The sequence below is a fragment of the Cupressus sempervirens genome, chromosome 9 (genome assembly GCF_028749045.1).
Source record: "Cupressus sempervirens isolate cs-2001-9-10 chromosome 9, ASM2874904v1, whole genome shotgun sequence".
Lineage (NCBI taxonomy): Eukaryota > Viridiplantae > Streptophyta > Pinopsida > Cupressales > Cupressaceae > Cupressus > Cupressus sempervirens.
Genome location: NC_143126.1, coordinates 480,332,338 through 480,404,426, shown reverse-complemented (window position 1 = coordinate 480,404,426; position 72,089 = coordinate 480,332,338). Strand labels below are relative to the sequence as shown.

Genomic DNA, 72,089 nt, shown 5'->3' with positions numbered 1-72,089 from the left:
GGTTGTTGTAGTTATGTGTGGGGAGGTGCTTTGGCTTTCTTGGGACCCTAGGTCCGCGCTTTCTTTGTAATGGTTCTTTCTGTTCTTTAATAAAGTTTTTACCCCTCTTTTTTCAAAAAATAAAAATAAAAATTAATAAATATATTATTAAAACATCTCATGAATTAATTAAAGAGAAAAAGCATTAATTTAATAATGTTTATTTTAATTAAATTGCATAAAGTTGTGCATGAAATTAAAATATAATAAAATAATAAAGGAAAGTGGTTTTTTGCATGATTGCACAATCAAAGCCCTAGATTTGGGGAAATAACTCTTTATTAGCAATCTAGAGTTCATTTCTCCATAACCGGGTTTTGGATGAGCAATTTCGGAGGAGAAGGGTTTCGAAAAAAAGGGGATTATTTGCATGCTCCGTGTTTTGTCATTTTTAGCATCATATCTAGGTAGGATCTTGTGGGATTATTTGTGTAATAGTTTTTCTATTCTTTGAATTTTTTTATTCTTCGTGTCTGGATAAATCTATCTTCAGAGTTTTAATTGAGAATCTAAAACCCTTGTTGTGATTCTATTATTTTTCGTTTCTAAATCATCTATAAATAAATGGTAGAATAGAAACCCTTGTTTGAGAATATTTGATTTCCATTATTGAATTGTCTATGTTTTAATCTGAAACCCTCGTTTGATTTAAATAGGGTGATTCGTAACAGATTTGTTAAAATCAGGATGTGGGATTTGAAAAGAAAACTAATTTTGTTTTAGAAATTTTGAATGTACCAAGTTTATATTGGAAAATTTATCATATATATATATATATATATATATATATATATAATCATAATGTAATTACATTATTAAATAAAATAAATAAATTACAGGGAGGCATGTTTACTGTGGTTGGTTTTATTTTAAAAAAACAATAATTTATTTTTGCAAATTAATATTGGGTGGGCAGGGGTCACGACCCCCCCACCCCCCTTCTCCTCCATGCCTCACGACTACAACCGCTTGGGCTACATACAACAGCCATGAGCCCTACAAGCAACAACTCACATTGTTGTAGCGATGTCGAGTGCTACCTTATAACACTCACATTGCTGTGTGCAGTAAGCTAAGAGGCTATAAATCTTTTTTTTTTTAAATTATTATTAAAAAAACAAAAACTTTATTATATATTAAAATTTATTAATAAGGCTATTTTATAATATTAATATAGTTATTAATATTATTAATAAGATTATTTTTATTATTATTATATTAAGGTTATTATAATTGTTAATTTAATAAATAATAATAATAAATAATATATTATTTTATTATTAATTAAATAATTATTAGTATTAATAATTTAATAATAGTTAATACAATGGTAATAATAATATGTAATTATGAAGTTGTGGTAAATATATTTGGAAAGTAATTTTAAAGATGGTAATTGTTGAAATGATTATTTTAGTAACTTGAGTTTTACTTGACGAATTTTACACAAAAATAATTTCTATTATTTTGGGAAATTGATCAGTCATCTTTTGATTATTCAAAAACTCTATCAACCATTATATACTTGGAAATGAAAAATGAAACCCTACTTGTATATCGAATCTTGTATTTGAAAACAGATTGAACTATGGAAACTATGTTTAAATAACTTGTGATTTGTGGAATTTTGAGACTCTTTTGGACCAAAAACTTTAGCAAAATTGTAATACTTGGAAACAAAAATGAAAACTTGAAAACTTATTAGTGGAAATTGAACTTTTATGTTTTCAAAACTTAATGAATTATGAAAGTTACTTTGAATGTACTCTATGTGATGTGTGATTTATTGTTGTTGGGTTTGGGTTGCCTTAGTATTTGACCAATCAAGTTGTATTACCAGAGGCTTGGGGGTTTGTTCTGTGATGATGTTATGTACATGATCTTTTATACCTGACCATGGTGATGTGTCCATGTGTTTTCTATGATGAATTTGTTCAAATGTTTGTTAGCACTTTCTAGTTCTTGTGTGGAACTGAAGTAGATGATGTGTCTTTACTAACATAACATTTTGGGTATTTGATACCCAATTGCTTGTATAGAGCTGAGGCAATCATGAGTTATTGTTTTTTAGGTGATTCCATGTGATGTCATGATTTTGTATATGTGTACTTGATTTTGGATCAGTACTACTATGATGATTGTATTGGTAAAATTTGTGATTTTGATCAGTGATGTTTCAATACTTTCCAGTTACTTGTTTAAGAACTGATGTGTGGTTTATGGTCATATGAGACCTTCTTCTTTTATTGAGCTTAGGGTAGGTTATCTATATGTCATGTCGGGAAGTGGTCTACAATGGAGGTCAAAGCCCAAAGAGGTTGCTTGGGTAACCAATTGTAGGTCATTTTAATAAGTGATAACATTTCATTAAATGGGCTAAAATAAATTAATAAGATAAGGTGCCACATAAAGTCACTAGGGGGTCCGGCATCCTAAGGGATTGTCATGGTAACCTTAGAGTTGACTTGTTAGTATGTCTTGTCTGTATGAAAGGATATTGATGCCGCATAGAGAAATTAGGGGCCCGGAGTCCATAGTGACTACCTGGGTAACCTTAGAGTTGGCTCATTCGATGACACTTGCCCACTTGCATAGTAGATTTCTTACGTGTCTTGTTGCCTTTGGGATTAGTTGATATTTGTGTCTCGCTACCCTTTGAGATAGTTTACTTTCAGGTGTTTCCTTGACCTAGATGTTGGTTATGACTTTATCCATGTGGGACTTGAGTTTATTTTCTTAGTGCGGTGGGAGTGGGCCATTTAGGTTCCACAAGGTCAGGTGGTAGTGCATTTTTCTTATACCACTGAGATCCGACAGTTTGATGCCATGTCTAGAGTTACCTATTCTGTAATACCTTTCATTATGTTCTTGTGTACTATGATGGATGGTTATACTCTATTGTATTGTATTTGATTCAAAGATCTTTTGAGATGTTGTATTTTATTGACGATGTATATTCTTTCAGTCTTTTGTAACGCCCCGCTCGGGAACCCAAGAGAATTAAACCTAACATGTTACAATGTTTACTGAACTATTTTTTTTTCTGAAGTTTAAACAACATCAAGATAACATTAATGCGGAAGCAATATGAACATACACATCAAATACACATATGCAAGTATAGATACAGTTTCAATTCCTCAAGGATTCCTTTACATTGAGTCACATTTAATAATTTTAAATTAATTAGTTTAAGTTCCAAGTACAATGTCTCAAGATCATAAAGGAATAACAGATACACATTCGCATAAGCAAATGCATAAGTATAAACAATACAATGAAAGTACATCCAATTAATAACATCCACTACACATGTCGCAAGTATGTGAGAATATATTCAATACATCAGAATACATGATAACATATATACATCATCTGAAAAGAAGTCTCTAAGATAAGAAATAAGAATGATAAAGGTACATTTCTGCAACGAACATCCAACAGCTGGCAATGTGAAGGGGGACCCAAATGGTAAGAAGGCACTACCTCCCGACCGCGTGGTTACCTAGTCAAGCTTCCACTCCCACCATGCAGGGAAGATAATGAACGATCCACATACAGCTATCAAACATAAAACATTCCTAGGCAAGGTACCCCTAATAGCCAAAACTACCTCAAAGGTAACACATGCTACTCAAGAAGATAAAATAATCCAAAAGTAAGAACACTCAATCCAATACCGACACCACATAATCAAACATCATACATGAACCAAGTATAAACCAAATAACAAGATCATAAGATAAAGTCAACGAAAGATAATCATCTCAAGTCAAAAGCCACATGTCAAAAGTACATCATCCATGAATCACCAATCATCATCAATGAAAGTAAATAACCATAATAAACACATCTGACAATAGATACACCACCATACAATAAGTACACCACCAGAGATACACAAAGTCCACAAGATCTACAGAGGAGACTCAGGCTACATACTAGGGAGTGTCATCACATGGCTGCTTGAGTTACCCTGGACTGATCTCTTAAGAGACCCCGGACCCTCAAGCGTTGAGTTACCCTGGACTAGTTACTATGAACCCCAGTCCTTCAACATCACACATATGGAAACTAGAAAGCCCTCTCAAGAAGACGAGGCACTCATCTCATTCCCATCCTTAGTCTATACAAGCACTCAAGGTATGGGTAGATCAAAATCCCTAACTTATCTTTTTAGTGCGTTTCCCCCCCATAAATTTTAATTACTAGATTATCACTTATTACATAACTTGCATTAGGTTACCTTGGCACTGACCACTTTGGGTCCCGGACCCCTGTGCAAGCCACTCCCAAGTCACGTACCTAGACAACCTCTCCTAAGCACATAAAAACACAGTTGTGTCCCATACCACAACACCCATAAAGATCAAACTCGGTCCCTTAACAGGCAACCCGAAAGCAAATTGGTTCTCCAAACCCAAGTACACATAAATGTTCCATAGAGTAAACCTCATAAATATAATCTCAATTTTGAATCACAAAGCACATCATGACTTCCAACCACAAAATAGTATCAAAGAAATTCCATAAAACCTTTGGTGTACGTCCTAGACTGATCAACATCTAATCAACTCCAAAATCCCAAAGCATAGACCATGCAAGCAAAACAATATAGTTTTATAGTTTGAGTTACAAGTAAAGTTTCAGTTGCATTTCAAAGAATATTTTTAAGTTTATAATATTCTCAATTTATTAAGGTCGTTTGCTATCGATAATTTAAATAATTTCAATACTTGACTCAAATATCTTTCTTCTATTAATTATCCTTAGTTAAAAAGATTTTAACTAATTTAATTAACACATATATATTTTAAACAAAACCATTCTAATATTATTTAATTATTTATAAACTAAATAATACTAATGACAATACTTATTAATTAATTATAAAAAATAAAAAAAAAATTTAATAACGTTTATTAATCAAATTCATTAATTAAAATTTTATTGAATTTAATATAATTATAAAAGAAATTTATTAATAATTATATTAAATACCAATTAAAATCGATTAATAAATTTTTCTTTTTTAATAAAAATCCTTTAAAATTTTTTTTTTTTTTTAAATATATTTTTATAACATAAAAGCGTAATTAAAGGCCCGCCGGCCTGTTACCTACGGCAACAGGGTACCCTACTGCGCGTAGCAACAGTACGATTGTTGCCTACGGAAGCAAAGGTACTGGCTACCGCGGCCCATTAAAGCCGCCGGCGGGTACCATGCGGCAGGTTTTTTTTTAAATGAATGAAAATTCCCCTTTTTTTAAAAAAAAACAATCGTCCATTATTATTATTATAATTTTTAAACAAATTCAATTTATTTATAATAATTTCATTGTAAAAAAAATAACTAACACAATCTTTTATAATATTTTTAACAATAAATAATTATATATATATATGTATATAATTTTTTTAATTTTAATTTAATTTATTTATATATATATATATATATATATATATATATATATATATATATATATATATATATATATATATATATATATATATATATATATATATATATATATATATATATATATATATATATATATATATATATATATATATATATATATATAATATAAACAGTTGCCATCTAAATCTGATAGGACGAATATGGGCAATGATCAAAATTTTTCTTTCTAAATTAGAATTTACCTTTCTTTCAAACCCCACGTGATTTAAATTAATTTTCTCTACAATTTTCTTTGGTAAATATGAATAATGAGAGACTAATTTCAATCAATCAGATTTGAACAACAATCAAGATGACAAACAGAATTTCAACCACCCAAACAAACACGAAGCAAACAGATATTTCCAATTTGAAAAAGCATTCACGGGATTTCAAACCCTACCTCGTAATGATGCTAAACTTTGACAATAAGATGAAAATTCCTACGCAAAATCCTTCAAGCCACGAGAAATTCCTTTCTTTTGCAGACCCTCTGAGTTGCTCTCCAAAACCTGTGTGTGCCCTGGAATCTGTGTCTGAAAAAAAACTTGTGTCTGAAAAACTCTCTCCCCAAATAATGACCCCAAAAACCTCTAATATAGAATCTCATTACCTCTTAGGGCTTCTGTCTCCACAACTCTAAAATAGAATAATTATTTTATTTAATTAATTCATTCATGCACAATTAAATTTCTTTTTAAATTAAAATATTCTTTTATTATTCCTTCATGCACTTCAAGTGAATTATTAAATTACTTTATATAATCTTTCCACTTTACTTTACTTTAATAAATTTATAACTTTTTAAAATCTCATGCACACTTGCTTAGAATATCTTTATTAAGTTCACATTTTTATCTTTTAATTAATTTTATTTTATTTTCAACTCATGCATAATTCATGCGAACTATAATCTTTTTGATAATTAAATATCTTTTCACTATTAATTTCATTTTAGAAACTTAATTGATAAAATATTTATTAACTTAAATAACAATAATATTTAGCATTTATTTAAAAATGCACTCTAAATATATTATTATTAAATTAAATAAATATAATCAATCACGTTCTAAATTTAAACTTTAACTTTTATCTCCAATATTTAATTCTCTCTTATTTAATTAATTTCTCAATTAATTAAATATAATTAAATATTCATAATATCATAATAATTTTCCATTAAATTAAATTATTAATTTAATCTATTAATTAGACTTAATTAATAGAAAATACATCAAACACTCACAAAACAACATACGCACAAAATACTCACGGGTTTAAAAAAGGTAGACAGTTTGTTACGAGTCCTCCTTGCAGGACAAGTATTATAGGCTTATGGCTAGGATTGGACCTGATCATTACCTTCCCATTCTAACCATTTGAGTATTTGTAATAGGGCGCTCATCCTGGCAATTCAGGGAAGTCGATGCCCGGTACCTGCATCCTGCATAAAAGACGAGCCTGTACCTGTATATAATATATCTAAACTAAACAGACAATGGTGGGGAGTGGTTCATCGTGTAGATCCCGACTAGCAGGTGACTATGACTCCCTCCCTTAACCACATCAAACACGTTAGACAGAAAGATAAAATAACACGCGCACCATACACATGCAAGTATGGGGTAAGTATCGTAGAAATCACAAGTATAATATCAAATGCGTACATACAATAATACATCTCTATCAATACAACCTAATCATCATTAAAGACATCACGCTAACATTGTTACAAAAGAAACCACATTTACTAACTAGGATCATCAAAATATCATTAACAACACATGAATGAAATCAACTAAGCAATTATAACTAATACATTTGTAACCAAAATCATGAAATAATATCATAATATTGTAAATCCAATATCTCTAAACTAATCAATGCATAAAATCAACCTAAAAGAATTTGACAATGATAATAGAAATGGGAACTAGGGGCAGGCACTACATCTTTCATACCCTGTGACTTGTATAGTGGATGATTGTGCATTCTAATTATTGCCAAGTGGCATCCTGTAATTGTATATTATTTAATTAGATTTGTACTTGTGATTACTCTTTGATGTGGATTTTTTTTATATTTGATTTAGTATTAATTAAAAATTAAATGTGATTCAATGTCATGGAACCCTTAGGAGATGTAATATGTTAATGATGGTTGTATGTGAGTTATTGCTTCCACTAGTTTATCTCTAGTTGTTATTGCTTCTGCTATGTTATCTATTGATGTTATTATCTTTTAAAAAAATGTTTGAAAAACTTAGTGAAACTTTAGGTTTATAATATCAGGTCCCTTTGTGGGTCAAATTGCCGAATCTTCCCCTTCACCTTTGGGTGGATTTGGTTTTGGAAGCCGTGGGGGAGGCCATCGAGGATTCCTTGCTTGTGGATAATGCTTCTTCCAATGTGTTTCACACCACTTATGCTCGGATCCTAGTTAAGGTTGACATCTCCAAGGGTCTCCCAGTGAAGATTTGTTTGGCTTCTTTGATTGGTGTTTGGATCCAGAGTCTCGATTATGAAGGTATCCCCTTCCATTGTCGGAAGTGCCAGTTGACTAGTCACCTTACTGCTTGTTGCTCCTCTGATAAATGTAGACCAAAAAAGTCTCCTTCTTGGTGGAAGAATATTTTAGATGATCGTTACATTGTTCTCAAAGCCCCTCCCATTGGGGATGGTGACTCTTCTCTGGACTCTCAGGTGGCTGCAACACCAGACAACCTGGTTGGCTCTCCTGCTTCTTCAGAGCCCTCCTCTGTTCCTCTCTTACTTGCAAATGTTTCCTCTATTGATGGTTCTTCGCTATAGTTGGAGTTTGTCCCTAGCCCCTCTCCTCCTGGTCCTATTGGGGGTCAGGACCCTGTTCCCCCTCTTGCCCCTGCCCCTATTTTGGACTTTCCTCCTGGTCTTGGGGGTGGCCAGCTGGCTTCGGCCCCTTTTCGGGAGTCTGCAATTTTTTTGGCTTCCCCTGGTCATTCTATTTCCTTAGGGGATTGGACCATTGAGGCAGCTAAGGTGGAGGATGGTTGGACAGCTATTAAAGGAAAGAAAATTAGGCCATTTACTCCCCCTTTAGAAATGAATCTTCGATCATGCAGGGAAGGCTCTAAATCAAAGGGAAAATCGTGATGTATCTGGCCCTGCCTCCTTGTTGGATCTTTTATTTTGGCCAATGATAGGCATTTTTGTCACCGTGGTTACCCTTTGTTTATGGGGTTACCAGTTCTACACTTGTTTGCACCTTTGGTAAATGCGCTCATTGAAAATCTTTAGTCTTGTACAAGGTTTCAGGCTCCCTTCAAAACCTATTTTACTTAATCAAAAACTTTAGGTTAATTTCTTTTGGGTTCCCTGGCGGGGCATTACATGAAGTTTGGGGAAGTCCAATTTGTCCTTTAACTTTGTACTTAATATTGTAATTTTATATATCTTTTTTGTAATGGGGCTAAGAAGCAGGGTTTTCTTCCTAGTTCTTTCCAAATGTAGCCTTTGAACTATATATATATATATATATATATATATATATATATATATATATATATATATATATATATATATATATATATATATATATATATATATATATATATATATATCGAGAGAGAGAGAGAGAGAGGGTTCTTCTACTTTGCTTTTAAAAAATAATTATATATCAATGATTAATATAATTTAATATAATGCTTATTATATTTATATAATATAATATAATTATTTTTTATATGATAATTATATTTTCACTTTAATATAATATATAATTACTATTAATACAATAATTATATTATTACATCTATGTAGGTGTGAAGGAATATGACAGTAGCTACAATAAGAGCAACAAATTCTTCATTTGAGAGACCACCTTTGGCCTATTAACTTTCTCTCTCTCTCAAGAGGAAAATCTCAACTCATTTACAAACATTATTTCCTCTAAATGATTATTAAGCCCAATTTGTCCTTTAACTTTGTACTCAATATTGTAATTGTATATATCTTTTTCTTTAATGGGGCCGAGAAGCGGGATTTTCTTCCTAGTTTTTTCCAAATGTAGCCTTTGAACTAGGTTTATATATATATATATATATATATATATAGAGAGAGAGAGAGAGAGAGAGAGAGAGAGAGAGAGAAGCTTCTTCTACTTTGCTTTAAAAAAATTTTATATATCAATGATTAATATAATTTAATATAATGCTTATTATATTTATATAATATAATACAATTATAATTACTATTAATACAATAATTATATCATTACATCTATGTAGGTGTGAAGGAATATGACTGTAGCTACAATAAGAACAACAAATTCTTCTTTTGAGAGACCACCTTTGTCCTATTAATTTTCTGTCTCTCTCAAGGGGAAAATCTCAACTCATTTACAAACATTATTTCCTCTAAATGATTATGACATCCTACTACTATTTATATCTTAATTTATCATTTTGGAACAACCTTGTTTCTATTAGACACAATCTAATCTTAAAGAAGGATTATATGCAAACACATAAAATCATCCTAACAACATTCTTTTTTAATGTTTCACAGTCACTAATTAATTTAATAATTGTATAATTTAATTAATCTAATTCATGACTAACTAATTAAATGATTAGTATTTAATTACTCTACTCGATATATATTCTTCATGTCAGATATATTTAGTTCCAACTCTTCCATAACGAAATTAATCTCCTCATACTTGAATCTTGGACTTTTATTCTTCATGTCAAGAATCTAACAATTGACACATTATCCCATGCAAATCAAACAAGTGCCATAAAGTAGCATAGTACTTACCTTTAGTATAATTCTAATTATTATATAAATTTAATTATAATATAATTATATTTAATATAAGTATTTAATTTATTTAATTTCTATTTTTTTAATTTTTTGTAATTATAATAAAAATTATATTATATTTTATAATAGAAATTGTAATGTAAAATTATTTTGATGAGTTAATAAGCATAATGTAACAATTAGTAATATAATATAATTATATTAACAATTATTTTAAAATTAATTTATAGTCATTAATTTATAAAATAAAATAATTATTACTATAGATTTTTGCAAGTGTATTGTGTCTTATTATTTGAGTTTTCATAATATTTGTTGATTTAATGTCTAATATTTTTATTTATAATTTTAGTAATTTTAACTTTAATGATGTTAGTTTTGATAATGAATATTGTTAATTGAATAAAAACTATTCCTTAAATCTAGAATATAATAAATCACCCAATATCACATCAATACATCTATATAAACATGGCTTAGTTTACACATCTAGTGTACTCAATAACCTAAATTTGTTGATAATGAATAATGTTAATTGACTAAAAAATATTCGTTATATCATTCAATATAAGAAATCATGCATCATGCAATATCACATATCACATCGATACATGCATAGAAACCATAATTTAATATAAACATTTAGTATACTCAATAATATAATCTTAACTCCTCATATATATAACACTTAAAAAATCAATCACTAACATTCATATTTTGATTACTAACATTCTCACATAATTAATAACTAATGAATTATTTAGCTAATAGGCTATTTGTGGGAATCTATAAATTAAATTTTTGACGAAAAATTTGCAAGAATTTGGCCGAAAAATTGAAAATCTTTCCCATTACCGGCCAATTTTTATCTCCCTCCACTTTTAACTCTTGTTTTGATATTTATTAGTTGTAATGTTTCCTTTTAACTATTGTTTTTCTTTTTCTATTAATTAGTTGTGATCTCCACATTAGCTCATGTTGTGATCTATTAAGTTAACTTTTGATTTTTAAAATTGATTTAGATTTTAGTTTTAAAATTATTTAAAATTATTTTAATTAGTTTAATTTTTTCTTTATACATCATTTTTTAGTTTCTATAATTTATTTAGCCAGTAGAATATTTATTAGACATATTATTTTTTGTATTTCCCTTATTAATTTTTCATAATAGAATTTTTGATGGATTTTTTTAAATGATTTTTTTTTCATATTTGATAAATTTAATTTAAATAAATAATATTTATTAATCTATTTAAAAGATTTTAGTAAATATTATGTTATTTAAATAAAAAATTATTAATAATCTAATTTGTTCACATAAGATTATAATTTAAATATCCACTTTTAACTTTTGTTTTTCTTTTCTTATTTATTTAAAAAATAATTATTTGTGATCTCCACATTAGATTATGTTGTAATCTCTATTTATTTAACTTTTGATTTTTTAAATTGATTTAAGTTTTAGTTTTTAAATTACTTTAAATTATTATTTTTATATTAGTTTAGTTTTTTTTTTTAAATATCAATTTTTCAGTTCCTATAATTTATTTACTCAATAGAATATTTGTTAGAGATGTCGCTTTTTTTTTTTTTTTTTTTTTGGTATTTATCTTATTAATTTTTTGTAATAGATTTTTTTTTTTCTAAATGGTTTTTTTTCCATATTTGATAAATTGAATTTAATTATAAAATATTGAAATTATTGAACACATTTGTTAAGCAATATTAAAATTTTCTAACTATTTTAAATTTTATATCTAAATTTTAATCTTCAACTTTTTTATTTTTGTATTTTTATTTTTTAAAAAATTATATTTACATTATTTAATGTTCATTTTACATTTTTCTCTTAAATTTCATCTCATAGCGGTGAATTTGTTGCATGTATAAAAGAATGTGACTGCTAGTAAATTATCATGTGTCATTATCTTTAAAATATTGAGAATATTTTTATTATTATCTACTTATAGATATTATATTTATATAAAAGGAGAGGATTTTTTCTCCCCAACTTACAGCTTGTAAACAGTGGCAGAGATCAACATAATAAGCATTTTCGCATCTACTTATCAAAGCAAATATAAGCGCTCTTCAGGTGTAAAAGAATTAAACAATTCCCATTCACAGATATAGACAGCCATAAAACCTGCATTTACAGTCGTTTGATGGCTATTGTGGGAGAAGTAGACGGAATGATAATGTGCTACAACAGTAGACAAGCTTATATTATTTTTAACACATTCCAGACATTTTGGCGATTCCCGATTAAATTTGACACACGGAGAATGATATGAACACATTTAAAACAAAATGGCAGCTGAAATTCAAGATTAACCAAATGCCAATTCCATTCACTGCTAATCTCAATTTGAGAGTAGCATGCAGAAACGGTTGGTTGAAGGATGCGTTACACACTCTGCTTACTGCAAACAATACCTTAATCAACTCCTGTACAAATCTTCTATTATTGCAGATCTGCATTAACAAGAATGGGCTTTTACAAGGTAAGCAAATCCACTCTCTCATCGATCACAGGCGATTTGCATTTAGCGCCAATACATTTGTTCAAAACAAGCTTATCAGCATGTACGTCAATTGTGGTAGTTTGGTTGATGCTCGCAAAGTGTTTGACGATATGAAGGAGCGAGACAGCTTTTCATGGAATTTTATAATCGCGGCGTACAGAAGACATAGATTTCCTGATGAGGCATTCACACTGTTTCACCAAATGCAACGAACAGGTGTTGAACCCAATCAGTTCACCTTTGCTAGTATACTTCCGGCGTGTGCCAAACTGAGAAATTTGGCACAGGGTATGAATATACATCAAAGCATAATTGAAAGAGGGTTTTTATCAGATATTGTTGTTGAAAACGCACTGCTAGATATGTATGCAAAATGTGGAAGCATACGGAAGGCCCGTACACTATTTGACATAATGCCCGAAAAGAATGTGGTTTCTTGGAATACCATGATTGCAGGGTATGCACAATGTGGTGCTCTTGATGAGGCTTTGAGACTTGCCAAAGAAATGCCTCGCCCAGATGTCATCTCATGGAGTGCCGTGGTTGCAGGATATGTACAGAATGGGTTATTCGAATATGCCTTGGAGAGATTAAAGGAAATGCAATTGGAAGGTTTGAAGCCGAACCCCACAACCTTTGCCAGCATCCTCCCAGCTTGTGCTAAAATGGGAGATTTGGATCTGGGCATGGATATCCATCAAAGAATAATTGAATGTGGATTTAACGCAGATGTCGTGGTTGCAAGTGCTCTCGTAGACATGTATGCCAAATGCGGAAGCATAGGTAAAGCGCGTGAACTGTTTGACAAAATGCTTTTAAGAGATGTAGTTTCATGGACTGCAATGATTGCTGGATATTCACAGAATGGGTTTGATGAAAAGGCTTTGGAAACTTTTAAGCAAATGCAGTTGGCAGGTATAAAGCCAAACCCTACAAGCTTTGCCAGCATCCTTCCAGCCTGTGCCAAAATGGGAGCTTTGGAACAGGGCACGGACATCCATCAAAGCATAATCGAAAGCGGATTTCATTCCAATGTTATAGTTGCAAGTGCTCTGGTGGACATGTACGCCAAGTGTGGAAGCATTCACAAGGCACGTGAACTGTTTGATAAAATGCCTCATAGAAATGTTATCTCATGGAATGCTCTGATTGCAGGATATGCACAAAATGGCTTTTGCTACGACGCTCTGAAAATTTTTGAACTAATAAAGCTCTCTGGAACAAACCCTGATGATGTAACCTTCGCTTGTGTTTTATTAGCGTGTACCTATGCAGGCTTAGTGGAAGAGGGATGTAAATACTTCAATGGCATGTGTGAGTCTCACTGCATTATGCCCACCATTGATCATTATGTGTGCATGACCGATCTTCTTGGTCGTGCTGGCTATCTTGAGGAAACTCTTAACTTTATCATTAAAATGCCAATTAAACCCGAGATGGTTGTGTGGACTTGTTTGCTTGATGCCTGTAGACCACATAATAATATAAGGTTAGGAGCATCTACAGCAAACCTTCTCTTTGAGTTGTACCCTGATAATGCTGCAACTTATGTTCTTATGTCAAACATGTATTCAGAAGTTGGCAGGTGGAGTGACGCACAAATGGTGAGGAGATTGATGGAAGGTAGAGGAATTAAAAAGATACCTGGATGTAGTTGGATTGAAGACCAAAAGATAATACATGTTTTCTGTGCAGGAGACAGATCACACCCACAGGCACAGGAGATCTATGAAAAGTTGGAGAATTTGTCCTGGGAGATGAAGGTAGCAGGGTATTTTCCAGATTCAACACATGTATTGAATGATCTGGAGGAGGAGGAAAAAGAACTCTTTGTATGCCACCACAGTGAGAAGTTGGCAATTGCATTTGGATTGTTGAACACACCCCCTAGAACAACTATTAGGATTGTCAAGAACCTTCGAGTATGTGTTGAGTGCCACACAGCAACCAAGTTTATCTCCAACATAGTTGCACGAGAAATTGTTGTCAGAGATGTAAATCGATTCCATCATTTTAAACAAGGGAAGTGTTCTTGTGGAGATTATTGGTGATGCGAAGCAAAACGATTCCGTAAACAACGAAACTTGCACCATGTCAGGTTTCAAGTGACATAGAAGGGCACAGTTATTATTTGCAGTTTCTAAAAAGTGGTTTTTCCTCTGTTTATAGACCTAGACCATGCTGTTAAACTGGTAAATTCAGATGTCCATGATGCAATGTACATCACTGCCTATATATGCTGATATTGGATATTTGCTGAACTCCTGTTTTATGATAGCATGAGGGTGTCATGAAATTGAACTGTTTTCTGGAAACATGCAATCTCTAGATCGAAAAGCTGGAGGAAGAGGCAGAGAATGGGAAAAAGAAAAGGGGAATCCTTGAAGGGACTGGGAAGATGCTTGACCTTTAGATGTTTGTCAGTACAATTAAATGTAAGAAAGACTTACAAGTGATTCTGTGCTTGGAGAACGCGGGGAACATCTCTTGATAATTCTTTATATCAACCCTTTTCATTTTACACAGCCCTTCATTATCTCCGTGCATACATTAAGTTTTCTATATGGCACTGAATTTCATGAATGCAAATTTATATTTGCTTAGCACAAAGCTTTGATCTGGAAGCTGTAGTTGTATACACATCGATCTTAGCTATCCATTCCCTTATCTTTGATCTCCTAAAAAATGAATCTATCTCTAAGGAATTAGTGAATCATTCACAAAAGTTTAAATTATTTAAATATGGGCGAACTACGAATAAGATGAAAAGAAAAGGGTAATTTTTATTTTTTATTGAAACAAAGCAAGTTTACAAAGAATAACAGCTACACGAGGTAGCTGGAAGAGAGATTCATCATATAAAACAACTAACAGCTGGCATTACATTGAGAGGACATGACGAAACATTTTGCAAAGGTCCATATGGCAGTTACTTTGAAGCTGATTCACTTGATCTTGTGGTAATTTTGATTGTTAATCCATGCCTTATATAATGTAGGTTACTAATGTTTTTAAGTTCACCCCAGCCTATTTATTTTTTCCGCTAATGAAGCAGCATATTTCTGAGTTTAGAAGGTTAGATTTAAAAATAGAATTATTGATGCTATTTCCAAGTTTCTGACTGGCCAAAACCGGATTGGTAGGGGTTAATACATTTTCCCAAAATTAGAAATGGGGAAAAATTGCAAGCAGACAGGTGGTGATAATGATGATGCATTAATTGTGCATAAGAGAGATGTTGGTGCAGGGCATCTGAGGCAATTAATAGGCAAGCAGGAGGACCACTGACATAAGGGACTAAGAAGGCAATTTACTGGTTAACGATGTGGTTGGGTTTCAGTAGGCTATGAGTTAATATATTCCGCTCATTCCAGAACCGTCTGTGTATACCAGCGAACTGTAACAAACTGTGGAGCTTTGGCAGTGTGGAGTTATACAACAAGAATTGGCAGTGTGGAGGTAAACTGGGGAAAAATTGCAAGAAGACAGGTGGTGATAATGATGATGCATTCTTTGTGCATCAGAGAGATGTCGGTGCAGGGCATCGGAAGCAATTAATAGCCGAGCGGGAGGACCACCGACATAAGGGACTAAGAATCACGCCGCCTAGTCAATTTACCAGTTAGCATTTTGGTTGGGGTTTCAGCAGGTTATGAGTTAATATATTTTGCTCATTCCAGAACTGTCTATCAGCGAACTGTGGAGCAAACTGTGGAGTTTTTGGCAGCGTGGAGGTATACAACTTTCTGTATTTGTCGCTGTAATGCTTTCTTTGCCCTGCTGAGTTATTGCTTTTATTCTATGTACTTTCAAGCTTGCAGTAGAGGTTTGTGGAAGCTTTTTTTTTGTGTCATGACTAAAAATTACAGGACAAAAACACAATTACATTTTTTAATTTATTTTTTTAAATAATATGCATCATTACATTTCATTTCCCGAATTATAAGTTATTCACCTCTAATAGTCTACAAGCTAGATAATCCCACTCAACTTAATAACATACACCATTAGATATTTTGTTTTGTTTTCACAATAAAGGTTCTAGCCTATACCCTTGTTTAAGTGTAATGTATAATATGAATTCAACAACATAAAGTGATACTGGTATGTTCAACGTATTAAGAGCTACAACGAAATCATCATTCTATATTACTCACTACCACTAACCACACATTAACTATATCACAAAATAACTAGTAACATATCTAATACCAGTCTGACGACACTATCAGATAATTTGTTTCATTTGATGCTCTAGAAGCACAACATAAATAGTTTAATGGAGATTATTTTACATTTATTACGGCTCGGGTTATAACTATGAGCTAGATAGTAATGGATTTCAGAAGGAGACGTGTATCTACAAGACCTTGTCCTACAAATTTCATAATAAAATATCAAATTAATTTAACAATCTATCCTTGGGGTCAACTATTGCCTCTAAAGAGTATTGCATAAAATCTTTTTGAAACACATAGATTCACAATTAATTGGTATTAAAAAGGGAATACATAATAAGTAATAATTCATAATTTCCATTTGGCATTATATAGCTTTATTAACACTATGTAATGTACCCATACTATTCAACATGTACATCTAGATCACAACTCTTAAATGAATAATTCACACACTTCATATATAGCATGTATACAAATGTGTGTCAATAATAGAATGTAGCAATTAACTTTTTTAAACTTAATTCAATTATGTCAATTATAAATTATAACATTTAAAATTATTGCTCAACAATTCCACTATACTAACTTCATAATTCGCTACAAATACAACTCTACTTACTCTAGCTACCAAATATGTATTCCATATCAAGAAATCATAATTTTATTTAATTATGAATTCAAAATATTAAATATATATATACAAAACAGGTTGGTAAAATATTATTTATTATGTAACATATAAATTTACTAAACATCCTAACATTATTCAAATCACATTAGCTACTTATTAATATTATACTACTAAAATAAATTTAACTCTACTACTAATGCACTTTCCAAAGTAAGAATACTTATCACTTTCTAAACTTGATATTAACTTCATTACATACCAACCCACCCACATTAAACAACTTCTTACTTTACTAGCCTTTACCTCATCACTCCCCAAAACCATATTAAGCTTTAATCCTACCAAAGACCTCTACTTCTCATGCGTTTTTGATCTGCTCCTTTAGGGCTTGTTTGGTTGCTGGCATAGGAATTGAAAATTAGAATAGAAAAATGAAATGGGAATGGAAATATGGAATGGGAATAGAAAAGGGCAATTCCAATCCTGTTTGGTTCACTTGGAATTTGATTGAGAATATGTTAATCCGTTGTTTGGTTGTACAAAAATGGAATAGGAATAAAGTTATGTTTTGTATTTTTTTAAATATTTCCCTTAAAAAAAAAAAAATTGTTAATTTTTTCAATAATGATAAAAAGGTTAATTTATTTTCATTTTTATTTATTTATTTCATTTTTTTAAACAAATAGATATAAAAAAAAAAGTTGACAAAAAAAATTCAAAAAAAAATTATTAAATTTTTCTTTTTTAACAAAAAAAATCAGATTGGGAATAGGAATGGCTATTCCAGTTCCAACTATTTTTTGGCATAGACATATGCTCATTTTAGGGGCAAAATTGGAATACGTCTTCCTAATCCCAATTTTGATTGAGTGTATCAAATAACAAATATAAAACATATTCTAATTTTCTCTTCCTATTTAAGTCTTATTCCAGCAACCAAACGGGCCCTTAAGGCATGTGAGTGGGGAGTGTTTGGGGAGATGGGCCCTTTTTGGACAGCCCTAGCTAAAGTCTTGTTTGGGGTTTTATTGGCTTGTTTTCCTTTTTATCAAACTTTCCCTCTTTACCACCTTTTTAACCCATGCACTTTTTGGGAGGATGGGACCCCTCCCACGAGTGAGGAGAGGGTGTAGGAGGGTGGTCGACCTTGGTGAGAGATCCTTTCTTTGTTGATTTAAATGTGTTTTATGCCTTTGACCATGTTTTGGGTTTGGCGCAAAGCTGAGTGTGATGACCACACCATAGGATAGGTTTAGTTTTCTAGGAGCTTTTGCTTATATATGCTTTTTTCATCATAGCTGTAATTTCTAAGGAAGTTACTAGATATTAGGAATAATTAATTTAAAACAAATAGGAAAGTGTCACATGTGCATCAGACTCTCCATCATTACTTGCCAATATGATAATATGTTGTAATGCTCCGCCAAGGGATCCAAAAGAATTAACTTAAAGTTTCACCAAGTTTGGTAGCATTTTTTTTTTTGAAGCATGAAAGTTAAACCATTCACAACATACACATAGTAGCGGAAGCTATAACAACATTCAACTAAAAATATACATGAACATTCATAATAGGTTACATTCCTTAAGGATCCCTTAACGTTGAATCACATTTAAATTAACTAATATTGATTCCATCTAATACCACATCCACGTGAAATAATAATGAAAAGTCCAACATCCTTAAACAATATAATTTGGTTTCAAATGTCCCTTAGTAATTTAACCTTAAGAATGCTCAATCATCCACTGTATATGTCATAGGGTATGAAAGGCTTAAAAGAACATACATATGTGAAAATAAAGTACATAATCCTATTCTAATCCATGAAGCAAGTGCAATAAAATAAATGAAACCATATTCCATACATGATACATCATCATAGAAGATATAAACATCCATCGTAAAAGATAACCATACATCATAAACACAACTAACTAAGTGTACGGTTCTTCCCAACTGTAAATAGCATCATTAGACCATTGTGGGCCCTAGCCATCCCTCTGTGCGTAACATCCCAAGTCACCAAAGAGATCATTGGTATTATCATAGTAGGAATATCACTCCTAAAACATACTACAACATATGCAGAAAGAAATCTAACATGCTACAATATGTGCATAAGAAATCTAATCATGCAAAATAAAGCATAAGATGATTCTATAAGTAAATAACATCATCTATCATATGCTAATCATCAATATAAGGATACGTGTCCATCATCATAATCCACGAACAGAATGAAGATAAGTGCCAACAAAGAATGCTTCAGGCACGGTGTCTCAGACAGATCTCAAAGGGTAAGAGTGAAAAAGCGCTACCACCCGACCACGTGGGACCTAAATGGCCCACTCCCACCATGTTGAGGAGATAGTCTCAAGTCCCAAACAGGTTATCAAATCACATAGCACAAGTACTTTCTAAGTCCAGGAATCCTAAAAGTATACTAACTCAAAGGTTCCAACATAAATTGACATCTAATCCTAGAGGCTCACAAGACACGTAGGAACCTACTATGTAAGCGAGAAAGTGTCATCGCACGAATCACGCTAGAGTTACCCTGGTAGTCTCTCTATAGACCCCAGCCCCCTAGTGATCCCTACACGGCCACTAGTACCCTCTCGTACTGACGAGGCATACTACGGAATGCAAGGTCGCAACCAAGCATTCTCTCTACTCCCATCCTAGTCTATACTAGCATTCGAGGCATAGGCGAGAACAAACAATTGTCTTATTAGGTTCATTTAAGTCAGTATTTAATGTAATATTTTCACTTATTAAATAACTTACAATGAGTTACCCTGGCAGCCACTTAGGGCCTCGGCCCCCATTGCAAGCCACTTCCCGACACTACATGTAGATAACCTACCCTAAGCTCATGAAATCACAAAATCACAGAATTACCTCAGTCCTATACAAGCGACTAGAAGGCATCAAAGGATAATCATAATAATCATATCAGTTCTCTATGAGCAACTGAAAAGCATCAAATGACAAATCACAGTGTCCATCGATTCTCAACGAGCAATCAGAAAATATCTCATAATAACACTATTCAAAGACTTCCAAAATGGTCAGGTCATACATGTCACATCATGACATCATCAAGATCAAATAAACACTTTGGTCCCATCAAGGTGAGTGGAAAGTAATCCAAATACAACTAATCGATGACTCATAAATGGTTACATATATCACAGCTTACACAGGAAGATTGGAAGCAACATCAATCAGTAAACCACACACATCATAGAGCATGCCATCTCATAACCATGGTTGGGTTTAAAAAAATCGAGATTAAAAGACATCAACATGACATCACAAATCATAACCCCCGAGCCTCTGGTAGACGTCCTATAACTGGTCAACAATCTAGTCAACCCAAAAACCCAAAACATATAGCATAGAGAAAACACAAAATGCAAGCACATGTTTTGGTTTGCTAAAATAACTTAGTTGAATTAAATATGGGGTTTCAGTTTTCATTTCAGATTTAGAAATCAAGTGAAGAAAGTTGTACGTTTTCCTAACCCATGTATTCGTTTTGATAGATAAAAGTTTCCCCCATAACTCATTGAATCAATTTCTCTGTACTACTTAGGAAAGAATTATTCTTTTAAAATCATATTTTTTTTCGTTTTCAAATAACTCAATTTACAAAATTAATTAATTTATAAAAAACATACCCTTAACACATAATTAATCTAATTTTATATTAATTTTAAATATAACTACATCGTTAATTTATATCTATAAGATATCATCAACAAATTATATGATAATTAATAATTTAAAATTGTTAATATACAATAATTGAGAATTATTAATATATATATATATATATATATATAACAATTAACAATTAATATTTAAAAATTGTTAATGTTTAATAACAATAATTATTATTAACAAAAATAAAATAACTTTATAACACAAAAAAAAAACCATAATATAAAGTTGTACCTACGCAGTACGTAGTACCTATTGTCCTAGGTCTGCGCCAACAACGGGTACAGAGTACCCCTGTCGTCGTAGTCCCTGCGACAGTAGGTTCTCTGCCACCCACAAGGGTAAAGGGGTGCGGGTTTTGTCCCTCCCTTATTTTTAAATTTTTATTTTTTCACAAACATTTTTTAATAAACGTTTTTCGATTTATAAATATATGTGTATTTTTTAAAAAAATGTTTTTAAAAACGCCTGTGAAATACATATACATAATTTTTAAAAGAAAATGCTTATCCAATTATATTTTTTTGTATAAACATTTTTGTAAAATAAGAATCCCCTTATAATGATCATTCCCAATTTTATTTAAAAAGAACTTACACACACACACACACACACACACACACACATATCAAGATCAGACCTAATGCATGAGTATAACGTATCCCTTTTAAATTCACCTATTTAATCCTTCTAATAGGTTTGTCCATAAGCATTTAAACCCTAGTCCCATAGATTTCTCAGATCTATGCATGTGGGGGTTTGTCATATATAAAATTAAATATCCATGACAAGATTAAATATAACTGGAACATTCACGCATGGAATCCTCATAAAGCATTTAGAAAACACGAAGAAGATAGGAAGTGGAAGAAGCGAAATAATATATGCAAAAATCACAAGTGTCTACCTGGACACTGATGCTAATTCACTTCTTCTCAGAATCTGTAGAGCAAGCCCCTTCCTTCTCCAACGTTCGCGGATCCACCCCAAAATGCTCCTCGAGCTACTAGGAGTGCCTAAATATAAGGACCTCTCAGGAAGCACTTAGAATGTCTCTAGAAACAACCATAAGATAAGATAAGCGTTGACAACTAAGCACGAGCCTTTTCCAACCTTCTAGATGAGTCACAAGGTTGTAGACCCCATGTGCTTAATTTGTGCGCTAACTCTTGCGTTGTAGACATACGTGCATAAAAGATGTACGCTTACTCCTAGGTAGGCTTATGACTTTTATTTTAATTATTATTATTTTATTTATTATTATTATTTAATTTCTTTTATTTAATTAATTACCCATTTGACTAATTAAAATCAAAATATCATAATATTATTTTATTTTTTCAAAATAATTAAATCTTTTAATTTTAGACTTAATTAATAGAAAATTCACCAAAGACCTCCAAAATAAAATATGAAAACCCATCATAGAACAATCCATACAAAACTAGTCTAAGGGGTTAAAATCATGAATTATGTCATCTAACACAATCGGAAGGTAAAACATCTCAGATACTTGTCCTACCTTTCTAGGACAAATGGTTTAAGAGTTTGGGATTTGGACTTGAGAATTTATCTCCTCTCTCTTACCATTGAGATAGTGCAATAGGGTATACTCATCCTAGCAATTCAGGGAAGTCAATACCTGGTACCTGCAACCTGCATAAAATCCATGCATGTACATACAATATATATATGCTAAGTTAAACAAGCAATGGTAGGAAGTGGTGTATCGTGTAGACCCTGACTAGCAAGTGACTACGACTCCCTTCCTCAACCACATTAGAAACACCATACATAAAGAGAACAAACACACACACACACCATACACATGCAGTATGGGGTAACTATCCATAAGACAACACATATAATAATCCATTTAGCTAAACATCATCAATAACTGAAAATAATGTAATAATCATCATGCATACATAAAATGTAGAGTCTAAGTTATCTCATCATATATCAACTAAATCTGTAACACAACAATGTTACTAACCATCAACATAAAACTGGCCTAACGAAGTTCGACAATGATAGCAACAATGTAACTAGGAAAACGTAAACTAGGGCAGGCACTACATATGTCCTTGTCTTATGGATTTGACTTAGTTTTTTTTGTTGTTGTTGTTTATATTATAAGGATTATATATAGGGAAGATTCCAAGGAGTATCCCTAAGAATAAAATATTGAACCTGTTGCCCAGATATCAAAATTGTCTCCTTTCCTCCCTTTTTTTTGAGCTATGGTTATTCTCAGAATATGCCTCATTTTAAGCATTGAAATGGTCACTTAATCTTAGAGTTTTTGAGAAATTTCACCCTTAAAATCTCTCCAACTCATTCTTAGTTCCGTCTAGCACTTAAAATTTTTAAAATCCAACTTCCAAGTCAAAAGTTGTTGCAGGTTAATGGAAGGAACCAAAATACGTATTTTCAACCAAAATCTTAACCATTAACCTTTAAAGAGGTTAAGATAAAATTCCAAAACACGTGTTTCACTTTGAAATATTAACCTCTCCATCAAAAGGTTAAGATAAGTTTGCAAAATTAACCTTTTAAAAGGTTAAGGTTTGGGGGTCAAAACATGTATTCTGAACCAAATCATTAACCTTTTAAAAAGAGGTTAACGTTCGAGTCCAAAATATGTGTTTCTAAGATGGTTATTAACCTTTCAGTCAAAAAAAAGAGCACAGAGCCAAGTTCCAAAGGGAAATTCAATCCCAAAAATTTCTGGACTTTTAAATGACTGGAAAAATGGATGAAAACCCTGGATGAGAGATCCACAAATTATAAGTCATTAATTACTTCCACTTTGAAATTATCTTGAATGTCAGTATTGGAAATTGAAATGCTTCACCAAAAGTAGCATACAATTTTGAATATGACAAGCCATGTATCAAAAACAAATAAATGGCAATTGTACCTCATTTGAGGAGGAAATCGAAAATTATGATTGAATGTGGTAACACACATTACAAGAAGACAACACCATCCATTAACCATCTGAGCCCCCTTGCAGATGCCAATGCATATCTTCAACTATTGGGTAGTTGTATTACCAACAATGGGTTCTCAATAGCCATCAGAGAAGACATTGAGCATTTCTCTAGATTAGTCGGAAAGAGAAAATGGTGCAGAGAACAACATAGAGAGTTGGTGATGCTGGAGAAAGTGAGAGAAAGTGAAGGAAGAGAAGCAAAGGTAAAGACAAAGCGGAAGTGGAGGATGGTTCATCTGGCAAAGGGACATTGAATATGAATACAACTGGCAGTGGAAGAGATGTTGAAGGTGCAAAGAGCATTCCCAGAAGTCATTCCTCTACCCCATGTGCAAATGTTTCATCTTCTAAACAAACCTGTGTTCCAATTTCACAAGCAAAGCTCGAACAAGTTGATAATGTATTGCATGGAGAGGTAGAAACAACTTTGAATGTAGCTGCAAATCCAACTTTGAAGAAGATACAACTCCATGCTTTTGATTCAGTACTCCTTTTTTTTAACTGAAGCTCTTAAGAGAAAAGCATCGTTGATCTATTTAGTAATCAAGTGAAAGGTCCTTGATGATAATATGTGAAGATTTAGATTCCAAGCATCAAAAAGAAGAGAAGAAATGAGAGGCAATGTATCTTATCTTATGGTGTCTAACAAAACATGTCAAGATTACTTGCCTTTCTATTCAGACTATACAAGAGCTTGTTAGAAAAAGTGGTTCACAATTACATGGAAAAAGTGTTGGTCAAATAGAGAGGAGACGTTCTTCCTAAAATAAGAGCAATTTAATGGTGTCTCTCGAATATGCTCGTAATGCCGACCAAAATAGGGAAATGCAATTGAATATGTTGATCTATTTTATCAAATTCTTATGTAAAGTGTGCCACGAAAATCATCAAGGTTCAAAGGGAAGTCCAGAGTGAGATACCAACATACAATTAAGGCATAAATGAATTTTGGACGGATATGGCCATATAAAGCAGAATGTTAAAATCAAGAATAGAAAGACATGCTCAAATTTATTCTTCTTCAACTTTTTAAGTTCAAGAGGAGATAAGATGGCTACCATCAAAGATCAATCATTCACATTCTTTTCAAAATGTTTGAGTTTCAAGTCACATTGGTTAATTTTGTACAGGTTAATTAACGTCAACCAAATCATGTATTTGGGAAGTAGTTATTAACTACAGAGGATTTGTTATTAACCTTGATGCCTATATAAGGAATCATCATAGCTTTGTAAACGGACTTTTTGGATTTGGAAATAAGGGGACACTATGTTAAAGTTTTGGTAGCAAGACAATTTTTGGAAAGTGTGTACAAGTCTTGTTCTTGTGATCAGAAATTTCTTTTATGTTCTTGGTGCAAAGAAATAAAAAGGAAACACATTTTGAGTTCTCTTTCTATGTATCTAAAAGTTGAAATGTTGATTCTTTCTTTGTAATGGGTATTTTCACAGTATTGTGCAAATGTTCATGAATTATCGAATCGACATTGTGCTAATAGTAGCCTTCAAGTGTAGATCTTGATTGTTGGTGTCAATGGTTTATGTTAACTCAAGAAAGATGTGAAGTTGTGTGGTGCATTCGTCATCATGAGCTGTCTCATCTTTTAAAGTTTGATTTCACCTTTTATTTGAAAAACTTCAAAATTATATCATACCAAGGAGTTGCTCCTCTAAACGCAGAGGAAGGTCGCATACCAAGGGCCTATCCAATTGTTGTGAATGATTTGCCACATACACTCCATTGGGGCATTTTTATAGTGACAAATTTGTTTACCAACATATTTTTGGCGACTCTGCTAGGGACCGAAACAAGAAAGATTAATTAGTCGCCCATAATGAAATAACATGGTATTGCAGCATGAGAATGTGCTTCCCGTTCTCCAGCCAAATCTTGATTTCCAAGACACGTAGGAATATATTATTTCAGATTTGAACAGTCTAGCCTGGAGGTGTAGACGAAGTTCTTAGCAATATCATCAAGTAAATCGAGTTCTAGAAGAAGAAGAAGAATTTGGGGAAATCTTGTGAAGAGCTCCTATTGGTCAAGACATTGTAGTCATTGAAAGAATAGTTGTTATTCCAAGAAGGAATAGGAAAAATCTTGGTCACATCCAAGGTCAAGTAAATAATAATCAGTAAGTTAGCTAATAAAGGTACCTTCCCTTGAATGAAGGTTGGCAACTCTATTTTGAAGTTTGAATATTGGTGATTCTATCTGAGGTTCGAATTCAAAACATGGTTTGGTACAAAGGAAAAGTGGAAAGTGATAGTGATAGTGATAATGATGAGGAATAATTTTCATACTCAAAGAAACAAATTCCTAATGAACCTCTACAGGTAAATTCCTTGAAGTATTTCTATGGGGGTAGGAGGCTAGATCCTAGAATGGTTCATCCTTACTTGCTGCAAATTTTTCAAAAGATCAAAAAAGATGATGGAAAAGATGATGGATTTCTTTCTTGTGATCATGATTCTTTATTTGAAAAAGGTTCAACATATAAAGAAGGCCTTGCTAAAAAATGTGCTTCATCTAAATCAGTGATGAAGAATAATAAAAGTATCTCTCATGCACCTTTGTTTGAACAAAATCAGATTTTCATTGATCCTAAGTAGACTAGCTTCTTGAAGAGTTTCTATGGTGGGCAAAAACTAGATCTAGAAAAGATCCATTTGTCTTTGCTCCGAACTTTGCAAAAGATAGATGAAGGAGATGGTAAAGACAATCAGTTTTTCTCTCACAAGCCAAAACCATTTTCAGAAAGAAGTTCCACATGCTATTATAATGAAGAATTTGATTAGAAAAATGATTCATGTGAATCAAGGATGGACAATGGTGGTCAAAAAGGTAGCCCAATGCCTACATCTATTACTCATCAAAACCACACTTCCATTGATCCTAATCAAGTTGAGTTTTTAAAAAGCTTCTATGGCAATGCACACCTGGATCCTGACAAGTCCATCCTTCTTTACTTCAAACACTGCAAGAACTTGAGAAAGAAGACCCCTGCAATAATTATTTTCTTGGTAACAAAATATCTCTCGATACAAATGTTAGAAAGGACTCATCTAAATCTTCATGCATGAAAGAAGACGAGGATTCTATGTCAAATCAAAGAGAGGGTCGAGAAATGTAGTGTATAGGAGAAGAAGGGTTTGCTAATGTATCAAGGCATCACTGTGAAGATTTCAATACCCAGAAGAATGTATTCAATCATCTCAATCCTAATGAGAAAGAAAAGGAAATATCAAATGTCTCTCAAGGAACAACACAACATATGATTAAGGATGAGGGAAATATGGATCAAGGTGAATTTCATAGTACTTTTATTCCTACTTGGCACCTTAATGCTTTTGATGATGACTTCCTCTATGGAGAAGACCTTCCTATTCATTCACCCATAATCATTAATGATGAGGACTCTATTGCTGAAGTCAATTATTTAGAATATTTTGCACAATCTACTATCATTACCAATGATAAAGAAATATCCTCAAGTGAAATCTTGCATACATATCTGTTGACTCCTAAGATTGAAGTCTTTACTTTTGAGGATGTTGAAGAGTTTTCAAAAAGTGGTATGATCATCAAAAGAGTAGAAGATCATTTTCAAGAGAAAGATGACGAGTTGTCAAGAAATCCTTTTCAAGGTTACATGCAAGTGGAATATGAAGCTTTCCCATTTTGTAAAGATGGTCATCAAGAAGAATCAATGAACCAAGCTTGTGTAAACATTGATGAATATTTAATGACAAGTACAATGGACATGGAAATTAAAGATAAGTTTCAAATAAAGGAAGATGAAACATCAGTTCCTCACTCTTTGTCATGCATGAAACCTAAATTTGAAGCATTCAAGTTCACAATTGGAGACTACAACGAAGAAAACATTGTGATGGTATCTCGCACTAGAGAAGTACTTGGCCTTGAAGAAATGTGTTGTGATCGAATGATTGAAAAATGTGAAGATGAAGACATAGATGATGATGCTCTTTTACAAGAATTTCCCTTACATCAATATCAACTGATGATCAATTCTCCTAATCAGATAGACTCATTAGAGAATGTGCACACCAAAATGGAAAAGATGATTGTTTCTTCTTTGAGTGATCTCATGGGAGAAGAGTAAGAAATACATCATGGGAAGACCTAATGTGACAAGGATGTGCATTCGTATTAGAATAATTTCATAGAGAATACAAATGCAATCATCCTCATGGAAAAGAAAGAGCGTCTGATGTCAGAAATAAGTTTGAGAATTCATGATGACCAATCACTAGAATTTCAAGTAGAAGGCTTGTTAAGTGGAGAAAAGTATCATAAATGCATTCATAAATTTGAGAGCCTTATCCTTCAACTCTTTCAAAATGAAGTCATTAATGACATGCGACATGAAGCAAAGTTGATTCCAAAGTCAGAGATTTTTTATGAGACATGGTTATTTGGATACATTCCTTTATCAAGTGATGTGAAGCATGCTAGGCATCATAGAATTAGAATTCAAAGAGAGAACTTATACTTGAGTCCACAGGAACCTAAAAGTTGCCACATGTTAGCATGCCATGGTATTTATTTTTCCCAGTCAGTGAATAAATTTGCATGATTATACCTTGAGTCACTATAGGTAGGGAAACCTGCCTTGTACGTAGTCTGGATAGGAGTTTTTGTTGTGTTGTTTTGTTGCACCTGGTCTTTCTTTCAGTTCTTCTATTTTTGCTGTTGTGTTCTCCCTTTAGCAAAGTGGTTCCTCATGTGACTCTATAGCCTAATGAATAAAGCACTATTGTGATTTTTTGGATTCAAGCTTCGTCCTTACAAAGTCCTTGTCCCCAGATAGAGCCAATTGTTGCCTAGATATCAAAATTGCCTCTTTTTGAGCTATGGTTATTCTTAGAATATGCCTCATTTAAGCATTGAAATGGTCACTTACTCTCAGATTTTTTGAGAAATTTTGCCTTAAAATATCTTTGGCTTGTTCTCAATTCCGTCTAGCACTTAAAATTTTTAAAATCCAGCTTCCGAGTCAAAAGTTGTCACGGGTTAATGGAAGGAACCAAAATACATATTTTAAATCAAAATCTTAACCACTAACCTTTAAAGAGGTTAAGATAAAATTCCAAAACATGTGTTTCATTTGGAAATATTAGCCTCTCCATCAAAAGGTTAAGATAAGTTTGCAAAATTAACCTTTTAAAAGGTTAAGGTTTGGGGTCAAAACACGTATTCTGAACCAAATCATTAACCATTAGCCTTTTAAAAAGAGGTTAAAATTCGAGTCCAAAATATGTGTTTCTAAGATGGTTATTAACCTTTCAGTCAAAAATAAATAAAAAATCATAGAGCCAAGTTCTAGAGGGAAATTCAATCCCGAAAACTTCCAGACTTTTAAATGACTGGCAAAATGGATGAAAACCCTAGATGAGAAATCCACAAAATATAAGCCATTACATACTTCCATTTTGAAATTATCTTGAATGTTAGTATTGGAAATTGAAATACTTCACCAAAGCATCTAACAATTTTGAATCTGACAAGCCATGTATTAGAAACAAATAAATGGCTATTGTACCTCATTTGAGGAGGAAATTGGCAATTATGATTGAATGTGGTAACACACATTACAAGTAGACAACACCATCCATTACCCATCCGAGCCCCCTTGTAGATGCCAATGCATATCTTCAACTACCGGGTGGTTGCATTGCCAGCAATGGGTTCTTAAAAGCCATCAGAGAAGACAATGAGCATTTCTCTAGATTAGCCAGAAAGAGAAAATGCTATAGAGGAAATTTCAGCAGTAGTAGAGAGAGTTGGTGATGTTGGAGAAAGTGAGAGAAAGCGAAGGAAGAGAAGCAAAGACAAAGACAAAGCGGAAGTGGAGGATGGTTCATGTGGCAGAGGGACAATGAATATGAATACAATTGGCAGTGGAAGAGATGTGGAAGCTGCAAAGAGCATTCCTAGAAGTCATTCCTTTGCCCCACATACAAATGTTTCATCTTCTAAACAGACCCGTGTTCCAATTTCACAAGCAAAGCTCGAACAATTTGAGAATGTATTGCATGGAGAGGCAGAAACAACTCTAAATGCAGTTGCAAATCCAACTTTGAAGAAGATACAACACCATGCTTTTGATTCAATACTCCTTTTTTTAACTGAAGCTTTTAAGATAAAACCAACTTTGATCTATTTGGTAATCAAGTGAAAGGACCTAATGATAATATGTGAAGATTTAGATTCCAGGCATCAAAGAGAAGAGAAGAAATGAGAGGCAATGTATCTCAGCTTATGGTGTCTAACAAAACTTGTCGAGATTACTTGCCTTGCTATTCAGACTATACAAGAGCTTGTTAGAAGTGGTTCACAAGTACATGGAAAAAGTGTTGGTCAAATAGAGAGGAAACATTCTTCCTAAATAAAGAGCAATTCAATGGTGTCTCTCGGATATGCTTGTAATACCGACCAGAATAGGGAAATGCAATTGAATATGTTGATATATTTTATCAAATTCTTATGTAAGGTGTGCTACGGAAATCATCAAGGTTCAGAGGGAAGTCCAGAGTGAGATACCAACATACAATTAAGGAATAAATGAATTTTGGAAGGATATGGCCATATAAAGTGGAATGTTAAAATCAAGAACAAAAAGACATGCTCAATTATTTTATTCTTCTTCATCTTTTTAAGTTCAAGAGGAGACAAGATGGCTACCATCAAAGATCAATCATTCACATTCTTTTCAAAATGTTTGAGTTTCAAGTCACATTGGTTAATTTTGTAGAGGTTAATTAACCTCGCCCAAATCACGTATTTGGGAAGTAGTTATTAACCACAGAGGAGTAGTTTTTAACCTTGATGTCTATATAAGGAATCATCATAGCTTTGTAAAGGGACTTTTTGGATTTGGAAATAAGGGGGCACTATTTTAAAGTTTTGGTAGCAAGACAATTCTTGGAAAGTGTGTACAGATCTTGTTCTTGTGATCAAAATTTTCTTTTATGTTCTTGGTGCAAAGAAATAAAAAGGAAGTGCATTTTGAGTTCTCTTTCTACATATCTGAAAGCTGAAATGTTGATTCTTTTTTCATAATGGGCATTTTCATGGTATTTTGAAAATGTTCATGAATTATTGAATCAACATTATGCTAATAGTAGCCTTCAAGCGTAGATCTTGATTGTTTTTATCAGTGGGTTATGTTAATTCAAGAAAGATGTGAAGTCGTGTGGTGCATTCATCATCATGAGCTTTCTCATATTTTAAAATTTGATTAATTCACCTTTTATTTGAAAAACTTCAAAATTATATCATACGAGGGAGGTGCCCCTCTAAATGCAGAGGAAGGTTGCATACCAAGGGCCTATACAACTGTTGTGAATGGTTTGCCACATACACTCCCTTGGGCCATTTTTATAGTGACAAATCTATTTACCAATAGAACTATAATTGGGAGGGGATTTATTTGTCTCTCCCATACAAATTCCAAAGAGTAAAATGTGTATGTATAGGCTTATTTTCTCATGGAAATCTATGACTTTTGATTGATTTGATTTCTCTTCTCTACTCATCTATGAGCTTATGAATATTGGTTTGATAGAGGTTGGGTGTCACTTATAATATTCTAATGTAAATTTCAAGGACTGTGAACCTATTCAAAATCACCTAAACAATAAATCTAACAGATGAACTATATTTGAAACAAGATCAATATGAACTAGTAGATCAATTCTTCCTAATCAAACTTGAAATGAGATTGTTTATTGAACCAATACATGATGAAATTTCTTTATGTGAACAATATTTGGAAATATACTCTCTTATTTTGAATTGTGAATCCAAATTGGATAAGATCCTACATTTTCATATTCATCTTGAATACTAAAGAACAAATTTCTTAATGGGAAAAATCTATTATACATTCAACCATAATTATCCGTTACATCTAATACATGACATTGAATCTTTCAACACCAATACATGCTATATTATCCAAATTTCTTCATTTCCTTCATGAATCCATTTCTCACAACAATATATATAAAATGAAGGTCTCATTTTTATTTTTTTACCATTCAATACATAATTGACCAAACAAAAGGGTCGAACTCTTACCATGCAATATACAATGACATGGAGGAGGATTCTATCCCTTCAACTAGATCATAAGGTTTCACATCCTTTCTTTTCTACTATGCAAGCACTCATTGCAAAAACATGAATAAGATGGAGAGATATTCACCAATACATGTACAATGCACAATGATAAATTTTCTCCTTGAAGCAACATCTACAAGATGATCTTTCCAAGCGTTTTTCGTTTCTTCCTTGAGCACAAAATCTACAAATACATCACAAAAAACAACAAAGACCATGAGTACTCTCCTCCCAACCATAGGCCTCCACTATTAATAGTCATGAATGTTGTTTTGAGTTAGCTGTGCATGCACTATTTCATAAAGCACCATGGGGGGGATTATTGTTTGCTGTTTTAGGCATTCTCCCTTTGTCAAGTGAGTGTCCCTTCCACGACATTAGCCCCATGTAGAGTCATTTAGACCGTGTCTTTATCAGTGTCTGTACGTCTTTTCCTCTCTCCTCATTCTTGGTTCGTCTGCAAGAGATTTTGGCCCACCTTCTCAGTTGCCTATCATCACACCCCGTCTGCATTAAGGGGGGGTTATGCTATGTTCTAATGCATCCATGGTTCGATGGTTCGATAGTGTGAACTATGTATTTAGTGGTTGATCCTATATACAAGGCGATTGCAGTGGCTGGCTACCTATGCATTTCGGTGAGATGGATCATCTACCATATAGACATGCTCGATTCGTGCCTTCTTCTTCCATGGAGGTTTTTTTGATCAGCAGTTTGGCAGATTTGCGGTTCTTCATGCTTCAGTGATGTTGCTTCTTCATGATCACTTTTTGTTCCTGTTTTAGGGAAATTGTCCCCTAAAACAGGAACAAAGTAAAATGTACGTTCATGATAAAGGGGATGAAAATTACTGAAAAGTAAAATGTCCCCAATGCTCCAAGAATCAACATCATTACAAGTGTTCACAATTTTGACTCCAACATAACTTGAACGATCAAAATTGGAGTTCAAGTACAAAAATTATGGCTGGTCAAAATTTGGTCAAACTAAGACCAAAGGTCGTAAAAGGGTGAAAAAACAATCATCTCAAAAGTATTTGACAATGGATTCCAAATGAAAGAGCTCGTCAAAAGCTTTCCAATGGCGTTCGTTTCATCAAGAACGGAGATCGGATATAAAAGTTATGATGGTTTCAAATTTCAGTAAAAGTATGGATTTCGATGACATCAACATGACATAACGAAATCATAAAGAGAGGGAAAACATTCAAATTTGAATTAAAATAGCTATTTAATTCGTATTAAAGGAATGAGATAATGGGAGTTGAACTCCTAACCATTGGCCCCCTAAAATTAAGGCCAACCAATGGGCTATTTATGGCATATGTAATATTATGGGAAGAGTTGTTATCTATTCATAACAAATCCGCCCGAGCTTATTTAATTAGGGGTATTTGTTGAAAACAAACCCTTAATTTTGGTGTCAAATCATATCCAAATAATGGTAAAAGGGGTAAATTCGAAATATGTAACCAAAATGGGGGATTTTGTTAGTTAATTTTTTTAGCCCATTTTTGGCTAAATTTGATGTATAAAATGGGGGTAGTAGGCTTTGGAAAGGCATCCAGGTGATGAGAAGGAGATTATGATTTTGGAGACTTGATGATTATTCCTGCACATTGGAGAGCAATGCTATAATTGTGCTTGAAGGGAAGATCTTGAACACTTGTAATTGATTTTGGAGCAAATTGGATTGGTCCCTCTATTGGAGCAAGACCCGGAGATGTAGTCCGACCCGCGGATGAACTCCGTTATCAATCGTGTTTTGCCTTATGTCTCTCTACTCTCTTTCTTTTAGTCATTACCTTTTTATGCTTTGTTCATTTCAGCATTTAAGTTGTGTTAATTTGCTAATTAACACTTTGAAATTTTACTTTATGAAATAATGTTAAGCATTCCTCTGTAATAGTCCTAGATCCTAATCAGATCAAATTTGGTATCAGAGCCTTTGTTGGACTAGTATTGCAGATCTGAATGTTAACAAGATCCAGGATTGAGAAAGGCGAAGGAAAGCTTGAGGAATACAATCCTGAGATTGGAAAACGAAGGACTAAACCATCATCACAAATGGCAGACGAAGGTGAACAAGCTTCTCAAGATAAGAGTATTCAAAAGACTCTTCAAAATTTGCAGACAATGGTAGAGGTTTTGGTACGAGAAAGAGAAGAGAAGATGCAAAGACGTGCAACTCGAAAGGACAAAGGGAAAAAGAAAGGAGCTGATCGTGATCCACCAAAGACACCTCCATCTTCTCCTTCTTCTCCCTCTTCTCCTTCTTCCCCCTCTTCTCCTTCCTCTACCCATTTTGAGTCTTCTAATATTTTCAAAGGAGGACATAAGCCTCGAATTAAGTTGGATGTAAAGTTTGACTTACCAAAATATTGTGGGGAGTTAAATGCCGAGAAACTAGATGACTGGATTCAGCAAGTAGAAGTCTACTGTAGAGTTCAAAACCTTGTAGATGATGTTGACAGAATTCAGTTAGCCACTCTTCGTTTAGGTGGTGTAGCCCTAACTTGGTGGGAGAGTAGGTCTCGGGATGAAACTTCACAACATGGTAAGTTTAGTTTGTCTTGGTCAAAATTTGTTACTGCTTTAAAAAAGCAATTCTACCCCCTAGGCCATATGCAACAGTTAATGATGAACTGGCAACATTTTAGGCAAGGGAAAGGTCAGTCTGTCCAGGATTACACCCATGAATTTCGCAAAAAGGCTATTTCATTAAATGTCCCATTGTATACCCAGGACACCTTACTCAAGTATATAGGTGGTCTTCATTCTTACCTAAGGCATTCTATTCTCGTCCTAAATCCTTGTAATTTGGATGAAGTATGTGTCCAAGCAACACATTTAGAATCAAGGGGTAAGGGTACTTTCATTGATAAGTCTGATAAAAAGCCATCTAAGTCTGAGGAAAAGTCCAAAGGAAAAGGAAAGGGTAAAAAGATAGCAACAGTAAAGAAAGAGGGTGAGAAACCCACATGCTCACATTGCAAGAAAGAAGGGCATGATGATTCTAAGTGCTGGAAGTTACATCCTGAAAAGAGGCCAAAGCGATATGGTGGAAACAAAGGTAAACAGAAAACTACTGCTGTAATTCAACAAGATCTTGGATCTGACTCCGGAGATGAGACAAAGATTGTTGCTACCAGGATTCAAGGTAAAGGAAAAGGTATATCTCTTTCATCAGCTCCAAGTTCTTCTAGCATAAGTGCAAGTACAAGTAAAGAATCTTCTCCTAACAATGATAAGCAAAGGACTGAATTATTTCACATTCGAGTTGTTATCAAGCATAATAAGGTTGATACATTATTCGATACGGGTTCCCAAGTTAACTTGATATCTGAGGAAGTTGTTAAAAAGCTTAACTTGACTACAACACCTCATCCAAAACCATACCCTCTTGGATGGGTTTGCGATGATGCACAGTTACAGGTAACTAAACAATGCAAGTTAAGATTTGCTATCACTGCAAACTTTGTAGATGAGGTAGAAGCTGATGTAGTCCCTTTAGATATATGTGGTCTTGTACTTGGGAGTCCCTATTTGTTTGATCGTCAAGCTATCTTTTATAGGGGGGAAAATAAATATCATTTGTTTAAAGAAAAGATTGAATACATTGTACGGGCACATAAGGTTAAGACTAATCTGGCATTAGTCAATGCTGGTCAAATGAAAAGGTTAGTCAACTCTAGTAAGAATTTTGTGTTGATGCTTGTAAAAGCCAAAGAAGATGAAACATCTGAGGCATTTAAGGGATGTGATCCAAAACATAAGGCTGAAATAGTCAAAGTTGTTTCTGCTTATGATGACTTGTTTCAGGAATCAAAAGGATTGCCTCCTAAGAGAGAGATACAACATGAGATCCAATTGCAGCAAGATGCACCACTTCCTAATATTGGCATGTACCGCTTATCAGTGTTGCAGAATGAAGAAATCAAGAAGCAAGTTCAAGAGTTGGTCGAGAAAGGAGTTATCCGTCCTAGTACTTCTCCTTGTGGTTCTCCTATTGTGTTGGTTCCAAAGAAAGATGGGACTTGGAGAATGTGTATTGACTACAGGGCTCTGAACAAGATAACGGTAAAGAACAGGTACCCTCTTCCTAGAATCGATGATTTACTTGATCAGTTGAAACATGCAATTTATTTCACTAAGCTAGACTTACGTAGTGGATATCATCAAATAAGAATTGCAGAAAGTGATATTTGGAAAACTGCTTTTAAGACAAAACAGGGACTTTATGAGTGGTTGGTTATGCCATTTGGGCTTTGTAATGCACCAGCTACATTCATGAGAGTCATGAATGATGTCTTTCATCCCTTTATTGATGATTTTGTCATAGTCTATTTAGATGACATTCTTGTATTCAGTAAGTCTTGGGATGATCATGTAATTCATGTAAAGAAAGTATTTGATATACTGAGAAAAGAAAAACTCTATGTAAAGATGTCAAAATACGAATTTGCAAAGACATCTTTAGTGTACTTAGGCTATGTCGTAGGGAATGGTCAATTGAAAGTAGACCCTGCGAATGTTGAATGTATTGTAAAATGGCCTAAGCCAAGTACAATTATAGAAATTAGGAGTTTCTTAGGTGCAGTTCAGTACTGGAGGAAGTTCATTGCAAATTTCTCTTTCGTTGCATCACCGTTGCATGCATTAACTAGTACTAAGGCAACTTTTCAGTGGGGAGGTCCACAACAAAAGGCTTTTGACACTTTAAAGGAAAAGTTGAGCATTGCACCAGTGTTATCTCTACCTGATCTACATCAACCATTTGAGATTGAGACAGATGCAAGCGGGTTTGCCATGGGAGCTGTACTCATGCAAGGAGGTAAACCAGTCTGCTACCACTCTGAAAATTTTTCAGGAGCAGTAAGTAACTATCCTACGTATGATAAAGAACTTTATGCTTTAGTTCAGAGTGTTAAAAAATGGAAACATTACTTAATGGGAAAAGAAACTATAATCCACACCGATCACCAGCCACTACAATATTTGCACTCACAATCTAAGTTGCAACAAAGTAGGCACTTTAGGTGGATGGGTTTTCTACAATAGTTTCATTTGGTAATTAAGTATAAGAAGGGTTCCCATAACAAAGTAGCAGATATGCTGTCTAGACCTCCTGTTCAGAATGCTTTGATAATCCTTCAAAATAGTTCTATGGCTCATGAAAGTTTTCAGGAACAATATACTAATGATGCGAACTTTAAGGATATCTATGCAGCTTTCATCCAGGGTAAACATGTAGAAGAGAAAGATTACTATGTACAGGATAATTTGTTGTACCACTTGGGAAAACTATGCATTCCTAAAGATGAGCAGGCACATGTAATCCGTGAAGCACACACCTCTTTGATTGCAGGACATTTCGGGGTAAGTGACATTAGCTCAATTGCAGAAATATTGTTATTGGCCTCGTATGCAGGAAACTATCACTAAGTATATAAAAGGATGTGTAATGTGTGCAACCAGCAAACCAAGTAATAGGAAATTGGGTTTGTACACACCACTACCTATACCATCCCGTCCATGGGAAAGTGTGTCTATGGACTTTGTGGGAGGTTTACCTATGTCTAGGAAGGGTCATGATTATTTGTATGTAGTAGTTGATCGATTCAGCAAAATGTGTATTTTAATGCCTTGTAAAAAGCAAGTTACTGCTGAACTGACTGCTCATTTGTACTTTCAAAATGTATGGGTTCATTTTGGGTTACCCACTTCTATTGTATCAGATCGAGATTCTCTATTCTTAGGGGAATTTTGGTCATCTTTGTGGGGACTCATGGACACTAAGCTGAAGAAGAGTACAACCTTCCATCCACAAACTGATGGACAAACAGAGGTAGTGAACAAGACAATTGTGCATCTACTTAGAGGCTACTGCAGCAAACATCCTAAGTTGTGGGATGAAAGTCTTCATTATGTGCAACATGCTTACAACCATGCGGCACACTCTTCTACAAAGAGGTCTCCTTTTGAGACTTGCTTCGGTTACTTGCCTAAGACACCAATGGATTTTGCTTTTGGGAAGGACGATGTTGTAGATGGATGCCATGATATAGAAAAGGCTTTAAAGTTCATCCAGAAGGTCCAAGCAATCCATCAGGCAGTAGAAGTACAATTAGAGCAGAGCCAAGCAAAATACAAGGCTCGCCATGATAAGCATCGCATTGATCACAAATTCCAAGTTGGTGACAGAGTTTGGTTACATATCAGTAAGGAAAGAATGCAAGGTGAAGGAAGGAAGCTCAAGCCTATCAGGTATGGTCCTTTTGAAATCTTAGAGAAGATTGGTACCAATGCTTTCCGCCTTAATCTTCCTCCATACATGCAAATTTACTCAGTTGTCAATGTTGAGAATCTGAAGTTGTATGAGCCTCCAATGATCTTGGATGAAGACGTTAGTGTTCAGGTTCAATCAGTTGATGACCTTTCACCAGAGTACATGTCAGAATTGCCACAAGATGTCATCCTTGACAGGAATGTCAGAACTTCACGAAGAGGACCAGTTGAATACCTCTGAGTGGGATTCAAGGGGATGCATCCAAGCAAGGCAAGATGGATGGAGATTGGTAAAGTGAGGGAACTATACCCTCACCTTCTTTCTGAGTAATCCAAACTTTTGGAGGTCCGAAAGCTCTTCAGTGGGGAGGCTTGATAAAGGGGATGAAAATTACTGAAAAGTAAAATGTCCCCAATGCTCCAAGAATCAACATCATTACAAGTGTTCACAATTTTGACTCCAACATAACTTGAACGATCAAAATTGGAGTTCAAGTGCAAAAATTATGACTGGTCAAAATTTGGTCAAACTGAGACCAAAGGTCGTAAAAGGGTGAAAAAATAATCATCTCAAAAGTATTTGACAATGGATTCCAAATGAAAGAGCTCGTCAAAAGCTTTCCAATGGCGTTCGTTTCATCAAGAATAGAGATCGAATATAAAAGTTATGATGGTTTCAAATTCCAGTAAAAGTATGGATTTCGATGACATCAACATGACATCACGAAATCATAAAGAGAGGGAAAACATTCAAATTTGAATTAAAATAGCTATTTAATTCGAATTAAAGGAATGAGATAATGGGAGTTGAACTCCTAACCATTGGCCTCCTAAAATTAAAGCCAACCAATGGGCTATTTATGGCATATGTAATATTATGGGAAGAGTTGTTATCTATTCATAACATATCCGCCCAAGCTTATTTAATTAGGGGTATTTGTTGAAAACAAACCCTTAATTTTGGTGTCAAATCATATCCAAATAATGGTAAAAGGGGTAAATTCGAAATATGTAACCAAAATGGGGGATTTTGTTAGTTAATTGTTTTAGCCCATTTTTGGCTAAATTTGATGTATAAAATGGGGGTAGTAGGCTTTGGAAAGGCATCCAGGTGATGAGAAGCAGATTATGATTTTGGAGACTTGATGATTATTCCTGCACATTGGAGAGTAATGCTGTAATTGTGCTTGAAGGGAAGATCTTGAACACTTGTAATTGATTTTGGAGCAAATCGGATTGGTCCCTCTATTGGAGCAGGACCCGGAGATGTAGTCCGACCCGCGGATGAACTCCATTATCAATCGTGTTTTGCCTTATGTCTCTCTACTCTCTTTCTTTCAGTCATTACCTTTTTATGCTTTGTTCATTTCAGCATTTAAGTTGTGTTAATTTGCTAATTAACGCTTTGAAATTTTACTTTATGAAATAATGTTAAGCATTCCTCTGTAATAGTCCTAGATCCTAATCAGATCAAAGGAGGATTCTATCCCTTCAACTAGATCATAAGGTTTCACATCCTTTCTTTTCTACTATGCAAGCACTCATTGCAAAAACACGAATAAGATGGAGAGATATTCGCCAATACATGTACAATGCACAATGATAAATTTTCTCCTTGAAGCAACATCTACAAGATGATCTTTCCAAGCTTTTTTCGTTTCTTCCTTGAGCACAAAATCTACAAATACATCACAACAAACAACAAAGACCACGAGTACTCTCCTCCCAACCATAGGCCTCCAAAGAGACCATCCCTGAGCAAGGGGAACAAGGCTCAAACTGGGTTTTATTCCAATCCTACAAATGCATACACATCACATTACAACATTTAACAATTTTATTCCAAGGATATTTCACAATGGTTCACCTATGGAACCATGAACATAGGGTGAAGGTGTGCTTTTCAAATGGAGACTTGCCCTATTAAACAATACCTAAAATAAACAATTTTTTTGCCCTTTTGTGGTTTTCACAAATTAGCAATGTCATGCCCTTTCAGGGTTTTAACAATCATCCTCCAAACACACTACCATTAGATGTAGCTTCCTTGGAGTCCATACCCCATAAACTTTCTTTATACGCCATACTTCCCTTATTACCCCCAACAAAATATGAATGATTGTGCCATACAATGGAGCCCATACTCCAAGGTTCTCAATACATTTTCAAGCCCAACTAACCCCTTCACCCTGGACTTCTATTCCCTTTTCCGGAGTGAAGCCCTCACACCCATAACAACACTCATGCACAAAATCATGGAAAACAAGAGCAAGAGAACAATGAAAATCCAAACTTCATGCTCATCACAACACAACACAACATGATAAAAACAAAATACCACACATCTCTCTTACAATGGCATTTTTACTACCTACATTCTCATGAATGCAATATCAAGATTCTACTTCAAAATGGAAGAAATTTACTACATGGCAAGAAACACCAACCTTAATTCCCTTTAAAAAAAATGGTAATGAAAGGTTGTAGAAGAGCTCCCTCCTAGCTTCCAAACCCTAAGAGTCTCTAAAGTTAGAGAGTGGGTAGACACCCACTAATTTGATCCCAAGTCCTCTAAAAAGGATCCCAAAACCCTCACTATCTAAAAATGGTCATAACATAAGCTTCCCTTACTTACACCATTGTCTCTTTCTATAAATGTAGCCTTAAACAACTAAAAAGGTTGTGGAAGGAGTCATGTGACACTCTTAATTTCGAATTTCTTTGAAAGTGACTTGTTTGGAGGGTTCCCAAAGTCATCTAGGCCTACTAAAGGTTAAATTTAGATGCCCAACCCGTACCACTATCTTGTGGGCACTTATTTTTCACCAAGATAACCCCCTAGGACCACTTTTTGATCCCCAAAAGTTAATGGAAACTTGGAATTTGAACTTCAAATGGATAGGGACCTATCCTAGCATCTTTTAATGTGAGGTTAACTTAGATACTATGCTGGAGTTATGTGTAGGTTAGGTTACTTTCCCAAAACCCTAAATGCCAAGTCATTTCCACATGGACAAAACAAGCGTCAAGTGACACAAACACAATATACTACCTTTAAAGTGACTTGTCTCCAATAATACATGCATACAACTATCACTCACATACCATTCACATTACAAAATAAAACACATTATAAAGAGGTCTAAATCCTTCCATAGATTCAACCTTGGTCATGTCATGTTTGCATGGGTTTGAGCCTTGGTTCCCCGTTAAACCCCATGGTTAAAATCCTACACACTAAACTTGAGCATCAGTAGTCCAAGAAAATCATATAAGCAATATATAAATAAGCACAATAAATCACTTTCACATTCAACATTAGGCTTGCATATTTCTTCATATCAAATTAACTTTCCCTTTTCTGATCATTTTCGTATAAAACATTCAAAACATTAAAATATCAAATCTACACATCCACTTTCATTGACACACATAAATCCACATTCCTAAACATAATACACCATGATTGTTCTTATCTACTCCAAATGTAAAATCAACTTACATACACCAATGTAGGGTTCAAATGAAAAATAGATAATTAAATTAATTCACATTAACAATAATGATTTATGAATTATAACCCCAAATACACAAGTATGCTAAAACATAAGTAATTAACATCACATGAAAATCATGCTTGATAACCAAAGTATCACAATTAATGTATCAAATTAGTATCATCATGGCCTATAGAGCATAAGGTAGTTGGATAAGCATGTCTTAAACAACATCACATGGAATCATCACATAGTCTAGAGGATCCAAAATATCAATGTCTCTAAAATTTCCTAAACAACAACACATGAGATCATCACATTGTTCAAATGAGATAAATATCACTACCCTCCAATAAACAAATACAACATAAATAATTTACGTTGGAATCTCACATAATGTTGAATTCCTTGCCATTTTAGAATCCTTCCATCTAGTGTGTGACTCTTCTCGTCATACTCCCTTTCCAAATTAATTATTTATGATAATATTACTAAATCATCTCATTATTATCCTGAGATGAGGTATAACCCTAAATTTACTTAAGTCAACTAATCAAATTTCATACTAGTTATGCCATCATTGATTTGGTAATTGTTCATAGCATCTGGGGTAGATGAGAACAACTTCAACCAACATATCTAGCTCGCCTATTTATTTTAGTTAAACTCCAATTCAATTTCTATCACAATTAAATCATCTACTCTCTTGAACATCTATGAAAGTAACCCGAACTTACATTTTCTTTTAGTTATCATTCCCATATAGATATTCCATACTCACCATAGTGTATCACTATAAAATTTTACCACATGTAGCCCTACCAATTTTATGTACATTAATTTATCTTAACACCCAACGTCATGTTATTGCATTATGGTTTTTCAATTCCTCAATGAAAAATTCCCATAAAGGTATATGTAAGACCAATGTTACCAAATAATCCTTTGGATTTGAACAACTATAGTTTTATTTAATGCATAAGAGGAGGGGTCTTTCATTTTGGGTTCTGCATCATGCTATTGTCTTCTTCTTTTTTCTATATCATCTACTTAAAGAAAACCCCTCTGCTATGAGATCTTCAAGTGAAGAGCTTTTCAAGTTGGAAGGCAAAGCCTTAAACAACCATTCATAAGTATTATTGGCTATATTGGGGCAAAGTTTAGACTATTTTTTCTCTGATGCTGAAGTTGCACTCCTCATTTTCTCACCTTTTGGAAATCTCTACAAATTCGGCAGCCCCAGGTAAGGAATCCTTATTTCCACCTATTTATTCTACCTAATTTTTGGGTCAAACATCATACTACAAGTTGTTTTCAATGGTTCATAGTTATTTATTTCCATAAATAGAAAACTACACAAATACATAAATACATCATATACCAATGAACACCATCTTCGGAAGCTAAAAAATAAAAATGGGCAGAATCTCGTAATGTATAAAAGCTCATCAAAAGAGAAAACTTTCATCACTCCTCATCCATAATTTAGCTGTTGATTTGAAGGCATGAGCTAAACATACTTTCCAAACCAAGCTTAGCAAAAAACTCGGAGCTAATGTTTAAAGTTATAGTTGAGACCTTCTATACAGGCTATGAGTTGCACAGTGGTTTTATTTTGAGAGATATACTATTTTTTAAAAGTATATCATTAGATAATTTGTAAAGCACGATTGCTACATTACTTTGAAACTTGGAAATGATGATTTAATTGCAAACCCCAAAAATACACGAGAATGGTTAAATTTGTAACAGGGTACTAAAACAAATTTATCACATCATAAATTCTAAAACACAAGAAGAGGGCACTAATTTAAGCATGAGTCCCAAGTAACTAAAATCACAGTAGAAGTTTGACATCCATCAAATTGTAGTTTTTAGTGGGCTAATATTTTATAGAATTCTAGATTTTTAATAAAATATAAAACTACAGTCTATTACACCGATCATTTTTTTTTAATGTCTATTTATATATTCAAAAGGAAAACAAAATCTAACAACCACTTCTGATTTCTTAACTTTAGCATTTAAAAAGTTAGATTTTTAATGAATATACAAAACTATTATCTATTATATTGCTCAATGAAAATCATGATGATTTATACAGTGAAAAATAAAACAAAATCTAACAACCTCCTCTAATTAAAAATTTGTCGATTCGAGTTCGGGGATAGATCAAGGTTTGAGGTTTGGATTTGTGGGTGGGTTAATGAATGCACACACACACACACACACACACACACACACACAAAAGAGACTTCAAAGTAAGTTAGGATATTTGTGTTGGAGCTTCAAAGTGTTGAGATAATGAGTATTGCATACATTGTATAATATTTTTATATTGTATTATTTTATTTTATTATGTAATGTTGCACTTAGATGGATGTGCAACATGTAAAGATTCTCATAGAATATACATGGATGTTGAGATAATGAGTGTTGCATACATTGCATAATATTGTTATATTGTATTATTTTATTTTATTATGTAATGTTGTACTTAGATGGATGTGTAACATGTAAAGATTCTCATAGAATATACTTGATGAGTTGTATTGTAACATTGTGATAATATTTGATGTAATTATTTAATATTGGAGAAAAAATTAAAATTTTAATATTAAATGTGGGGTCAAGGAGTTAGGTAGCACATAGTTTATGTAATACCACTTGGTGGTTTTGCGGGACTTGCTACTATATAAGCAGCCACAAGGGTGGTTATTGATGTGATAAGATAGAATACAAAAAGGCAAGAGTCGAGTGGGACAAGGTTTGACGGGTTAGCCAAGGGAGCATTTGTGAAGGTTGAAAGCATGGCATGGGATGTGTGGATTCATGTTTGTTCACATAGATTGTTTGGTTGTGGCTATGGCTTTGAAGGCTTCCATGATTGTATTGTAATTGTGTCTTTGTTGAACAATAAATAGTGATGGATGCTTTTGGAGGTTGGGTTTTTTTCCCCTCAATGAGGTTTTCTCAAGGTATATCTTGTGTCTCAATTTTTTATATTTTAATTGCATATATATTCCAACTCTATTATGGGTTATGTGAAAATGGTTATTTTTTTGTTGAAAGTTTCCTTGCAAGTGGTATCAGAGCTATGGTTTTATTATTGTAAGCCTAGATTGAATCCATGGGAATGCATGAGAGGATAAAAGAAAGGGCAAGATATATGAGTTATTTATTGCAGATCTAAGGGTTTGGGGTTTGATGTTATGATGGGATATTAGTAGATTTTGAGCATGTGAAATTGTTGGACGAAAGAGTTTTTCAGATGTTTCATTCAAATGAGAGTTGGGGGGGGGAGCTTGTAAAAATGACCTCCTAGGTAAAAACAAACCTCACCATTGGATCTAGGTTGACGTTTCCATAAGTTTTGATATATAATATGCCCTAGTTTGGCCATGTTCAGAGGAAATAAAAGAATTTTTTGGTTTCAGCCCATGATAGCCTTAAAATTTAATCCCTTTTGAATTTTTCTCACAAAATAATAATACTAAAAGCGCAGTGAAATTTTTAAAAAGACTGTCTTAGTAAAACAACCAACTTTTTGTTAGGATATTAGATTTCAAACTTCTTACAAGCGTTGGAAAGCTAAGTCAAAGAGCTACAACTTGGTGTAGGTTTGATTATATGATTTTGACATTTTGTTAAGTTTTAGGAGCCCTAAAGTTAGATGTTGTTTATTTTGAGCACAAATCAAGGCACAACTTGGGCATGCGGAGTCAGATTTTGAATTTCGAATAGCCAATGGAAAGCTCTTGGAGAGCTCTACACATTGGTTTAGATTTGATGCAGGTTTGGCATGGTTTATTTGGTGACATATTATTCTAAACAATTTATGATATATATTGACTATGATAGCATTATGAGTTTATGACATTATATGTTTAGAGAATTAAGATTTGATGTCATTGTATACTCAGTTCATATTTCAGACAAATATATGGTTATCAATATTTAGTTTGGATATATATGATGACTTGTTGGGTCTACAAGTTGTGCAGTGTTGTAAGTGGTCTATACTTATAGGTTTCATTTATAGCTTGGTTATGGGTTGTCTTTGCCTATTGATATTTCATTATTGATGTATATTCAAATTGGTGGCTTGGATTTGGGTTATCTATGTCTTAAGTCACATGATTTGCTGATTTTTTCTTCATGTAAGAGGGATGAGATGTTGTTACCAGGTATAGTCATGGTGGAGAATTGTGGTTGACTATTTTATGTTGACAGGTTGAAAAATTTGAGAGGTAGTTTCTTAGTTCATGAATGTGATCATAGTGCCATGGATTTTGACATGACATGATTGGATATACAAGTACATCCTTGATGTTCATTGGTTTGGATTCTTGATTTGGTTATGGTGGTATATCTTCTTGGTTGAGGATCATGGCTATTTGGTTTTTGAGGAGCTCATGATGTGCACTTTGAGTTCTTTTGATAGTTTGATGCCTTGGTTGATTCTAATTTTTTAGAGGATGGTTTTTCATCATGGTGTCATGGATAATTTGGATACACAATTTAGTGGGAGCTTGTGGTAGTGATGGAGTGACAGTGCAAGATTACTTCCTGGTTTGGTTTGTATCTTTTTGGGTTTGGAGATCTTGGTTTCACTTCGTATTGACACTTTGGTTGTGTGTATAGACCTAGAAGATCTTCATGTAGGAGATGAGGTTTATGATGCTTTTGTACCATGGTTGAGTGAGAGTTCTTGGCATTGATATACTTATTGAGTGTTTGTAGATGTTGGAGGTTTTTCTTAGATCCTATTGCTGTAGAAGCATCTTTGACATTTGAATGGTACACTTGGTTATCTTCATGGTGTGTGGAGATGGTTGCATTTTGAGGACTAATGGGGTTCTTGGTAAATGTGTGGTTTATGTTTATATTTGGCAAGTTATCCTTGGAGTTAGGATGGTTTCATTATTATGTCATGATATACTCTTGATGTGCATTTAGAGTTTTGACATATTATAGTATGTTCATATGGAGCATGTTATCTCTTTGGTTGAGATGGTTAGATCATGTTGTCATGTTTATGTTCCTGAGGCCATGGTTGGAACTTTGACATCGATCTTGGTTTAGTTTCTTGGTATTGAGTACATTGATCATAAGTCGGATACTTTATGATATTGCTATGTTGCATTTGGAGTTGGCATAGATTGATTGGTTACAGGTGCTCATGGATACTTAGAGATGGCGGTGATGTTTATTTCTCTTGGATTAGAGAAGTATTTATTGGGACAATTGTTTGGTTTTAGTAGGAAGTCTGAGGGGCAGGCCCTTGATATGTACTTGAGAGGAGATTGTTCTTAGATGAGTCTTGGTTGGAGACTTGGATATCTTAATGAGCATTCTCATTTCTCACTCTTGGTCTACTTTGTTGTTTGTTACTTGAGAGGTATAGCCCATTGTTTCTCTTAGCTACATTATGTTTATGCTTGTCTTTCATGGATATGAACCTTGAGCTATGGTACATGAGTTAGTTCTGGAGGGTTCATATAAGAGATGTTTTAGCAGTGGTTATCTCCATTTGCATATTATGTTATGTTGGTTGAGTTTGGGAAATGGTTTTGTATTGGACATTTTCCTTGGATTAGGAATGATTTATGAGTTTTATCTTCTTGTGAGAGGCTTACATCTATGGTATGGTTTGGATTTTTTATTAAGAAAAATAGGTTTTCAAGGGTGCCTGAAACCCTGTACAAATCTAAAGATTTTCAATAAGCATAGATGCAAAAGTACAGTAGACAAAAGAGGAACCGGTCACCCCCCAAACAAAGGGTAACCATGGTAATAGAAAAGCCTATCACCAACCAAAACCAATCATCTAGCTAGGGGCTAAAAATTGAACTGAGAGATCAACCTCCAAAAAACCAGTCACTACAAGGGAGCTCATGATTTTCTCTTTAAATTAGAGCCTCCCTTGCACGACCGGGTGTTTATTTCTAAAGGAGGAGCAAAGGGCTTAGATTTCTTTCTTTTTACTGCAGTCCAACCATCCTCCACCTTTTTTGCCTTAGTAATCCAATCCCCAAAAGAAACTAAACAGTGAAAACCAAGGGAAGCAGAAGTGACAACATTCTCCCTAGGAGAGCCCATAGATGACTAGCCCCCAATAGGACCAGGAAGAGCATCTAATATAGGGGTAGGGAAAGAGAGGGAATAGGGTCCAGACTTCCTTCGCTACCACTGGCACTGAATGTTCATCAGCAGGGGGATCATCCATAGGGGGAGAGTCATCCACAAGTTCTAGGGGCACATCCATAGACTTAAGCATTGTATAGTTCTCAGAAGAGGCTTCTTGTTGGGGTTTTATGGAGGAGATCATACTTGCACAATTTACATCTAGAGGTTTGTGTAGAAGGACATGATATAGGTTATGATATGCATGGTTTTTGTTTGGCCTTGGTTATCTTCCTAGATGTTCGGTTTTGCTTACATTGGATTTAAGATTGGTTAGAGATTGTGATCACTGGTTTGTGCCCATGTATGTCATGTGAGAGATGACATGGTTATTCCTTTCTCTTTTCTTTTTTGGTTGTGGAGAACTTGGGAGAGTGTTGGAGATTTTTTATGAGAGTTGTTCTTGCAGGTTATTAGTTTATGTGTTGTGGATGTCCTTGACACTAGTACATTTGACCTCATTTTTTGACCATCTATTAAAATGTTTTAGATTGGTTGGAATATGGAAGGAATTTTTTTTAAAAAAAATCCATGTCTATGTTGGTCTAAATTTTGACCAACATGAGCTTAACATGTTAAAATGAAAAAAGGGTTTCCTATTTCATTGTTATGTTTCACAGAGCGCGCATGGGAGCTGCACAAGCATTTGATTTGGTTTTAATCTAAAGTCTGAGAGGTTTTTCATTACTATCCAGAGTCTATTTTCAGCTTCTTATCAGTAGAAATGAGATTCCATTCTCAAACAACTCCATTTAATCGAAAAGTCCTAAGGGTTGTGGCTTAACCTGATTCTATTGGGTAAGGTATAATATTGTACTCTTGCATCTTCTTTGGATGCAAGTGCTAGTAATTAATCTTTTTGAATTGGTGAATGTGATCGACTATTACTCGCAGCATGATCAACTAAACACTTTAACAATATCAATGTAGGAGAAGAGGTGGGAATCGAGGAAGAGGCCTCGATCTTGGGATTATTTCAAACTTTTTTTGCATATTGACATCTTGGGCCCTCTATTCCTATGGGATGATCAAAACCACCAACTATTTTACAAAGGGCGTCTAGGTTCTCATTAGCACAAATGACATTAATAGTTGGCTTCTTTACATATTCTCTCCACATGCAAGGGAGCTATGTGCTAAGTTCCCCTTAAATCATTATCTTTTTTTTTTTATTGTGGTAGTTGCTTGATAGATTATGAAGGTCACAGGTTGAGTGTTTTTAAAAAAACTATACTTGTGGAAGCTAATGAGACTATAGAGTGAGTAGCCTAGAATATTAAGGGCATCCTCAACATCTTGTATGCATTCTCTAGGTATTTTAATATTATGGTTTGCAATCTGACTACCTCTCTCTATCTCTAGGGTTTATGGTTTTCCTACTTATGGTTTTTTTTGTACTTATCACATTTTTCTAGCATTGTGGTTGTTAATTTAATGCAAGATTCACATAAAATATATCCCACACTGACCTAGCAAAAAATTCTCCAAATTTAATCCTCTTCAACAACTATGTACAAGGAACTTTAGGTTTTCCAATCTCACAATATTTTAAAAGAATTTTTATCAATGATCATAAACATCAATATGAATATCTTAGACTCTTAGTAAGTTACCATAGACATACCTTGCTCAAACATGATGTAGTAGGAAACAATGGTGAACTTCAAATCCCATCAAATAGAATCTTAAGTTCAAAGAAAATTATTACTTTTTGAAATCATTAAGTAAGAATTTCTACAACAAAAATTATTGTTTAAATTTTATGCATAAGGAGTTTGATAAAGAGAGTTAATTTTTGCTACCAATATCTTTAGACACTACTACTATAAAAACTTGTAGAATCCAACCAACAATTTAAAAAAATAAAAATTGAACAAAGAATACTCTATTTTTAACAGTAGAGCAATACTTTTTTATTAATCAACAGAGCTAAAACAATTTTTTATTGCTATGTGGAATTTTATGATGTTACTCAGTTGTATGGAATTTTATGAGGTTACATGCATTTTAGGAATGGGTCGTGACCACTCATTTACTTATGGTTTCACTCATGACTATTATAAGAAATTTGATTTTGCTATTCACTAGTCTTGAATTTCCTTTTTGGTCATTGTCTTCCAAGTTTTCCAATCTCCCTTTTTGCATATCGTGCATTACCCATTGTTCACTCTTCCATTATGATTTCATGTTATTTGTTGTTTGGATAACTTTAGTATCAACTTTACCATCTCTAAACTCTTTTCTAGTTGTGACCTATATTATTTTTCCTGTCCATGTTCCACATGTCTATCATTGTGTGTTTTGAGCCAAGAATCTAGGGATTAGAATAGGCAACTACTTGCAAACATTCTTTTTTATCCACAATTAAGATTTGGATATGATTTTTTGGATTATGAATAGCTTTGCCAATAAAAATATCCTTTTAGGTGGATGTGTTAGCTCTGTGAATCAATTTACTTGTCTCTTCATTTTTTGGAGATTTGTTAAACTATCGGATAGGTGAGGGTTTGGACTTGTGTACATAGTCATGTTGATCCAATTATAAGTTTATTGTTTTCTATTTGCCAAACCTGTATGTATGCACTGGCTTCTACTTTTTTATTTTTGTAGTCTCTTTCTTAACACATTTCTTATATAGTCTTTGTTCAAATCATATATGAAACCAACATTTGTGGTCTGGAAGAACTTATCTTTTACTCTGTATGCAAAGTGATATTTTAGAGCTTCTGCATCATGGCCATTGAGAATAAGGACATCAGCGTAGATTTTGACATTTTCCTATCAATTTTGGAATTCTGGGAATGTGAGAATGTTTACTACAACAATATCAGGGATCACAAATTCTAGGTCTAGGAATTCCTTTGTCACCTCCTCTCTACATTTACTATGGTAGAAAATTGCATATACATAGCATCTTCTACCTTTGTTTCTCAAAATAGCATGGTATTGATACAAATTTTAGGTTTGTGCTAGATATTTGATACAAATTTTTGTTTCTCAAAGTTCATGTGTCTTGCTATTTGATGGTACATTTCTTCAACAAATCTTGTGTAAGTTTTTTATTTTGCTTAGCAAATCTATCAAAGAGAAGTGTGGTTCCTAAGCTAAAAAGCCTTAAAACAAGTATTAAAATATGTATAGTAAGAGTTAATGCATGCCATGGCCATTCTTGATTATATGAATTGCAGGACTGTATGCCTTCTTTGCAACCAAATCATTTGATGAAAACCAATGAAATAAATGTTCTAACTAGTAGTGAACTATAGAATCCATGTGTTATGAAGATGCATGCCATTAAGGCTCATGGCTATTTGAAAAGGAAACTACTAAAGGGCTCACCTGGATTAGTTAGATCATGGCCCTTTTCATACCAGCTAAGATTTTTGTAAGATAGAATGTATGTGTTTGAACTCCCAAAAGATTTTGGAGTATCATGTGTCTAGTTGTGAGATAGAGCTATTAGGTGACACTCTTGTTATGTTTATGGTTGAAAGATAGAACCATATCCATGATAGAATTTATGTTTGAGGCTATCATGCCCAAAATATTTTAGCAAATCATTTTTACAATTGCAAAATAGAGCCACTAGATGACACTTCAGTTATAATTGCACATATTGTTTCATCACACAATTGCACATTTTGTTTGGAGTATCATGCTTATAGTTTAGTTTCAATTGGAAACCTCATGCTTACCGCTAATTGTTAGCATTGACAAATATATATTATCTGGGATTGCTTTCACATTGGCATTCTATTTTTAAATAGATTTCTCATTTAGCGATATCAGATTTCCACAATTCATATCAATGAATTATTTTTTCTAGGTTTGATTATACAATGGTAATGTTTTAGATGGCACTATATGATCCAAAATATGACAGTGTGCATTTTGACTAATTTTTTTTTTTAAAGAGGGGTAAACGCTTTGACTTGGAGCTATGAACCAGTGAGGCCACAAACAGGGGATCTCATCCCCATGAGATTTGATCCTTGATGGCAAGGCTAACAACACAACAACTTAACCATCACAACATGCCACTATTGGCAAATGTGTGCATTTTGACTAATGGTAATATTAAAGTTTATCATTTTTAATAGGACTTGAACTAAGCATTGTATTTGATTTTTGTCACTGACAAATATATTCTCTAGGATTGCTTTGTCATAAGGCATTTTCTTGGAATCCCATTCTTATATAATATTGAAATATGACTATTATATAATATTGAAATATGACTGATAGTTTGGCTAATAGTATTTGATAGTTTGCCAATTTAATTAGTAGTTGAACTGACTATAGTGGTAGATGAAACCCTGCGAAACAACAATTCTAGATAGAAACTAGTAATGGAGTCAACTATGAAATAAGGATGCTAAGATGGCATGCATAGGCTACACATGATCTCATATAGGAATAGTTATATTATGGGTTGTTCCATAGTCATTAAGAGATCCAATTGCAAACTTCAGCTTTATGCACTAGAGTTCCAGAGATGGTTTCAAAGCATCATGTAGTGTGCCACAACAGAGAATTATTAAGGTATGAAGTATATCATGTTGTTGCTTACTCGAGTTTGTCTCTTGCGTTTCGATCCTAAACAGTTAGAAATTAGAAGTGATTTGATTATTCTACTCTTATTATATTATATAAGTCATCTGGAGTCTACACTATGTGACAATCTATTCAGTTTATAGCCACCAAATTTTAATTCAATTAACTATTTTAAGGGCCATATTTTTTAGTGCTCATGAAAATAAGAACCGTAGTATGTAATCTAGGTTATTGAATGGAGTCTGTAAAGATTAATTTTTAGATATTTCAATATAGACTGGGTCTCTCTGTTGAAGCATCTTGTCCACTAATTCATAGATATAATCCATGTATAAAAAGACACACTCCTTCACTATGACAACCAAAAAGAAACTAAAATTTGCCTCTCAAACAATCATGTGAAGAATATAAAGATTCGGTCTGGTTGGTTAATACAACAACCCAAGCTCTGTCTCAGTTTAGTGAAAAACTAGATGTTGCATATTGAACACGAAGACCTATTTAAAAGGTCATTCATATTTGCAAAAACCAATAAGGAGATAGCTACTTCAAGTGCAAAGTTTAATACCTATTGGTTTTTGCATTTGAATAATTAAATAAAAATAGGATCATTGTAGGTGTTGAATGCACTATGCACTATTCATGTATTATCTGATTTACCTGAATAAGAAATAATAGTGGAAAAAATAGTTTTCTATCAGAATATTGCAAGTTTTTTGTAATTTTCCCTCTGTTATGTGAAGTTTGGATGATCAAGATTTTTCAGTTTGCAGTTTTAAAAGGAAATATTATAGATATCTCTCAATTTTGTAAGTGTAAGATTTCTTGATTTTGGCATTGTAAGCAATTTCACCACTTTCAGTTCATCCTCATTCCCAATTCAAGAAATATTCCATGATTTCAACATTATTTAAGATTTTTTAATTTAGGTTTGGATCGTTAAAGATTTCAGTTCAATACTTTAGCTACCAACTTCTTATTGCAAATATCTCTTACCTATCAACCAATCTAATACATTCATAGATTCAAATTAGGCCCTCGATAGTGTATTGAAGCCACACTCTTGATTGTGTTAGTGGTAGCATCCATAGACTTCTCTGTCACCTACACCAATTCAATTGAAAATTTCAAATCAGAAATTACTGTGAAGGAAGGAACATTACAAGTATTAATAGAAGAGATGAAACAATGTGTGGATTGAATAAGTGAGGCCCAAGGTTCATTGAATGGAAATCAAAAGGAGGGGAACAAAACATTGGATTGGTGACAATGTGTTATTATTCTCAAAAAGAAAATCTAGGTTTGTTATTATTACAATATTATTCCCAAACTAATACATCATCAAGATCACACACCCAACACTTCAAACCAAGGTTGCATGAGGACAGGGTTACCTGGGCACTTGGTGTAGGAGCATCAAGAGATGCCATGAAGGCTTTGAATACATCAAGGAATAGAAGAAGTGATATTGGGTCTAGAGGACCTAACTATGAAATACTAAGGCCTATAGTGGCTATGGATTGTAATGAATTCAAGAATGTAATCAAATGTCCTAATGGTCCTGGTAAGGACCATAGGACCAAAAGTTTTCAAGTGGAACCTAAGATGCCAAATGGGATAAAATGGATGTAACAAGTCCTAAATAATGGAATGAGGTCAATTTTGATCATAGGTAAAGTGGTAGGAGTCTAGGGGTTTACATTTCAGAAGTTCACAAATTCGAAATTCAAATTCCTAACAGTTAGGCATTGGAGGGCGTAAACAAATCAGTTGATTTTCAAATTGTAATGATCAAAACCAACTAGAATTGACTAAGGAAGGTTGGAATAAGGTCTATAAATCCTCTAAAATGTGTTTGATGTAAGAGAGAGATAAAGATCTAAAGAGTTGCACAACAAATACAAAGTGAAGTCAATAATAAACAGTTTTCTTGAAAATTTAAGTTTGTCACATGATTTATTGATTCATTTGAGTAATCAAACATTTGGATGTGGTTGTAAATTAATTTGAGATTTTAATACTAACTTGAATGTTCTACTAACAAAGTTCCATTAGAATTTCCATTTTGCACTGCTGACAGATTCATTTCATGCTACTGCTTTTTCTGATTCAGAATGGTTTTGATGGTAACTAGGGCCATTATGTGAATCTTGTCTCTGTTTCACCTAGAATGGGCCATATATAACATAAATGAGATACTACTAACCTAATATATGCAAGAAGTGTGGTTTGACTAGTGTACACCAAGAGAATTGAGAATTAAAGCTAATGAATTTGAAGCCAACTGGCCTTAATAAGGGGTTTGTTTCATGTTGGAAGATGTTAGTACATGTTGAATGAATGGTGAAAAACCTAATAGGAGAGTAACCAGCCTTTTTTATTGATGTATACAAGCTTTTGCCACAAACATGCTAAGTCTTTGCAAAAAACTTGGTGAATTTTCAGGCATACTCTGTTAGTGAAACAAATAAGTATGCCTAGTGGTAGTCCCACCAAATAATAGGATTTGATAGCAACAAATCAACATGATATATTATTTGCAATAATAGTACTAAGGAGACTTAATATATATGTGAAAGAAGTTATCCGACAAACCACAAAATGGAAGATTAGCACTTTTCCAAAAATTCAGACTATTGGTAAAATTAAATCCTATTCATGTAAAAAAATTTGCACAAATAAATTTGTGGCAAATGCAAACGGTTGAGGAAGCATCTAGTTCAAGAGAACTCCAACCTTAGTAGCAATGATGGTGGATTGTCCCAACAATTTGAATATAGGCTGTAAAAAAATGTTTGGTATAAACAAGAGAACTACAATTGCTAAAAGTATCATAATAGATTGTTGTATGTAAATGCCAAGCATATTGAGTTGTCTCATTCCAAAAGCCTATCCACAAAATGTTCCTAGAGCAGTTCCTATTCCTAGCTAGCCTCCCGAGATTGGTAAAACCACAGACAATGAAATGTCTGATTACACTTAGTCTGTAGTCCTTAGGATAATAATCTTTAGCAACAATGATAACTATCTCTTACTCCAATCTCAAACGGTAAAAACTTAATAAATTGACCAAAATATGATACCCTTGTTGAATGATTTTCAAAAGGTAATGTTCATCTACCTAGAGCACACATAGATCACATCTAACATCTAATTCATATTTCCTTTTATATCTTACTGAAGAGCATATATTTCCTCGAGAAAAATATTGCGATACATTAATATGTTTCGATCTTTTAGTCATCTTCATTAGTTGATGCATTAATCACATTAGTCATTGCTATCAAGATTAGTCTCAAGGCATGTTGTTGATAGCACCTAAGCAACTTTCACCTTGTGACATCTCTTTGAGGCATTTTGCAAATAATTAAGATACTTTTTCTATAACTCCACATTTTGCAAACATCTAGGCCTTCTAGAAATTATAGGATCATTTTAGTTACATTTGAAAACATTAATCAATAATTTCCAGATATGCAAATATAAACATTAACTACAACGTGTCCAATTTATTTGCAGATATATTTTCATGTGAAGAAAGACCATGCTTGACAATATGAACCCAGAAAAAAATAATGAGACAATGGCTACATTGTGGTCTCAGTTTTGAAGAAAACTTGATAAATGTTATTGTCCTTGCAAAAAGTGCAAGGGCTTACAGAATCGAAGAGTTCCAATCACAATAGCCTAGAGTCATTGTAGGCAACAAGGTCACATTGAAGGAGGCCACGATTTTCATCCACTGTTGAATGTGGATTTCCTACTGGAGGAACATGGAGGTGTGAATATCCAAGCTGAGGATAACACTCCCATGGAAGAAGATGATAATGTGCCAGAGGACATGATTGAAGAAGATGGTATTGGGGCAGGTGATGAAGAGACTCACAATGATGGTACTAGCGAATCTAATAATGATGATGAAGATGGTCTTGATATACCTTTACTTAAGAAGGCACACGAGCTCTTATACGAAGGGTCCCAAACAACTCTACTCTCGGCTATACTGTTGTTGGTGAACTTAAAGGTTATGAATGGTATATCCAATGTAGCAATGTCACGTATGCTAAGGTATGCCATTTTTTGTCATCTTCAATGTTAGCATACAATTACTATTCATTATATTAACAATGCATATTTGTTGTTGTAGGTTGATAAGTGAGATTTTGTTACCACCATCAAACATTTTGCCTCATTCATATTGAGAATTATCTACCATTATGAATCAAATTGGAATGAAGTATCAAACAATACATGCGTGTCCCAATGATCACATTCCTTTATCATAAACAACATGAATTTGTAACAGAATGCCCTAATTGTCATATTAGTAGATATCAATTAGATCAAATAACAAAAAAGGTGTCTCACAAGGTTCTTTGGTACATTCCCATTATTCCACGTCTTCAATAATTATTCAAGTGTGCTAGCTTGGAACAATTTATAGATTATCATGCATGTAATAGAAGTCAAGATGACATTATGTGAATGCCTACTGATGTTTCTGCATTTAAAGAAATAGAAAAAATATGGTCACACTTTAAAGAAGAACTTCGTAATTTGAAGCTTTCATTGGCAGTGGACGGTGTCAATCCATATGGAGATATGAGATCCATTTACTCAGTGTGGCCTATTTTTGTTATTAACAATAACATTCCTCCTTGGATGTCCATAAAGAGGGAGCATATAATGTTGTCAATGATTGTGCTAGGTATTTTTTCATTTTATAGTTATCTAAATTAATTTATAAATCGTACATGAAAATGGTCATAATAACTATGTAATATTTATGTTTATTCAATTACTAGGTAAGTACCAAGTTAAAGATATGAACGTGTATATTGAGCCCCTAATTGACGAGTTGTTGAAGTTATGGAATGACGCCACTATCTATGACATCTCTAGACTGATAGAACACTGACAATTTCAATTCCATGCAATGCTTCTATGGACAATACATGATGCCCTTAGGCTACCTCATCTTTGCGGTATGTTATATTGTTAAGATCACATATTTTTAGTCTATTATAGTGCTTACACATTATTATCGTATGCTTAAGTTACACATGATAATTATACATGATCTTTTAGGTCTTCAGACAAAGGAAAAATTTGCATGTCTTGTTTGTGGTCTGAAGATGAAATCTTGTCATTCAAGAAGTTTAGGAAAGTAGGTGTTTGATGAGTTTAGGAACTTTCTCTACAATAATCATAAGTATCAAATTGCCGAAAAACATCTTTTCAATGGGAAAGAAGAGATATCATCAAGGCCACGAAGAATGACACTTCATCTATGGAAGATGGAATACAATCGACTAAATCGTTAAGGTAATGTCCAATTTGTCGTCCAAAATTTAAAATTTGTATTTTGATATTGTCATATATTTACTAATGTTGCAATTGATGCTCGTGAAGGTTATTGTCTTATTGTCCTAGAGGAATGAAAAGTTATCCTACTCAATCTAGTAGGTTATCGTATTACAAGGATTTCCCAATCGTGCATTTGTTTGATGCTATGCATATTGAAAAATGTTGGATGGAAGGCATGATAGAGAACAAATTGCCAAAATTTGTACTAACATTCATGAATCCAATCATGCACTAAAATATTTCATTGAATCAAATAGCAATGGAGACCACATAAATACAAGTGCCCTTCCTTGGTTATTAATGGAGAAATAAAGTGATCAAAGAAGTCATAAAAAAAGAAAAATTTTCAATAGGATTTGCTACAAGTATAAGCACTCTTCTATCAAAGAAAAGTGATTTTGGGCCAGGGTTGAAAACACATGATTGACATACCTTCGTCAAGGTAAGTCATGTTCTCTATTTACAATATATTTATAAAATTGAATGTAATACCTATTGCATTATTTAATAATATATTGAAATGATCATTTTTTAATGATTGCAGCATGTCTTACCTCTATCCCTTCCACACCAGTTTGACAATAGTATTAAACAAGTTATATATAATCTTGAAAAATACATGAGGTTAGAAGTGTTTTTTCTTATATTTGTAGCTTTTCTCTAAAATCTATTGTATAATTTTATTTGAAATCTCGTTTATGTGTTTTTACGTGTTGAATCTCTTTTAGGTGGTTATCATCTAAAGAAATTGATAAAAAAGATATAAAATATTGGAAGAGAGAAATTCCACAACTTATGTGTGAAATGAAAATGTGTTTACCTTCAACCTTTTTCAATGCTCAAGAACACTACCTCATACATCAAGTTGAGGAGATTTAATTGTGTGAACCTAGACAAACTAGGTCAATGTGGACGGTTGAGAGGCACTTGAAATTTACGAAGGGCTTGGTTCAACAAAGAGCATGTCCTAAGGGTTATATGGTAGAGGATATATGGTATACCAGATCATGGTGTACATTACTGAATATCTTCCAAAGTTTGCAGCAAATATCCATGTAGATCACATTCGGGATCCCAACTCTAATGACAAATTCGAAAGGGAGTACCTGATGGGGAAAGGTAGATTGAGGAGAGTGAGGCCTAATTATAAGTTATTTTTTTGTAGTTTAATAATTCTTATCCATCATCAATATATATATGTTGTTTTTGACTGGTGTAATTTTTTTTTTATAGTTGGTCGTGAGTGGGATGCACTACATTTGTATATTACAAACAATCTTGATTAGATGACGGTATGGATTGGACAGTCTAAAAAAAATGGTCACTCATTAACATGGGATGGTGTTGCATTGGTTGTTAAAGAAGCTCATCATAATGGAGATCCCAATGTTACGCCAATGGTACTTGATTTAGTATATGGCTTAAGAGATACAAATGTACGCATAAGATTACTAATCATGAGAAATAAGTTTAATATCAACTCACAAATCAATGCAAATAATCTTGGCATGTTTGAATAATTGCAGGTCAAACACCACAAAGCTATGTACTACCATGGCTATAAATTTTGCACAAAAAAATTAGACGAAATGAAGAAAACATGTGATTCTAGGATAAGTGTTGTCTTTGCGATCACCAATATTTCATCTAGAACTGGCATACATCCTCAACAATCTGAAAATTGATACTATGGCATTTTGGATGATGTACTTGAGTGCAACTTTATTTCATTCAAAATAGTTCTATTTATTTTCAAATGGTACAGGCTACAGCTGAATTGAAATGATCCTGATAGGACTATTATTGAACATGATAGTGGATTTACTATGATTAATACAAGGTCATTTGAGACAGTCGGAGATGAGCCGTATGTTCTTCCAAGCCAATGCGAGCAAGTGTTTTACTTTGGTGTTCCACACAAACTAGGTTGGTCAATTGTTGTTAGACATGACCCAAGAGGAAGGTTGGTAAAGTATAATGTGATGGAAGAAAAAGATATTGAAGAAGCACAAGACAAAGTAAATGATTATCAGTAATGACAGTTACCCAATGATAAAGAAGAAGAAGATGGTGATGATCTTGGTCATGCTGACGATAATGGTGATAATGGTGATGATGATGCTAATTATGATCATGATCATGGTGATGAAGATGGTGATGGTCATGGTGATGATGGTGATGAAGATGATGATGATGTCAATGAAGATGGTAGTGGTGACGACGATGATGGTGATGATGATGATGAAATGGATGAAGATCATGATGATCAATGAAATGTCCAGGTAGGATCAATGTCAACTATGATGGGGTCATGTATGACCAAATTTTTCTTTCCAAGCCATATGTGCAGATATAAACATTAAGTAGAACATGTCAAATATTTTTTTAGATATACACATTAGTTGCACAAATTTTTGGCTAACTTAAGACAAATGATTTACATATACAATCTACTTTATTATTATTATTTTTTGGTAAGTCTATTACTTTAATTTCGCTACTAATTTCTAAGACTTACTAATCTTTTTCACAGGGCGACATGGATGCACCATCTCACACACCTTCAACAGAGGTAAACATTAATTATTGTAATTTTTAATGTTAATATAGAAACAAATATCATATTATTATGTTCTTTTCTTTATGGCTTTGGAGTTATTTTAATGAAATTTTACTAATATTTGATGTCACAAATGATAGGAAAAAGTTAGAATGATAGCTAATCAAATGCGATCTGAAATACGGGCATCATTTTTAAATGACAACGCCCTTAGTGCTGAACCTATGTTCATGGCCCAGCAACTCAAACAAAGATACACTAATGAAATTGTTAATATTATCATTGAGGGTGACAAAAGCGAGGAGAAAGAGGCATTGAGAAAAGAATTGGACCATAGGGTCCAATCTTTGAAGGTGAGCAATAATTCGATTAAAGCAATAATAGAAGTTCAATAGATGTTAATATTTAATAGTATCTTATGGATCATGATATCTAATTTTATGTGTTCTTGTATAGAAATATGTGACAATTGTGACATCACATGGTGAACATGTTGAGGGTTGTAGGCACAACCTTTGTGTAAGTAACACTTTCTTTGTTTGTTTTCATCAACATTATAACACTTACCTTTTTTTTGTGGACACTTCTAGCTAGTATCCCATTTGATCTTTATCCATTGTAAATGTATTTGCTAACAATATTATATTCTTCAGCTCATGATGAAGTGCAGACGCCTCCTTCGGTTGGCGATCCAATATTGCCTTGTGCATTATCAGCAACAAGTACCATGCAAACATCATCGTCTATGCCCACTACAACTGGTAAAACCTTGTTTTGCTATATTTTGTAATGTGCTAATCATGCATTTTTTTGTTGGGTGGATTTTGTACTCATGTACTTATCATATGTACCAAAGGTACAAATATGGTGATTAGTACTCTGGTACATGTGACTGGTCCATTTCCTGGAGTAGTCTGTTTGATAAGTACTTTAGTTTGACCACCAACAAAGCATTCCTCATCATTGTCATTTTCAGCCTTATGCCCATATCACTATGTATAACTATAGATAAGAGCCTGGGGAAAATTGTATTTAAGACATTGGGATTTGCAAACCTGAGCTATTAAGCCTTGCATGCAAAACATACTTCTTTGGCTTTTCATTTGTATCTTTAATGGCAGCTTTTGTTTATGCATTAAAAATCCTATTAAACTTTTGTAAGGCTATAGATCATTGATGCTTTCCACTGCCTAATAGTATGGATATCAATACATATTAAATTACTTTCTTTCACATGCATGCTATTAGTCAAATCTATCTACTGGAAAAAAAACATACATACTAGAGTAGGTTCCTCCCAACAATATTAGTATTGGATGCTGACAAAAGAAACTACACTCAAAAATATTGAGATACAGTGAAATTCAACATAAGTTATGTGTTATTCCTGCACTCTAGTTACAAACTAGAGAGAATAGTGATGCTTAGAGGATGTTTCTCAGGAACCCAAGTACTCTAGATGCAATATAAATCAACTATTTCAATTGTTGAAAAGTCATATTAAATGAAACATTATATATGTTGTCTCCTATAGTGACATGCTTGAGGTATAAAACTCAAATTATGTGAAATAGTTTTTGGGGAAAATTGTATATTCTTTTTGAATCAACTTTTCCCTTCCTAATGATGGATGAACCTATGTCAATTCGACTTCGTATACTACAACTTCAAGCTAGATGTGGGTTGTCCTTATAATAGATCATTATAAGAACCCTTTTTCAAGGGGACTATTTATATAAATTGTGTGGAGAGTAATATTTTCCAAGAGCTGACTTTTCTCAATTCTCAAGGTTGTGATATCTTTCTCAAGACCCTACTTTCATCAATTCTCAAGATTTTGATAGTTATCAAGACCCAAGTCCCACATAGATTTCATCAATTTTAAAAGCACATGGTTCCAATAATATTCGACTCACCTATTTCTATCAATCTGTCTCCATAAAGACATTTCTAGAACACTCTCACTCCTAGTTTGTAGGTATTCATAGAGTCATATAAGAAAAGATAGGGTACAAGTTATAACGAATCCCACATATGCTTCTACATAGATGAGAAGCCTTGACATTACCCTTGCCTAATTCTCCTCATGTATGCTAGATTACATGCTAGCAAATCTTACACATTCTGAAAACAATAATTAAAATAGAGTAAAAATAAGTTGAGAATGAAGTTACATCTCATATCTAAATGTCGTATAGCATAAATTGTAGCAGAGAAGACAGTGTGATTAATTCAACCATTCTCCTTATTTATCCATTCCTCTCAGTCTAACAACTATAGTAAACAAGCTCAGTTCATAGATTATCTTATCAAAAACTTCTTACTATTTGTAATTTCCTCACATAATCATAGCTTAGACATCAGAGTGTAGAGGAAGTAAGAAAAATATAATTTAAGCATGGCATATGGTATTCTAGCATGGTCAATCAAGAATAGGCCTCTTCTTTTGGAAATTAAATCAATGAGTTAAAGTCCATTTTTAAAAGGAGGAAATGGGTAAGACAGGAGGGACTGGATAAAATAATAGAAAGAAAAGCATTCCAGCATCAACATCAGAGCATAGAAGAAGTCACTAATATGCATAGATTCTGAAACCAAAAAAGGTTTTTGAATAATATCAAAGTGTCAAAACCAACCTATTTGTCTAGTGTTTTGGCATGGACATTATAAGAGGTTAAACTCTCCTATTTTAAATCTAAATCTCTGACCTTAACTTGTTATGGTTCAATTACAACTTACTAAGGCTTGAAAATACTGACATTCAAAGGATAAAATCCTCTTTTAATGATATTCAGGTAGAAGAAATTGAAAAGAAGAATTAAGTCCTAGAAAGAAAAAACTCAATATTCCAAATTCCACTAGGAGATACAAAGCATAAAGCAAATTTGTTCACCCAATAAGTTTGTCTGAAGAAAGTTGAAGTTAAATTACAATTTTTTCTGACTTGGGGTTTCTTTGTCCCTGTGCAGGAGAAATGTGGACATGGAATCCCACCACAAAGCAAAGATGAGCGTGTTGTAGTCACGCCACAGACCTCATCTCTGCCACCCATTTTTGAACTGACTTTGGAAACAAAGTTATGACAAGGTCGTTATTCATACAATAATAAGAGATAATCTACAGAGCTATAAACAAAGATAATCTTCAAAGCACAAATTGAAGTCTAAAGATGTGAGATGTTCAAATATCAATTGTTTTTTAGTCTCCATTGTTTAAGAATTATTTTATATCAGTGTTTCAAATTATATCTATTATTTTAAGGTGAGCGCTAATGTTGATACAAAATGTATGATAAGTTTCAAATTTGTGAAAATGCAGTGATTTTTTACAAATTTCTTCTTGTTTTCTATCATAAATCATGTAGCAATTTTGTAATATTTTCTATTATAAGTCATACAGATTATAAAGAATTTCTACTAAAAGCTACCTTGATGTGCAACTCAATGTTGACCACTCTAATAGAACAATAAAACTCAGAGATGAGACATATTACATCATAAATAATCATAATTATGTATTAATATGAAAAAAGTTAGTTTGTAAAAACCACAAAGCAGTGATTTCTGAATCATTGCCACCATAAAAATGAATTTGCAAACAACATATTCATTGGATAGTCCATGTTCAGCCTACATCCATATTTAGTTGGTCTCGTAACTTCTACTCACCTAGATTGCTAATAAAACATAGACTTAAGCTAATTCATCAAGTTTCTATGATCTCCTCATAGATTAAATTATTCCACTATTGTAAGGACCATGTCATTCAATATTTTTTACTGGCAACAAATTACCAACTTTAAAATAATTATTTTTAGATCTTCAGACTAGGACTACATCATAAGTATAAATCAAATATTGTTCAAAGAGCAGTCCTGACACAACTTTCCAATAATGTACATAGAGGTGACTTCAACATTTCCTTCAATCTGTATTCCATCAACAAAGCATGTATCAAAAACTTTACAAAGTTCAAGTGGTATATGCACCAGTTTTACTTCTCAGTGCTTCATTTTTGTTTACAAAGGCATTTTGTTCGTAACAATCAGAATTTGTTGTATATGATGTGTATACAACTTCTAGGGCACTCAATTCCACTTTAAGGCTAATTCAATGTCAATAAAATAAAATATTTACTTCTGAGTATCTTTTTCTATTTACAAAGGCAGTTTGTTTGTAGCAATTAGACTTTATTGTATATGAAATGTTTTAGACAACTGCTAGGGATCTAGTTCCATTTTAAGGCTCATTGAATGTCAATAAAGATTTTTTTTTTTTTTGACTGCTTCATTTATGGTTACAAAGGGATTTGTTTGTAGCAATCAGACTTTGTTGAATATAAAATGTTCATATAACTTATAGGGCATTCAATTCCACTTTAAGGGTAATTGGATGTCAATGAAGTAAAATATTTTAAATCTTCAAACTCATCACGAGGAATGGTAGCAAAAGAATAGTATGATCTATAAATAAAAAGAAGATTAATGTCAAAAAATTTATGGAAGAAGAAGAAAGTGTAAAGTTAAAGGTGTAGAAAAACTAACAAATTGTACATGTCTATTTAAAAAAAATACAAATAGATGGGGTCAACTATTTTATGGGCCCTCTATATGTATATATATTTGGAACAACTTTTTAACTCTTCACTCTCTTAAAATTTCATTATAAATAAAAGAGAAACAAGATAATATATTTTTTTAAAGCTCACCCTTTGGAAATAGTAAAAGAGTGCAGTTGTCTTTCTAGGCGAAGTTTGTGTATAATTGTTTTTATACACAATCTTGGCTCAAAAAGACAACTGCATACTTCATGGATTGTGGAAATCTGCTAATTTCAATAGTAAAGCAATACAAATATATTAAGATTGATTTTTGCTAGAAGTTGTGAGTGATGTAATTCCTTCTATCTATTTTTATTTGGATCTATTATGTTTACACCAATTACTAAAACCTCAATTAAAATCCAATCTATAAGTAAAAAGAATATTAAAGTCTAAAGTTAAAGTTGTAGAAAACTAGAGTAACAAATTGCACGCACATATATAAACAAAAATGCAAATAATTGAGATCAATTATTTTATGAGCCCTTTGTATCACATGTTTGCAAGAAATTGTTGATTCTTATATCACATGATTTGTTAGTAGAAATGAAAGATAAGCAAAGATACTTTTTAAGGTAACCCATTGGAAATAGTCAAGGAATACAAACACATTAGGATTGATTTTCACTATATGCTTAATTGGGAGACAATAGAGTGAAAATAATATAGTGATCTTGGAAAGTTTCTTATTTATTCCAAAACAAGTACAAGAAATACAAGCTCTTGGATTTGAAAGCCAAAAAAATCCTTTTTAGTTTGGTGGTCATAGTATTGCCCTGTATGACTATGAAGAGTGGGGAATTAACAAGTCTAATCGTAAATGAAGATAATTAGAAAGAATCCAAAAGCATCTAATCACAAGAAAATTCTAAGACAAAACCACGACCCCTTAGAAAATTATTTTGGCTAAAGCATACAACATATCAATGGAGGCAATGATGGTAACTCAGTTGTTAAATTATTCAAAGAAGGCTGAAACATGTATAACCATCACTAACTCAAAATAATTGTTGGAGAGGAATTAGGTCAAAGGAAGAAAACATGAATGAATCAAGACAACAAATATTTAAGTGCACATCAATTAGGATGAGTGTCCTAACAACAATGAAGAAATGAAAAACACAATCTAAAAAGTTCAAGATTGTCATGTGAGTGAACTAGGTTGGATGAAGAAAGGTTACCATGCCAAAGAGTTTAACCGAATTTAGGAAAATGGTGAAAATAAATATTTAGGAGCATCTATCAAGTGAAAAGTAAGATTTAACTTTATTATATTTCTATAGTCTATACTGATAATTGTACTTTCTATTTTGAATTTAATTGTTCTCTCTTATCTTTATGATGGTTCATAGAATGTGACCTAGAATATTGTTACAAAAGTACTTACATAGTTTAATCCAATAACAATTTTAATTAAAAAAAGAGATTGTTGATTGAAAATTAAGCATAAAATTGAAAAATAGACTAAACCTAAGAAATAAAAAAAAATATATAATGACTAATAATTATCATGAACTGAAATTATATTAGTGCATTACCTCCATGAATATCAGCAAATGTTGATGATAACCCCCCTTCAAATTGTTTGAACAAACGATTGTTATCAATTTGGTCGGAATCAAACTCGAACACCGAATCGAACAATGTGCAAGTCGACAACTTACTGTGGCCTCTGAATTCATTGTTGGGATGGGTAAACGAAGTCTCTGGTTTGGGTACTCCGCTGAACGAAATGAATGAATGCATGTAAACTGAAAGATTTGTATGATCTTTAACAAGTAGATTGAACAATAATGCACATTTGCAGAGGCTCAATTATAATCATACAATGCCAACGCGATCCACCGTCAATTTCAATCTCAGTCTCAGAGCATTATGCAGAGCAAGTCGATTGAAAGAAGCCGTAAACCTTCTCCTTACTGCACACAATTCTCTTGTAGAATCGAGTACATATCTTCTCTTATTGCAGACCTGCATTTCCAAGAAAGCCCTTACAGAGGGTAAGAAAATACACTCACACATCAATGGTAGGGTATTTGAGTTTGACTCACATAAACGTTTAAACAACAACCTTATCCATATGTATGATAAGTGTGGAAGTTTAGTTGCTGCACGCGATGTGTTTGACAAAATAACTGAACGAGATGTCGTCTCCTGGAATATCATAATTGCAGCTTACAAAAGATATAGGTATCCTCGAGAGGCATTGGCACTGTTCCATCAAATGGAAGGAGCAGGTGTCCAACCTGATCAGTTCACCTTTGCCACCATACTTCCAGCATGTGCCCAAATAAGAGCTCTGGAACATGGTATAGATATCCATCAACGCATAATGCAAAGGGGAATCATTTCAGATGACGTAGTTGCAAATGCCTTGGTAGACATGTATGCAAAATGTGGGAGCATACAGCAGGCGCGTGAAGTGTTTGACACAATGCCTCAAAGAAATGTAGTCTCATGGAATGCAATGATTGCAGGATATGTGCAAAACGGGTTTCTCGACGAGGCTGCAGAGCTTTTTGAAGAAATGTTTGATAAAAATGTGGTCTCGTGGACAGCGATGGTTGCAGGATATTCACAGAATGGGTTTGCTGAAAAGGCCTTGGAAACTTTTAAGCAAATGCAATTGGCAGGTGTAAAGTCAGATGCCACAACACTAACTAGCATTCTTCCAGCGTGTGCCCAAGTGAGAGCTTTAGAACTGGGTGTAGACATCCACAAAAGGATAATCGAAGATGGATTTTTGTCTGATTTTGTAGTTTCAAGTGCACTTGTAGACATGTATGTAAAATGTGGAAGCATCAACAAGGCTCATGTACTATTTGAAAAAATGTCTGAAGCAGATGTGGTTTCATGGACGGCAATTATTGCAGGATATGCTCAAAATGGATTTTCTGACAAGGCTTTGCAAACTTTTAAACAAATGCAGTCGTCAGGTGTAAAGCCAGACTCCACAACCTTTGCTAGTGTTCTCCCAGTCTGTGCCAAAATGGGATTTTTAGAACAAGGTATAGACATCCATCAAAGAGTTACTGAAAGTGGATTTTCGTCAAATGTTATAGTTGCAAGTGCCCTGGTAGATATGTATGCAAAATGTGGATGCATACACAAGGCACATGAACTGTTCAACAAAACGACGCAAAGAGACGTGGTCGCATGGACTGCAATGATTGCAGGCTATGTACAAAATGGGTTTGTTGAAAATGCTGTGCAAGTTTTTAGGCAAATGCAATTGGCAGGTGTGAAGCCGAACGCCACAACCTTTGCCAGCATCCTCCCAGCTTGCGCCAAGATGGGAGCTTTGGGACTGGGCATGGACATACATCAAAGAATAATTGAAAGCAGATTATCATCAGATTCTGATTCTGTAATTACAAGTGCCTTGGTAGACATGTATGCAAAATGTGGAAGCATACAAAAGGCACGTGAACTTTTTGACAAAATGCCTCAAAAGGACGTGATCACATGGAATTCTATGCTTGCAGGATATGCACAAAATGGGTTTTGCAAGGATGCTTTCAACCTTTTTGAACAAATGAAACACTCTGGAACACACCCTGACTCTGTAAGCTTCGCTTGTATTTTTTTAGCGTGCAGCCATGCAGGATTAGTGGATGAGGGCTTAAAATACTTCAGCGACATGAGGAACCCTTTTTGTGTTACGTCTACAATTTACCATTATTCATCCATGGTTGACCTTCTTGGCCGTGCTGGATATCTTGAGGAATCTCTAAATTTTATCATCAAAATGCCAGTTAAACCTGTGGGGTTTGTGTGGATGTCTTTGCTCAGTGCTTGCAGGGTGCATAAGAATTTACAGTTAGGAGTATCAACCGCAAATCTTCTTTTGGATATGGATTCTGAAAACACGTCAACTTATGTTCTTCTCTCAAACATATATGCAGAAGTGGGCAGGTGGGGTGAGGCTCAAAAGGTTAGGAGATTGATGAAAGATAGAGGAATTAACAAGACACCTGGATGTAGTTGGATTGAAGACCATAAAACAGTACATGTTTTTTGTGTTGGAGATAGATCACATCCATAGACATGGGAGATATGCACAGAGTGGAAACAACCCGCCTCCCATGCCCCTGGAACAACCATTAGAGTCTGTAATGCTTATTTCATTTCTCTGCTCTATAATTTTCATTCTGATGTGGAGCATGATCTGAAAATTAACACTAAAAAGTCTGCAAACGGTTTAATCCAGAAATCTGATACAAATCTTCATGGACTGTAGAGACTACATGACTGCGACCATTACAGTTCTTAAAAACCTTTAGTCTCTGTAGATTGCCACACAGCCACACAATTCATCTTCAAGGTTATTTCAAGACAAATTGTTGGGAGAAATGCGAACAGGTTCCATCATTTTAAACAAGGATGATGTTCTTCTGGATATTTTTGGTGACTCTGAGTGAAACTATGATAGATAGATAGATAAAAGATAGATAAAATTTTAACGTCCACGAGGCTAAAAATAGCCTATGGGGCAGCAAGACAACTCAAGCAGACTTAAGTAGCGCTGTTCGCCTCTTGTGTAGACTAATGATGAGCCCCCCCAATTGCTCAATGTACTCTTCGTTGAACAGGTTATGCCAAGAACTGTCACATATAGTATCCGCAAACTTATCCCTGCTATCCTTGTAGGCCTCACATTCTAGAATAAAGTGCTGTTCAGTTTCCACTTTCCCAGAATTGCAAAATCTGCAAATTCTCTCTTCCCAAGCCTCCTTTGGCCTCTTCCAACGCCCGGTCTCACAACGAAGTTGGTGAGAGTTGGTTCTCAGCTGAGCAATAAGAATTTTAGCTCTCCAAGAAATGTTGGCTCCTATGTACACTTTTTCGAGTTGATCACAAATGGGGTTGAACTCATTTATATAATATAGTTTCTTCCTCCCAATCTCGCTTCTTCAATTTCTCTTGTAGAATTTCTCCATAACAAAGACCTTTATTTCTTTATTATTTGTGGGGCACATATTGAAATGAATACTCCATTTACTCATCCACTTGATGTAAAGAGGTAGGTATGCACTATAACAAAGTGCATCTTGTTGGACCTGCTGTTATAACAACCAATTTTTCTTTCCCAGTATTTGAAAACGTGGTTTGATTAGTATTTGCAGATCTAGACTGTGATTTGACATAAAAAATTAGATGAGTAATATGGAATGTGCATAAGCATCTTTGGTAACAGCCCATTTTATGTTATCATAAAGGTGTCTTGACATTCAATTTTTCAGGATCGGTATACATGTCTGGTTTGAAAAGTTGGAGGTGTCTCAATGAATAGAGGGGAGGAATGATGATAGAAGGTAAGAGAAAGATGCTCAGCCAACAGGAAATGTGAGAGAGGGGTTTCCACTCAATCCATGGCCGGCAGATGAAAGCTAGAGTATCTCTTGACAGTTGTTTGCTCCAAACTCGGTCCTTCTGTGGGCTATTTGTGCTTTGATTAGTTTTGTTCTCTTGTGCCTACGTTGGGTTTGCCATTTTGGATTCATTAACGCCATACCAGATTATGTATGCCAATTTGCTTGCATGAAGTTCTCCCAACTACAGAACCTGGTAATCTTAACAAACCTTTGGTACAGATTTTAGTGCAAAATTTTATTATTAGTTCCTGCCAAAGGCAGGATACTAATGGTACTCATTTGATACAATTTTTGCTTTTTTGACCAAGTCAATGAACCAACGAAATTAAAGTATTGAATTTTGCTGGACCAAAACATAATAATTTATTATTAATATTAAGTTTTAATAATTTTAAAATATGATTTTTCTGATTTCTTATTGGTTTGAGCAGGCCGAAAATTTATTTCTTTGAGAAAATAAACAAAATATATAAAGGAAGCTTCATTAATGAATTTTAGAAGCTTGCCTGAAAGTTCTAGTGATTCTGGCTATTTCATCATGACCACCATGAATCTCACTAACATTCCTATGTGGGTTATGTAATACCCCAAAATTGGCTCATTGCCATTATACCAATTCTGGTTTATTTCTGATAATTTCTAAGTCCTATTCTTAATAGGCAATTCTCATTTTGCTATTCGCTACTTGACTTAATTGTCAGATGCAGAAAAGCCTAATCTGCATTCATCATATTTCTTATTTAATTCTTATAGTACGTACTCATATTAGTCGCATTAAACCTACTTGATTTAATTATAATTTAATTATTAAGTATTTATACTTTAATTAAATTAAATTATATCCTAAAGCTAATGTACTATGGAATTAAATTTATTTAATTTAATAAATACGCCTATCTTGATTAATTAAATGTAATTATTTAATTAAATGGGAAAAGTATTTCTAATTAATTAAACGAAATTATTTAATTAAATGGAGTACTTACTTCTAATTAATTAAACAAAGTTATTTAATTAAGGAGGAAGCCATTCCTAATTAATTAAATGAAGTTATTTAATTAAATAAGAAAAGTGTCTCTAATTAATTAAAAGATTATTTAATTAAATAGAAAAAGTAATTATGAGAGCATATCTCATTTTATTAAA

General features: G+C 33.5%; 1 protein-coding gene across 1 annotated transcript; it reads left to right on the top strand.

The window, feature by feature from the left end:
• The first annotated feature begins 12,329 nt into the window (after window positions 1–12,329).
• LOC149539420 (uncharacterized) lies at window positions 12,330–69,808 on the top strand. The gene is given in 8 exon segments (XM_089802575.1): window positions 12,330–14,864; window positions 15,000–15,022; window positions 15,656–15,790; window positions 16,023–16,087; window positions 16,205–16,289; window positions 16,511–16,564; window positions 30,129–30,560; window positions 67,337–69,808. Coding segments are annotated over 8 exon segments (5,535 nt in total). The 5' UTR covers window positions 12,330–12,595.
• The last annotated feature ends 2,281 nt before the right edge of the window (window positions 69,809–72,089 follow it).